The sequence below is a fragment of the Mustela erminea genome, chromosome 6 (assembly GCF_009829155.1).
Source record: "Mustela erminea isolate mMusErm1 chromosome 6, mMusErm1.Pri, whole genome shotgun sequence".
Lineage (NCBI taxonomy): Eukaryota > Metazoa > Chordata > Mammalia > Carnivora > Mustelidae > Mustela > Mustela erminea.
Genome location: NC_045619.1, coordinates 74,807,144 through 74,879,232, shown reverse-complemented (window position 1 = coordinate 74,879,232; position 72,089 = coordinate 74,807,144).

Genomic DNA, 72,089 nt, shown 5'->3' with positions numbered 1-72,089 from the left:
GCACATGGCTAACTCCCTCTATTCTGTTGAATTTTGGAGGATATGACCCTTACTCAATGAAGTATACTTTTTTTTTTCTTTTTCAAGTAAACTCCACATCCAACTTGGCACTCCAATTCATGATCAAGAGTTGCATGCTCTACTGACTAAGCCAGCCAGGAGCCTCTGGGATATATCATTTTAAAGATTTATTTATTTATTTGAGAGAGAGCAAGCATGTGCATGCACATGTTGTGGGGAGGAACAGAGGGAGAGGGAGAGAGAGAATCCTAGGCATGTTCCACAGGTAGCACAGAGCCCTATTTGGGCCTGATCTCATGACCCTGATATCGTGACCTGAGCCCAAACCATGAGTTGGTCACTTGACCAACACTACACCATGCAGATGCCATGAGGTATAACCTTTTAAATTGCAATCCTGCCAGTTTCACAACCCAAGACTGTTTTCTCAAGGACCTAGTAGCCATCTCTTAAATGTAAACATCAAGACAGAATGCTTATCTCCCAGTTTCTGTGATAGGGTAGAAGCTTGACTTTGGTGGCATCTGCTCCAAGCTGTAAAACTAGCCCTTGTCATAAAGATATGAATTTATTTTTCCTTTGTAAAATCAATTAGCTAACACAGAGAGTAGCCTCAATTATCAGGTGAATTTATGAGGAACTGTGTGTGACAAATAGTATTGTGTAGCCCTCCTACTTGAGGACTAGTTAACCTTTATCTTTAGAACATGTGTAAAGGGTTCTATCTGTTTGGTTATTTAAAAGGGTGAGATTTCGGGAGCATATGTAAGAAATCTGTAGAATACAAATAATTACTAATAAAAAATAAATCAATAAAAGGGTAAGATTTCTTTCTTCATAATCTCTTTCATAGATTCCTGTGATGGACATCCCATTCCAGTAGAATGCCTATTCAATAATCAATCTGTTTTTTTAAAAAAAAATTGTTGATTCTCTCTATTCTCTGAACATCTTTCCACCAATTCTTTTCCATTTTTCTTTTCTTGACAATACCTATCTTTTTCTTTTACACGGGTTAATAGCTTGCTTTTTATGTCCATTCTTAATTTTTTTCTTCCCCTGGTGGAGCATATGCATCTTTTTCTCATATACCTCACAGCCTGGAAAATTGCCTGACACACACAAAAATTATTCAACATATGCTTGTTGATGAACAAAGAACTAATAAATGAAGCATGTGATCTTCTTTATTTTCCCTTTTATTATATTTTATAATAATCAAGAAAATTTATAATTTTTCTAGTAACCATATATTTATAGTTTTCTATCATACCATTCATTGTTTAATTATTGTTTTACTATGAGCAACAATAAAATTTTCTCTCCTCTTCTCCACAGCCCAACTTACGTTTAATAATATTTATTTCTTCATATCTGTTTTTGAACTATTAAATATCTTTAAATATCTAGTACTTATTCTGCCAGCATCATATCTTTTGATTCTTCAATGACACATGAAGAGATAAGCATATTCCATCTCTTACTCTTCCCCTCCTACTTCTATTACTTATATTTTTAACTTATCAGTCTAAATTATTGGTATTTTACTGGACCATGATACCTAGGAAGAAAGATCAAGAAAATAATAGGCTGATTTAAAAACAAACAACCTGACAATAGAAAAAGGGAAGACACGAATTACCAGTATTAGAAATGATAAAGCAAACACCACTACCAATTTTACAAACAAAAATAAATAAATAGAAGCACAATATGCCAAAAGGAAGATGTAAACTCTAATTATTATCAGATGTTATGATTTTATACACAGAAAATCCAAATATCTACAATCTATTGGAATTAACAATTTAGGTTAATTTAGCAAGACGTTTGGATTCAAGATCAATATACAAAAATCAATCATATTCCTATATTCTAGGAACCAGAAATTAGAAAATTAACTGTAAAATCGACACCTTATAATAGCATCAAATTAAAATTTTTAGGAATAAATTGAGTGAAAGAGGTGAAGCAAAATATGAAAGAACTCAGAGGAAAGCTAAACGAATGAAATGAAATGAAAGCTAAATGAATGAGAAATACTACTAGGTTCACGGATAGGAATTTTTTTAAAGATTTTATTTATTTATTTGACAAAGAGAGAGAGAGAGATCACAAGTAGGCAGAGAGGCAGGCAGAGGGAAAGGGGAAGCAGGGTCCCTGCTGAACAGAAGGCCTGATGCCAGGCTTGATCCCAGGAACCTGAGATCATGACCTGAGCCGAAGGCAGAGGCTTAACCCACTGAGCCACCCAGGTGCCCTGGAATTTATTTTTTTTTTTAAGATTTTATCTATTTATTGACACAGACAGAGATCCACAAGTAGGCAGAGCAGCAGGCAGAGAGAGAGGTGGGGAAGCAGGTTCCCTGCTGAGCAGAGAGTGCAATGCGGGGCTCGATCCCAGGACCCTGAGAAAATGACCTGAACTGAAGGCAAGAGGCTCAACCCACTGAGACACCCAGGCACCCCATGGATTGGAATTTTTAATAATGTTAATATGTTAATCTGTGACATTAGAGGTCAAAATAATGATTACGCTGGGGAAATACTCACTGAGTGGGGCAAGAGGGATCCTTCCTCACTGTGGGTCATCCCAATTTTTCACTGGTTTCCTTTAACCCACTCATTTTGTAAGAAGTCTCTTCATTCATTCAGCTCTCACCAATTCTTTTGGAGGAGTCAATCATTTCTCACTGATAGAGAACCACCCTTCTTCATCCTACCCTTCCATTAAGACTCTCCCACTGCTATTAAAGTCTTCTCCCCACACCCCCCAGGTCCAGCTTTGCCTGGTCCTTTGTACGTGAGCCTTGCAGTGGCTTAGAATGGGGGTGTCCTCACTCCCAGGCTCAGTGGAAGAAAGACAAGGCAGATTCTCTGCCCTCCCTAAGCATTTCAAGGTCAGAGAGATTTTGCTTAAATGTGGCCTGGAACACATTCTTTTTCGATGGAAATATTCTAAAAGTGGGTTATTAAAAATCTTAGATTTTCATGTGAATTTGATTTCTTTAAAGTTTTGGAAAATGCTATATAAATTCTAGTCTAATGTTGCAGTAGAGACCTTTGTTTCAGTAAGTTATAAAAACATTTCTCTTCCTGCTTTATATTAACCATCGCTATGTGAAATATTAATGTAATCTTACTCATTCTCAATTTGTTACATTTTAGACATTTTGATAAACTAGTTTTTCAATGGGGTTGGAAATGAATAAATAATGTATTAAATATATTAGCAATATATATTGGACATAATATATAATTAAACTGTATGCCTATTATAGGCTACTGATATAATTCTTGATCTCTTTTTTATTATTAGGGAGATCATATGATCAATACTAATGTTAAATGATTCAAAGATTTGTTCCTGTGAGAAGCAACTCAGCTATAGATCAATGCCTGTGATTTCATCCATCCTTCTGTCTTGTGAATTGGGAATCATATCTGAAACTATTTGATTGGTTTTGTTCGTTGGTTGTTTCGTTTCTCTGCCCATAGTGACTCATGGGTCTCACATCCCTTGGTTCTGCAAGTCTAGAACGTGAATGATTGTTTTATCTTTTTGACATAACACCCAAGACTCCCCATTGATTATGTCATATATCAGATAGGCTGTATTTAAGGTAGATCATATCAAGCATGCTTTCTAAATATACTGACAGTCCATCTAGTGACTCTCACCGGAATCTGAAACAGACAAAAGACAGAAACACACTTTTGTTTATACAGATTTGTGAATCTTGGTTATTGTTTTTCTGTTTTACTTCATCTCTACCTACTTTTTCTTCCCAGTATTTTCTCTTCCTCCTCTACTTCTTTTTCCCCTGACCCTCTCCGCCCACATCCTCCTAAGCCCTTTCCCTTCCTCTTTCTTCATCTTCTCACTTCCTCTTCCCCTTCCCTTTCCTCTTCTCCTCCTTCTCCTTTTCCCCTTCTTCCTTCTATTTTTTTTTAAGATTTTTATTTATTTATTTGACACAGAGAGATCACAAGTAGGCAGAGAGGCAGACAGAGAGAGAGGAGGAAGCAGGCTCCCCACTGAGCAGAGAGCCCGATGCGGGGCTCGATCCCAGGACCCTGGGATCATGACCTGAGCCAAAGGCAGCGGCTTAACCCACTGAGCCACCCAGGTGCCATATTCCTTCTATTTGTTTATACTCTTTTGCTTTCATGTTTCTAGTCTGTATTTCTGTAAGCAAAGCATTCTTTTTTATTACTTTATTGGAATAGCCTAGAAACTTCTAACTAGACAAGATTCTTGGCAGTTCAACTGCCAGTCTTTCCCCAACTGACTAACCTATTTTATTTCTCAATCCTGCAGGAGTTTCATAAGTGTCAGCCAGCCCTTTCTAATGGAAAATTAATTGGTCTTTATATGTTTCATCTCAAATGGAATACTATGCAGCCATCAAAAGAAATGAAATCTTGCCATTTGCGACAACATGGATGGAACTAGAGCGTATCATGCTTAGCGAAATAAGTCAAGCAGAGAAAGACAACTATCATATGATCTCCCTGATATGAGGACGTGGTGATGCAACATGGGGGCTTAAGTGGGTAGGAGAAGAATCAATGAAACGAGTTATTTGTTTTTTAATGCAAAACCTCCATAAATGACATGTCAGTATAAGAGACTTAATTCTATAAGTGGAGGTTTCAAATTCTGTAGCAGATCAGCTAGAACATTTTTCTTTCAAGGAGTCCATTCCTTAGCACTGCTTCAGTCTGACAAGTTGCTCGTACTCAGTCTGCAAGGATATTAGGCTTCTCTTTTCTTAGATAAGTATGGCTATAGAAAGGTCAAATGTGGTTTGAGTGGAAGGCAATCTATGGTATTTAAAGCATGCTAAGTGAATTTATTCACTGCTGGAAGATGGCAGATCCAAGACTTGGGTGTAGACATCCTGATTCTGAACTTTCTGTCTGTAATTCCTTTCAACATGGACTAGCTAGCTCTTTCAATTGATACATTTTATTATGTTTTGCCAATTTTTCTTTTGAACGCTTTCTAATCGAATACCCACATATCAGCATCTGCCTACCTTAAATCTTCTATTCCCAGTTAACATTTCAAATTGGTGACAGAAAAATTAAGTAAGATTTCTAAAGATACAGGTGCATCCCTAACTATCTATCTGAAATTATTTCACTTATGACATTTTTCACAATATAGCTCTTAGAATATATTTCCTTTAATTTGTGATACTTTTCTTATAGATTTAGGAAACTGAAGCAGAAGAGTCTTTGTGGGGATTGTGGTTCTATTCATGTTAGAGAGAGGGAGGCTATATTTTTCTTTTTTTAAGTTTTTTTTTAAATTCCTCTTAGTTAACATACAGTGTAATATTAGTTTCAGGTGTACAATACAGTGATTCGACACTTCCATACAACACTTGGTGCTCATCACAACAATGCACTCCTTACTCCCCATCACCTATTACCCCCTCCCCTACCCACTTCCCCTCTGGTAACCAGCACTTTATTCTCTATAGTTAAGAGTCTGTTCCTTGGTTTGCCTCTCTCTTTTTTTTTCCTTTGCTCATTTGTTTTGTTTCTTAAACTCCACATATTTTAAGAAAAGAACACTGTAGGGGCCTGGTTAGCTAAAGGGAGCCATTTGGTTGTAAACTTGGATTGACCCCGCCCCTCCCAGAGGAACTTACTTGCAAACCCCAGATACAGGGGCGGGCCAGGCCGGATGGAGACATCCAATCAGTGGGGCACACATATATTTACTATGGTAAATTGAAATTCAATTGGTCACCCGTATTGCCAACCTAGCATGACTGTGCAGTTTTCCCTGTGTATTGCAATCTCATTGGCCACCTATGTGTGGGCCGAGCTCAACCCCACCTCTATAAAAGTTAGTCTGTGGGGCTGGGAAGGGTAGTTGTTGGGAGCGTCCTGGTCATCCGAAGCGTCGTGGTCGTTGGGAGTGTCGTGGTTGTCGGGAGCAGCACCATTGGGGTCAGCGTCATTGGAGTCGTCGTCATCCTCATCATCGTCACCTCTTTGTAAGAGACGACCCCGACCGGTCACTTTGATTTTTTGATGCTTGGCGCAAAATAAAGCTTTGCTTGACTTTCGCTTTAAGTCGGTCTCGTTCCTTTGATCACTGACCCTAAAAAACACATGATTTTCCAAGTCTTTAGTAGGGCATAAGTGCATATGCTTCTGAATAAGCCAAGGAATGAATATATATTTATAAATATACATATTTATATAAAATAAAAAAAATATATTTATATTTATATTTATATTTATATTTATATATATTAAGTGATGTAGTCAAAAATGCTGTATCCTGGAACTAATAGAACTGAGAACACATAATTCAGTCCAGAGGGTTGATTCTAAAGGATACATGAGCCCCAAACATTTCACCTGAAGGGTTGAGTTTACTCTTTTTCAAAAAGCACAAGTGAAATTACTAATTAATTCATTCCAAGATTAAAAACAGTATTGATGATTTATTTGTTCAAAATAATTGAACTTAATATAGCTAATACATTTTAAAGCCTTGGAAAACTAGCTTCTGTTTTAAAAAATTACTGTGCATAGTCATTTTTTTTTTTCCTGTTTCCTTGATGACTAAGATCAAGGGACATTAGATAAGAGAGATTTAGAAAAACAAGTGGATTTCACACTGAGAGTCATCATTTTTTCCTGCACCTGTTCTACAGGTTTCTGGGAAGGTAACTACAGCAATTTCTTGAAGCTTTGAGTACAAAGATTATCATAAGAACAACCATAAAGATATATGTTAAAGAAGATTGCAGTTAATAGGGCACACTATAGAAGAGCTTTATGTTAAAGATTTCCCTTTGTGAATAAAAATATATTGATTAATGGGCGATGGTGGCCAAGAAGGTAATAGAGCTGAAAGAGAGAAGTGCCCAAGGCAAAAGCAGTTCAGAACAAATCTATCAAAAGACATGCAATGCCTATAACCTGATAATCACACATACATAGCATATGACTTCAAGTAGATATTATTACTTTCATACTTATTTTTTAAGATTTATTTATTTATTTGAGAGAGAGAATATGAGTGGGGAGGGGGCACTGGGAGAGGAAAAGGGACAAACAGACCCAGGCTGAGCATGAAGCCCATAGATCCCAGAACCCCAAGATCATGACCAAAACCAAAATCAAGAGTCACAGGCTCAACAGACTGAGCCACCCAGGCACCCCACTAAAAAGACCCTTATTTTCAACATTAAAAAAATTTTTTGAAGCAAATTTTTATGAGCAACTGCTGCTGTAATCTAGGATTACTTTAAATCAGATTCTGTTCTTTTTAAGTTGAAAGGAAGATGTTTAATATAAAAGTAAATAAGTAAAACACATAAAATACAAAAAGAAATACAGCTCACGATTTAGTAAATGTCAGAGAAATGTATTATAACATTAGAAATTATTACCACAATTATGATCTAACATGCCACTTGTTTAAATACGGATACAGACTATGAAAAAAAAATGAAGATATAAGAAAGTGAAACAAAAAGAAGGTGGAAAATGGGCCTTTGACTTGAGTATCTGCAGATTGTTAAAGACGGGTTTATTTTAGCTGCTCAATCAAACATGTATATAACCTAAACATTTTGTTGCAAAGATCAAGACTTTTTACACTCTGGTGATTCTGGCTTATAGAAATACATGTAATAACAAAACAGAGCATAATCAAATTGCAACATTATTCCTTGAATTAAGAAACAAGTATAGATTTTGATTCACTATAATTTTAGGCTTTGTCATTACAAATTTCATCACAACCAATATTTTGAAAGAATAAATTGCCTTTTGAAAGATAATGATTTTTCTGCCCCTCAATAAGGGGACCAAAGAAGCTAAGTGATCTTTCTTATTCAACAATTAGTAGTCCATTGTTAATCTAGTGACAGATTCACTCAGCTCTTCAGCAATGAGCTAAATGTTTCAGTGCTTTTAGTGCTTTTAAAGGCGATCCTATCTTATAACTTCGCCCAATTTGCTCTGGAGTTTGACCAAGCATTTCCAGTCATATCCTTTCAGTCCCCATTTTCTCAACTCCTGGCAGGTGGAAAGAGTTCTACGGTGAGACACAGAGAAGACGGCTTGGCCAACTCCACAGTATCCAAAAGATTTGGATTACAGAATAAGAATACAGACTCCAAAAGAGTCCACACTAGTGAGATTTTGTGTATGTAGCCAGAGGAATATTGCTACCATGTAGACGGGGTTTCAAAGACAAGTGGGTTTTTTTTTTAGAGTTTTTTATACATTTTTATATACTTGCAACCCTTGAATCTGCCTCTCTCTTTTTAGACAAATTTTATAATTCAAAAGAAGCTAAAGCTGATCTTCAATTTATACAGAATATGTCTTGGTTTTGAACCCATCCTTTACTTATCCAACTCATAAAAATAATTATTCTAACCATTTCATTATTTTGGAATGCTCAGATTGCTTTTGAGAATATAAAAAGTGTTCTCAGTTTTGTTATCTGGGCCTGGATTTGTCAACCTTCCCACACAATCAGACAAATTAGTACATAAACACATGAGTGCTGGGTTTTGTCAAAACAATGTAGGAGGTTAGTTCTGGAGATAGAAATCCTCCTTAGGGAAATACTACTCTGACAGTATTGTGGAATCCAAATTTGGGTATGATAGAAGAGTGTTTGACGGACTTCAACTCTGAAAGTGTTACTGAGGCAACATGTGATTTAACCAGTTACCAGCCCTGAACACAAATGCAAACTTGATTTAATGATGGAAGTGTAGGGGCACCCGGGTAGCTCAGTGGGTTAAGCCTCTGCCTTCGGCTCAGGTCATGATCTTGGGGTCCTGGGATCAAGCCCCAGCATCTGGCTCTCCATTCAGCAGGGAGCCTGCTTCATCCTCTCTCTCTGCCTGCCTCTCTGCCTACTTGTGATCTCTCTCTGTCAAATAAATAAATAAAATCTTTAAAAAAAAGGATGGAAGTGTGTATCTCACATCATGCAGAAATTAGTTTCTAAATGGAAAAATAAATGAAACAATCAACTTTGATTTAAATGTACTGGTGACTAGGTAAGAAAATGATATGCAGTTCTGCTTTTCTAGAGTTTGAAGAACCTGTAGATTCAAGTAGATATAGTTAAAGAGTACACAGTGTATCCAGTGGAGTGATTAGTGGAGAGAGAGCCCCAGATGAGCTCTTTCTCCAACTACGTGGCCCTGTTCACCAGAATCCTCTCCAATCCCCAGTGACACTAGCTCTGTTTTTCAGACCTGGATTCCTACCCCACTCTTCTTTTCATTTATATTTCTCCAGGCTTCTGATTTTCAACAAAAAATTCCAGCCACTCCTGCCCATATCACTCTGTCCCCTGTGTGACCTCTCTCTCTGTATAAACCCCAATATTTACCAAAAAGAGAACTTGACACTTAAAAGGCATTTGATAAATATTTCCTTAATAAATATATAATGAGGCATAGCACTTTGCAAAGTAATCTTATATGTAACTGTATTTTTGACACTGATGGCAGGCAATCCCACATGTTGGGGTAGGACAAATGTTACTCTTTCCTTTTACACTAGCTATCTTAGGCTCAGAGAACTTGGGTTTTATCCTGGTCACACTAGACAAGAGCAAAGCCAAGGCTGGAATACAGATTTTGCAAACCTAGTGTAGTTCGTTCTTTCCTCCTCTCTTTTGTCCTTCAGGCTGGAATATTTATATCCTAAAGTTGCAGTGACATATTCTTTCTAGAAGGTAGGTATTCTCAGAGTCTTAATTTCACTGTTGAATTTTAAGGGGGCAATCAAATGATTTAAAACATTGCTTTATATAGAAGAATAATAGACCTATTAAGGGAAATCATTCCATGATTCAGGAAAAAATTTCCATGATTTCAAAAAAGGGTATGTGCAAGATTGACTCTAGACATTCTTTTAGTTCTCTTCCTTTCTTCTCATCACCCCTCAAAACACACACACACACACACACACACACACACACACAGTCGAAGCATTATTTGGCCCAGAAAAGAACCCAGGAATTACATACAATAATAAAAATACCAAAAAGAAACAACAAAGGAAATGGAAAAAAAAAAAAAAAAAAAAAGGAATCGTAACTGTCTGATAGGGAATGTTTTCTATTTGGGTATAGGGTATCCTGGGAAAGTCACAGAACATAACAAGAGAACCTGAGGTAACTCTAACTGCCACAAAAGAAAATTAAAGGTAAATAAGAAACAATAACAATAAACTAATGGAAACATGGTTGTGTGCCAAGTGAAATTAGCATAACAAAGCTTTCTTCCTGTTAGCAAGGAGGCAGAGGAGGAACTGTCTGATCTTTCCTGTCTGTTTCAATCCCATGTTTACAAAAGGGATATCTACTTTTTCACATAATCCACCCTTTTAATGAAATCCCAGTCAGTTTCTATTTAAAAAAGAGGACTATTTGAAAAATAGATCTACATAAATATAGGATAACCTTTTCAAACCATGTGAAATCATCCACCTGGTCTGTTTGTTAACATAAATATATACAAAGCATAGCCAACTTCAAGAAAAGCAAAAGCAAACAAACAAACAAAAACCAAAAGAGCAGGACTAAGTGAACAAACAGATGACTGACAAGGTTTATTAAAAATAATGTTTCCTAAATTAAAAACAGTCTAACAAACAGCATGACCATAATTTAAATGTAAGTTGAAATTTGAAAATCTTAAAGAGCAGAAAGTCTAAGAAAAAGAAATAGAAAATACAAAAAAAAAAAAGTTAAGAAAGGTAAAGGAGTAATTCAGGAAATCAACAGCCATCTAACAACTTTAAAAGAATAACAGAATTTCAAAAAATATATTAGAAAAATCAATACTGGGATGTTTCAGGAGATAAAGAAAAGAATGAATCTCTAGAATTAAATTCTCATTAATTGTGAAGCAGGAGAAATAAAAACAAGCCTGCTGAAATTTGAAAACTTTAAGGATACAAAGAAAATCTTAAAGCCCTTGGCAGACAAGAAGGGGGCGGGCATCTTACCCACAAAGGGCTAAAATCGAATTGTTATCATCAGTTTCACTTCTAAAACTGAACTACACTGGTTTCAGTTCCAATTAAGAGATATCATCAAGTAAAGAATTATATAGAGCAAGTTTGAACTTTGTAAACTTTCAATAATATAGCCATTATTATGGATGTCAGTGGAGAAATGTTTTTCAAAAAACTGAGGGGAAATACTGTATTGTATATTTGAAAGTTGCTAAGAAAGTAGATCTTAAAAGTTCTATGATAAGAAAAGTAATTTTGTAACTATGTGAGGTGATTAATGATAAGCTTATTGTGGTAATCATTTAACAGCATATATACACATCAAATCATTATATTGTACACCCTACAATATGTCAATTATATCTCATTAACACTGGGGAAAAAAAACAAAAAGGAAGGACAATTACTTTGAGGCTAAAATTTCATAAGCAGTCGGATTATTATTCAAATATGAGAGTAAGAAAATGATGATTTTAGTTATATAAATGCTCAGATAGTTCAGCATTCATAGACTCTACCTGAAATAATTCCATAGAGTTTACTGACATCAGGATAAAAAAAATGAATCCAAAAGAGAAAAAGACATAGGATATATAGGATACAATGAAGTAGCAAACTCGAGTTGATATTTCCAAGGACAGAAGACAAAAAAAATCAAACCTTGGAAGAAAGGAACAAAAAGTCTATTGAAGAAAGGATGGTACACAAGGCAGAATATGAGAAATTGTTTCTAAGAAAAATATAGAACTAACTGCAAGGAAAAAATAACTGAGGACTCATTGGAAAAAAAAAAATCCAGAATGAAAATATAAACCTGTGGTTTCAAAGACCCCATAAAACCACTGGAAAAAATGAATTTAAAACGCTTAAAATTTCAAGACATATTTTAGTGATATTGTTGCATTACAAATTCAAGAAAAACTGAGTAAGAAGAAGGTGGTCATTTATAAAGGATGAAGTATGTGAGGGGACAATATGTAGGGGATGAAAAGGTTATTGTCAACGATTTTGGAAACCAGAGAAGAGTGGAATGCTTTCTGTAGATTATAGATTCGTTAAATTTATTACATCCTTCAGAGCTTGGCTCCAATGCTGTACTTCTGGGCACGTGCATGGCTCAGTCAGTCAAGCATCTGTCTGCCTTTGGCTCAGGTCACAATCTTGGGGTCCTGGGATTGATCCCCACATAGACATCCCTGCTCGCAGGGAGTCTGCTTCTCCCTGTCCCTCTATTCCTATGATCCACTTGTGCTCTTGCTCTCTCAAATAAATAAATAAAATATATTTTAAAATACCATATATCCACTGAGATCTATTCTGACCACCTTATTTAAAATTGTAGTCCTTCCTCTACTCAGCATTTCTCATTCTATCTCCTCAATAGTACTTATCTTCTAATATATGATATTATTTACTTATTTATGTGTGTATTGCTTTTTGTCTGTTTCATTTCTCTATAATGTAAGATTTGGGGGGAAAGTACAATATGCCTAGTACCTGGCATTAATTAGTAGGTTTGCAGCAATTAGTCCTTCAAATAAATAAATAAATAAATAAACATGCAGCCATGTACACATGGCTGTTAGGTGTGTAAATCACACATTGTTATAATCTTATACACATGGCTATTACACATTGTTATAACCTTCAAAGGGCAATATATGTTAAAATTTTGATTTCTCATAATTCCCTATTAGGCTTGTCTTTTTCTGTTCTTCAAGATTTTATTTTTAAGTAATCTCTACAACCAACATGTGGCTCAAACTCACAACCTCAAGGTCAAGTCCCATGTTCCACCCACTGAGCCAGCCAGGAGCCCCCCTCCATTAAGATTTTCAATTTCTAGATACCCATCCCAGAAAATGTGCCACATACACAGAAAGGCTTGTACAGTATTTCTCACTACAGCATTCTTTATAGTCGCTAAAAATTAAATATGTTCCAAATGTTCATAAAAGAGAAATAGCCGAATAAACAATGACATACCTAATTTATGTAATACTCCAGAGCATTTTTACATGAGCCATTTACATAAAAACAAAATAAAGCCACATTTCTAGATATGCTAAGCACATCTAAGCACATACAGATATCTAAGCACGTAAAGAAATACAAGCGGCTGGAAAAAAAAATCAGGAAGAGCAAAGACCAAATTGTGAAGTGGTTACTTGAAAGGACAGTGGAAAGGTCGAGAAAGCTGAAGGGATGAGAGGTCTGAGAGCACTTCTACAATTTACTATATATATACATTTACTTCTGTATTATCTGAATTTTGTGCAATGGGGAATTTTCAGACTTTATTGTGTGATAGTCTTATGATGAAAAATAAAACCAAGCAAATTCTCTGTCATGAGCATGTTCTGTAATGAATGATAAAAAATTTTTATGATAATAATTGCATTATTCATTATTCATATTTGTAATGTTCTTGTACCTATTATAATACATTTATAGCATTAGTCCAGTTTTTTATTTGTGCTAAGGTAGTTTGCTAATGAATGTATATGTATTATTTCATTTAATCTTCAAAACCACTCTGGGATGACTGCCCTCCTTGTTTATAAATGGGGATCCAGGGGCTTGGAGAGGTTAACTAACTTGCCCAAAGTCCCACAGAAAGTATGTGGCAAAACAGGACAAGGGTTACATGTCAAAATTCTTTTTCTTTTCCAAAGTACTGTCTCTGGGCTGTTCTAGCTTTTAAAAGTTTATTGGGAACCAAACCCATGGCTTATACAAAATTATATTTTTTTGTACATATATAGGAAAACTAAAAAAATGTCTATCATATATGACTTGAAGAGTATGTAAGAATGCTTACCCTATTTTGTTGGATATATTCTACATAACATGATTATATGTAGATCTTTTAGAGTAGCGCAATTTTTCTCTATTTTAATAATGTCATAACAAAGATCAACATATACACAAAATGGAACTGCAGTTGGCTCTTCTCTCTGAAACATCATAGTTTTAACCTGTAGGTTTCAACAGTAAATTAAATGTACAAGCTTTAAAATTACACTGAATTTTTCTGATATTCTTAGATAAATAATGAGACTTAGAATTAATGCTTTAATTTTTCTAATCTATTAGATTTAGGTCCATTCTTTCTCATAATAATGCTTTAGTAATAAATTAAATTCCTAACTGTTTATCTTACCTACACTTAGTTGCAATGTATGGTATTTGTTTTGTTTAGTTTTTCTATTTTATACATGTGCGTTGCTTTAGAGGAGCAATAAGGAAATATTAAAAACATAAATTAAAGCAAATACAAGACTGTGGAGTGTTTCCCAATATTAGATTTGAACACATTTAAATGAAGAACATGTTTCAGTTTGGATAGAACCAAATGATGGAAAAGGAACAGCCAATTTATCATTCAGTGGCCTCTAGTTCAGGTTCAAATATTTGAGAAAACACAGAATATTGAGTCATCAGTGAAACATTTGATTACTAAAAGCTTTCTTTCTCATGAATTTGCACAACAGAACCAGTGATTATTTCATAAGCATTAATTCAACATGTTTTCCTTCCAGCGCAATGAGTTTACAATGAAGTACATATGTATATATTGCTTTCTTGGTATTGATGATTGGTTTCTACTGTATTTGGGCTTTTTGCCAGCTCCATGACAAATCTGGTGGCTGGCTGGGATTAGGGCTCCCATCTGTGGTGATGGGCAGAGCAAAGCAAACCAGTTCCCAGAGATTTTTTCATGAATGACTTGGTCTCATTAGCTAGAAACTAAAAACTAATCGAATTACTTCCCTACAGTATGACTGTTCTCACTAGGATAATTTCCTCCTTGAAAGGAGGGATTTTTTTTTTTTCCTTTTCCTTTTACATTTGTCTATCTCATCCAGGTGAATGGAAAATATACTTACTATAGTACTCTTTAAACAAACCCTTCTTTTGTTCTTCTCTGATAAAATAGGGCATGATCTCCCCAACATATTCTGAATGTATAAGACCCATAAAAGAATATTACATTGAGGGGCACCTGGGTGGCTCAGTGGGTTAAGCCGCTGCCTTCGGCTCAGGTCATGATCTCAGGGTCCTGGGATCAAGTCCCGCATCGGGCTCTCTGCTCAGCAGGGAGCCTGCTTCCCTCCCTCTCTCTCCCTCTGCCTGCCTCTCTGTCTACTGTGATCTCTGTCTGTCAAATAAATAAAATCTTAAAAAAAAAAAAGAATATTACATTGAATTTCAGTTTGACAAATGAACTAAAATGTATTGAGCTAGGTGTTGTAGGGTAAAAGGGGAAAATCAGACTTTTCTCCTCCTTCACCTCGCATTTCTTGGAATAAAAGATCCAAAAAAATTAAAAATTACACTTTACAAATGAAAAAGAGAGCTTAGGGTTTTAAAGTATGTGGAAGGGAGGAGAAAGAAAGAAAAGGAAGGGTGACTTAAGAGGCCTGACCTAATACTGCTAATATTAGATCAGTAGTAGATAATACTAACTTATTATTTTAGGTTGCATTCTTTTGTCTTCAGAGTATTTAGTGATGTGGCAAAAGCCTGTCAGCCAACTGTCATATCAATGCTTGCAACACATTGCTAATTCATTTCCAAGTCCCAGAGATAGAAGAATAATATGAAAAACAGTCTTATACAGAACAGCAATGACACATCAGCAAATTTGTTTTCTGAAAACAAACTAATTTTTTAATTTTTTTATTAACATATAATGTATTATTTGCCCCAGGGGTACAGGTCTGTGAATCGTCAGGCTTATACACTTCACAGCACTCACCATAGCACATACCCTCCCCAATGTCCATAACCCAACCACCCTCTCCCTACCCCCCTCCCTCTGGCAACCCTGTTTGTTTTGTGAGATTAAGAGTCTCCTATGGCAAAAAAATTAACTTTTAAAAAATGATAGAAATTCATTGCTGTTCGATTTTCTAGATTTTGTATGTAAATGGGGCCGAAGAAGAATGCAGTGTGTGTGTGTGTGCGCGTGCGCGCACACAGACGGGAGGGCTTCTTAAAGAGTGCGTCTGTATCGATGATAATGTTATTCAAGGATCACTAGAATGAGAGCTAAACAGGTCATTGTGTCTCCCTCCTGCACATGTGTCATTGCAGTGTCACCCGAGGTTGTGATTTAAGGCAAGGTGTAGGCTCTTAAGTGTCCTTTAAGATTAGTCTCTGGAATATCTATAATTAGAGAGAATTATTAATAACCAAAAATATTTGCTTTCAGAAATCCTCTCATTAAATTATCTTCTAATTTCCTTGCTCGCTTTTTCCTTCATTTATTTCTACCCAGGAACATTTTTGAAGTATTTGCTCTGTGCCAGGACTGTGCTTGGAAATGAGGATAGGAAAACATAGAAAGTCCCTGTATTCAAGTCAGAATACAAAGTGGGTGAGACATGGAACTAAGTGTTTGTAGCAAAGTGTATCCTTGGTAAAACAGGTGTGTATATGTGGTTCATTAGGATGTTAAAGGAGAGGGTGATCTAAAAACATTTACTTGGAAAACTAACATGTTTTACATCATTTTTAGTGAATTACAGATTGATTTCCAAATACAACATTGCAAAATACCTTATGAATCTTGACAGGAGCAACAAATTATTTTTTGGAAATGAAGGGTTGGGTTTGGGTAAGTCAAAATCAAAATAAAAAATTATCTCCCCTTCCAAAAAAAAAATTAGTAATGAAATAAGAGGTTTTAGAAAGGTGTTATTGAGTGAAGAAGATGAAAGGTTGCTTGCAGCTGGGAACTAAAAAAGACTGTATTCGGGAGGTGTCATTTTGCTCTGGATCTTATAACTGATTTAGATTTGTAAAACTGAGAATGATGACTTCCAGGCAGGAAGATGACCAGCAAAACATACAGAACTCTAAATTACGTGTATGCATGAACAATAAAATAGTTCATTTCATCAGATTAAAGAAGGCATAAAGTAGCATAGTTATTTTCCAAGTTACTTGGAAAGTTTAAAGTGAAATTCAGTGGTTTCTGAATATTTACTTTCAATTGTGCACCTAGCATATGCTCTGATTATTGTTCTTGTTAACTTTAATGCAATTATTTGTCTACATATCATTTTCTTTCTAAGCTGAAGAGTTCCTCAAGATTGGGGACTGACTCAGCATTATTAAAATAATATAACCCAGTTTAGTCCCATGAAAATTACTGACCTTTTACTATGAACCAGAGAGTGTTAAATACACTAAAAAGGTAGGAGCAGGTGGGGGGAGGAAACAGAAAGAAGTCTGTATTGGAAGAATATATGCAATGGAAAAAATGATTGAAATACATTTCAGAGGTTGGAGAATTACAATTTTAAATAAGAAAGACTTCACTGTGAGGATGACATTTGGACTCAGACTTGAGGAAGAGAGATCCATGCAGCTATCAAATAGGCCATATAAAAGTAAGAGAGAGAATAGGGCTAGTAAGTTCCAAGATATTTTTGAATAGTTTGAGATAAGTAAAAAAGGATCTCCAGAATTTGAGGCTAAAAAGACACACATGGGTTCCATACAAAAGATTCTGGAGAGAGAGAAAGAGGAAGGGAGGAATACTAATTATAATAATACCTTTCAGACAATAGCATCACATCCTAAGTTAGTTGTGCCTGCTGAAAAGTACTAGAAACAATAACTGATCTGGTAGCAAAGACCACTGCTGGTGCCCAAATTATGATCTCTATAGTTTATTTCCATGAAAAGGGAGCAGGGCTCTTTGAAGAAATGTCTGATTCTTGGTCTGGAACAGTACGTGTACAAGTTAAGCATGGAAAATATGTCTCTTCTGAAATTGAGGATGTTAAAATCTATTAGGCTTATGTAAAGATGACTCAGGAACCAGCTTTGAGAGGTTCCTACTGACAACTATGTGACAGTTTGAGAATCCATAAGAATATTAACTTCAATAAACTGAAATACAACAAATATGTTATATTCATAATGATGAGCAAATTGAGTTCACCCTTGATTTAAAAAAAAAACAAACCTCATTGGATACTTACAAATTGTTAGAAGCCAGAGATTGTTAGGAAACACATTAGTTACATAGCAGTTGTTAGCAAACATCTGTAAATAAATGAAAAAACACTACTTAACTTTCTTGTATTTTGTACCTCATGATGCCAAATGGGTGAGGAAAGAAAGTTTCTTTATAGAAGTATTCCAGGTGAAAAATAAACAAGAAGTAATATAATTCAAATATTACCATTTTGCAGACCCCTAATAAAATGCAAATCTAGGCTATGATTACAACAGGCTTCTAATGTCACAACATTAGAGAGGTAAGTGAACATTTTATACATTTTATTGCAAGTACACCACCACCTATGAAGTACTCTTGCCAAAATATAAAACCTTTATTATTTTACACCTCTACACCCAACTACCAATATAAGGGGCATTCTAGGCAGAAGAGCATGTTAAATCCCACTAAAGGAATGCAAATGGAAAATTCCAAAATGTGGGAAACTCTACGGGACAGTATATTTAGCTTCTTTAACAAAAATTGAAAGAAAATTTAAAAAGGAGAGAAGAGAATCTGTAAATGAAAAGAAACTGAAAAGGCACATTAACTCAAGGCAATACAAAGACATTGTATGCATCTTAATTTGAACCATTATTCATATATATTTATAGATATGTTTGTGTACATATACAAATATACATATTATGTATACGTCATATGTATATAAATAAAGCAATATACATATAACATACATATAAGATACATATATATACATGGATACACATACACACAAATGTCACATATGCATATACATAAAGCCATATACATATTACATATAACATATATTTATATATAAGATATACATAAGATACATATATATGCATACACCTACATACAATACATGTATACACATAATATACATATAAGATACATATACATGCATATTAGATACATATATGCATATAGCAATTGAGAACATTTGAATATTTTTTGGATATTTAATGTTCTGAAGCAATTACTGTTACCACTTTAAGTATGATTATGATATTGTGGCTATGTTTCAAAAAACACTCCTTGACCATGAGAGAAATATACTCAAATCTTTATAGGTGAAATGACATGAAGTGAGGACTTTGCTATAAAATAACCCAGGGGTTCAGGATGGAGGAAGACGGTAGGGATAGACATGAAATGCATGTGGTCATTACTGACGAATGCTGTCCTGGGTGATGATGGGCATTTGGAGATTTGTCAAACTATTCTATTTTCATGTATATAATCTTTGAAATTTACTAATATATAAAGTCTTTCCTCAAAGAAAGAAAAAATTTCCCCTGGCTATTGGATCAAGAATATATTCGGGGATCAGAAACGGGAAGGGAATTAATTATTATGGTGACTAACACTGGTGGAGTAATGGAAACTGGTTAGTCTGGATGTATTTTGAAAGAAAAATCAGCAGAGTGTGGTGATGTGAAGTATGAAAGAAAGGGAAAAGTCAAGAGTTTCAGGTCTGAAAGTGGAAAAATATAGTTGCCATTTACCAAATTGGGAAAAGCCCAGGAGGAGGTCTCAAGGTGAGAACATGCGGAGGAAAGCTTTGGACACAGCAGGTTTGAGATGCCTATTAAACACCCAGGGAGGCAGTGGACTATATCAGGTTGTTATTTCAAGGCAGTCAAATGCAGCACTTTCAGGTCAGCCTTACTAATGAAGTTCTTAGGCTGAATCTGTTTATATGTTGTATGACCCAAATCTGTTATATAATCCAAATCTTTACACAGATTGCCATTCCCCAGTAAGGGCAAGGTCTAGGAAATGATCCCTGGTATTATCTACAGTTTTCCTTTTATGCAGTTCTTGAGTAAATTTACTAACACTCAGAAGTTTGGGAATATTTGCCTCCAGGTATTTTGACTACAATAATCGGTTTTTGAATAGAAAAAGGCATCAGAGAATAGCAAAATGTAGGATCCGTTAGGAAATTCACATTTTCTCAAAGTGTCCAAGGTTGCAACTATCTCCATTCCATATCTGGATATGCTCGTATTTCTTAAAATTGTTTTTGCAAATGCTGCATTAAGACCTTTAAAATAATACTTAACAATGGTTTTAAATAATATATTTACTGATTAGAGTTATGCCTCACTTTGGGAACATTTAATCAAAACCCCAATTTATTAAATGTCTTATGAAGTAAGTTAGCTCACTTATGAAGTGTTTATCTACTTTTTAAATTCTTTATTCTTTTATTGTAAAAACTAAAAATACTATTAGCATAATGGTAGCAGTAGAAGATGTTTGAAAAATACATTATTCTGGTGAAATAGCTTCACCTGGAAAATTGATTTCTTTGCCTAATCACAAAGACATTTTTTCTTAGTTTCAACCATAACATTGTAACTCACATGTTCTTATAATAACGTAAATATGCATACTTCTAAGATGTTATATAATCTTCTTAACTAATATTTTTAATACAACATAACCTTGAATCAAGTAGATATTAGAAGAACTAATAGTTTCCTTAGATATTTCTGCTATCATTTTTCTCTAGCATTAAAAACAATGCTACACAAACACATACACACACCCACACACACTGATGCAGGTTTTAAAGATTTTCTTTAACATATATTTTCCATGGGGCAAGTGCATAGCAGTTATAAAAGTATTCATGGAATTATCAAATTATTTTCTAAAAAGTCATGAGAATCTATATTCCTCATAGCAATGCATGTATGCCAATTTGACTATAACCTTATCAACCTCAAGTATATTATTAAAATATGTTTTAGTAATTTCAGGTATTAACCCATTGTTTTTGTTGCATTTATATGCTTTATTGTGATATATAACCTTTTATTATTGTTATTATTATGTTCCTCTTGTACACTTGATTTATCTCACCCAGATTATTTATTGGAACTTCAGCGTTATTTTTCAACAACCTGCATGCCTCATTTGTTTACTGTGATATTTTTCCAAATTATGAAATTTTAATTTTAGCCAGGAATTAGTCATTGAACAAAAGAGTCATAATTAGCTTTCTTGATCATGTAAAACTTGGCCCTACTAAAATAACTGTGTTCATACACAACTTTCCATATCTTCAGTAATTGTAAAGTATCAAATATCCCCTTTATTCCATCATCTGTTAAGTAAATATAACTCAGCAATCACAATTATGATGGTGAGCTCTAAAACTGACAGAAGACTTAGCAGATATAAATCTCCTTCATGTAGTGAAACTCCCTTAATTCTCACACCAGCCCTCTGAGTTGGGTTTTCTTCCAACCAGATGGGTGAAGCTTCTCGGGAACCCTAGAGATAGGTCATTAGATTCTGTGCCTCTGCAAGCACTTACAGGATAATTACTCCATGCCAAAATCATTTTCTTTCTTTCTTTTTCTTTTTAAAGATTTTATTTATTTATTTGACAGATCACAAGCAGGCAGAGAGGCAGGCAGAGAGAGAGGAGGAAGCAGGCTCCCCACTGAGCAGAGAGCCCGATGCGGGGCTTGATGCAGGGCTCGATCCCTGGACCCTGAGATCATGACCCAAGCTCAAGGCAGAGGCTTTAACCCACTGAGTCACCCAGGTGCCCCCAAAATCATTTTCTTTGGAGGAAACTGTTAAAAGGGTTTTTACTCTAGGGAGTCAGTCTTTCTTCCATGAGGAGAGAAAGCAGAATTTGAATGGCAGGAACCTCACTCTTTTCCTGTGAGGATTCACTCACTGGCTGTGAGGAAGCATCACCCTCATTCCCATTTCTGTGTTTCACTTGGCAATAGTTGATTCTCCAGCATCTTCATTTGGTACTGCTGGATATGCGGCTGGCAGAGAAGTTAGAGATTATCTAAATCAGAATCTTGGGAAGACTTTGAGGTCAGCCATTTACCATGTAAAATATTCCCATTGAGGTTCTTTAGTTTCTGTTTATAAATAAAACTTGGATGCGGAGACTGCTCTCACTTAACAGTTCTTTTCTCTGGCTTATCTGGAATGGAAAGTACTGACCTCAAAAATGACTGCCACCGAGCCCTGAAAGGAAAAGAAAGAGAAAAGAAGATTTGGATCTCTTGATGTCACTGAGAATGAATGTGAACTGCACATGTTTAGCTAGAACTTTGGCAAACTTGTCAGCTTGGTGAACTCCTTTAAATAAAATATCTCTCTGAGGCTCCAGCTACTTTGCATAGATAAAATCGCCTGAAGACCTCTTTTCATTTGTAAGAATTGCCAAATGTTGTAATCCAAAGTCAGATATTTACAAAATATATTCTTTATTTGAGACTGAAGTTCATGCTATTTTGTTTCTTTCCTTTGGCTGAGAGCATGCTGGATACTTTTGCAGTAAGTGGAATTAATTATTATTGATCCATTACTGTTGGCATTTTCTGTGCTGTACATGATGTCACTGAGGAGACACAGTTCTTGCCCTGAATACCTTTCGTTCTGAGTTAGACACAATGACGATATACTTTGTACCGGTCCTGGTGGTATTTTTATCTTACACTGTGGTATGAGATTGTCATTTGATGTGGTTCACACCCATAGTTTCCTTTGCTCAGCAATTGCTAGGTAGTGTTCTGGGAACACATTGTGTGGAGAGGCCAGAAGGGTAAAAAGACAGTGTCTGAGGTTCCCATGTGATGCAACTTAGGTCACAGGTGATACCACTAAGAATACGTGAAAAAAACAACTAGACAAAATGAAAAGGAAGCGTTGAAGTGGATTTGGAGCAAAAAAAGAAGGGAAGTTTTCTTACAGGACGATGAGGCAGGAAAAATCCAATTCAGAGAATATTATTTAGTTTTGAGCAAACCAGATGGCAAAATATGTGAAAGTTTTTGGAAGTTTTGTCTTTGGCAGAATTTCAGATGCAATCGGTTAAACACTGTGTCCTGAAGCTTGTACTTTTCCTAAGAAGCACGGGGCAGCCGTATGCTTCGAATTTCTTTAAGCTCATTCACCCACCTCACTCTCGACTTAATTACTTCTGCCCATTACAGAAAGTATCTCCATTCAAGAGTGCTGAGCATTTTACATGGTTCTCATCATTTTTTAATATTTTAATTTCCATGATGGATATTGAAAAATGATTTTTAAAATTTAATTATTTTGATCAAAACAATGTGTGCTTAGTTAGAAACTCAAACAGAAGAAAGGCCTGCCTTGAAAATCAAAACTCCTATGCCTCACTCCTCCCGTCACTAATGGCCACCCCCCACAGAAGGCAAAGAATAATTTTCAAAAGTAATACAATCACCACCCTCATTCAGATATAAAATGAGGGTGGTGATGATATCAAAGATTTCATTTAACTCATCAAGTAATGAGGAGACCAGTATAAAGAAGACTCTCCCAAAACTGACAAATACACAAGACCATCACAAATTATTTGCATTACAATGTTTCCTACAAATTAATTCCACCTCTATGCAGTTGTATGACAGGTAAACGACAATGAAAAGCACAAACAATATAGGATCTTATAACCACAAATGATATGTTTTCAGCAGTGCAGGATTCTCTATTGAAGTCCGCTGGTGAATTTTGGTCAATTTTTTTTTTTTTTTAAGATTTATTTATTAATCTTAGAGCAAGTGAGAGAGCATGAGCAGGGGGAGGAGCAAAGGGAGAGGGACAAGCAGACTGTGCACTGAGCTTGGAGCCCAGCTCGGGACTCAATCTCACAACCTTGAGATCACAACCTGAGCCAAAGGCAAGAGTCGGACACCTAACCCACTGCAACAGCCAGCAACCCTTTGGTCTTTTTCCAAGGCTTCCACAGTATTCTTGTAGAGACTAATGCTTCCTACTTTTTTAGCTGTTCTAGTAGCCACTTCCATATTTGAAAGTGGCATGGTTAAACCATTCTTCTGTAATGGGTCAATTTTAGATAGTCGTTTTTTACTTCTTTCTTTTTTTTTTTTTTTTTAATTTTTTATTTTTTATAAACATATGTTTTTATCCCCAGGGGTACAGGTCTGTGAATCACCAGGTTTACACTATAGAAAACAAGGATTTCACTCTTGTATATCACTCTTCACACATACTTTTATTTGCCTGCCGCAATAATTACATTAAAGAGTTCACTCATTTTATTAATTTTATATTCGCTAGGACAGCAGGCACTGTTCTTTGCAGAGTTGAGTAGTAGAATTTGATTGGATTCCGTTTCTTGGTCTTTTGCTTTTGTTAAGCTGTAGTTCATTGTGGCTGCTGCTTCTTCATTTTCTTTTGTTCCCTTTTCCTCCTCCTCCTTTCTTTAATTTGCTTAGCTTTCTTTGCTTATCTGGTTAAATCTTCCCAAACCATCCAATAGCTTATTACTTACTTTTAATTCCCAGTTTTCTACCTGGTCAAACTTGCTAGGTAATCTAAACAACCTATATATATTTCTCTCCTCCTTCTCGTTTTACTTCTTCTCTGGTTATTTATTTATTTATTTTGTTTGTTTTTGGTTCTCAATCCATTCCTCCTGGAGGCCTCCATCCTACTGCCAAATTTGGCTAATGTCAGGCTGCTATACCACTGAGTTTCTAGGACTCCTCTTTGCACAATACTGGGAAATTCTCTTTCCCTCTTTCCTCTGCTAGATTCTTCATTTCTTGGGTCCCCTGACTTTCGCTATATTTATTTACACTTTTGACTTGATGGAGCCCATTATCCATTAAAGTTCCAGGTGAGATCTTTTGCCACCGAAGACTATAGTCTCTCCTTATATTAATGGATAGTTTAGCCAAATATCGATGTCTAGGTTTTAAAATCATTTTCTTTAATAATTTTAAGGCATTGCTCGAGTATCTTCTAGACGTAATATAGCTCTCAGGAGAACTGATTCTATTCTTATTCTCTGTTCTTTGTATGACCTGATTTTCTATCTGAAAGTTTTGAAAAGTCTTTCATTTGTTTCAATATATCACAAAGCTTTGCCTTGGAATGGGTCTTTTTCTCATTTAATACCTAAGCACATAGTGTTCTTTTATTCTGCAAATATATGCCCTTCCATTCTAGGAAACAACCTTGAACTGCTTTTGTTGTTCTTCGGAATTACTGTCCTTCAGATGTAGGGGGTCATGGATGGTGCTCTAAGTTTCTGATCTTCTCTCTGCTATTTTACATGTATTCAGCTTACTTATCTAACTTTTATTTACGTCAAACAATTGTACAGAGGAACTTTAATTCTGGTTTTTCTCTTCCTGGTCTTTCTTTGGTTTTTCTACATCCTCCTCCTCTTTCCTTCTTATAAATGCAATAGCATGCCTACAAAACAACATTAGTTATACTATTGACTCTTCCTTCTGTTATTTACTCTTTCTTTTGATGATTTGGTTGTGGCTGGTATATTCTGTTTCTTGACAGAAGATTTTCTTAAATGTCTGGTGGCCCTGAGCTGAATTTCATACTTAGGACTAAGAGATGACAATCCTAATGGGAAACTCTGTGTGCATTGAATGAAGGAATATTGTTTGGTTTTCTTGAGGTCAGAGATGGTGTGTTATTTCCAGAAACTCTACCATCTGGCACAGTGCCTGGTAAATGTTTGTCTGACATCAAGAGAAGAGTTTTCATTAGAGGGAAGAAAAATAAGAAAGAAAAAGAAAAAGACATATGGGCTCAGGCAGCTACCGGGGTTTCTTTCTGGTTAGAAGAGAAAAGTGCTTTGAAGCAAGTGGAAAGTGGCTAAAAATAAAAACCTTAAATCAGCTCTGCCAGCCAGGAATCCTGAAAATTTATATATATATATATATATATATATATATATATATATATATATATATATATATATATATGTAATTTCTTCGAACTTTCCAAGATTCCCTTCATGTTATTTCTTACTTTGTAAGTCCTGCTATTGAGCCCATTACAGTTGTGTGCCAGTCCTATGTCATCCCTCTGTTCCTCAAAAATTTACCTCATGAAAGAGAGATTAATCTTTTGTACCTTTGCATTACGGTTTGTCCACTTCTCTTAGGTTAGTTAGAATTTAAAATTTAGTGTTTCTTGTGGAACTAAAGGCTTAGCTGAAGAATTAAAAAACATTTAGTGGGAGGGGCACCTGGGTGGCTCAGTGGGTTAAAGCCTCTGCCTTCAGCTCGGGTCATGATCCCAGGGTCCTGGGATCGAGCCCCGGATGGGGCTCTCTGCTCAGTAGGGAGCCTGCTTCCCTTCCTCTCTCTCTGCCTGCCTCTCTGCCTACTTGTGATCTCTGTCTGTCAAATAAATAAATAAAATCTTAAAAAAAAAAAACATTTAGTGGAATGCATGGATGGCTCAGTCAGTTAAGCATCTGCCTTCAGATCAGGTCATGATCCCATGGTCCTGGGATAGCAGGACCCTGGTTCAGTTGGGATCCAGCTTTCTTCCTCTGCCTGCTGTTTCCCCTGCTTGTACTCTGTGTGTGTGTGTGTGTGTGACAGATAAATAAATAAAATCTTTTTAAAAATCTTAAAAAAAAAAAAGCAAGACTTTTAGGGGACTGGTGATATAAACATTTGGAAGAATATGGGGTCCCCTCAGGTCCCTGACATCAACCTAGGTAATGTTGCACTTACTTTGCCTACATGTGAGACTGCTGATACATGGACACATAAACTCTCTGAAGTGATTTCTGAGACAGAAAGAGACAGTCCTGTCCATGCTGATAGTGGACCTCTGAACTATCATTAAAAAAAATGCTTTTCTGGGCACCTGGGTGGCTCAGTGGGTTAAGCCTCTGCCTTTGGCTCAGGTCATGATCTCAGGTCCTGGGATCAAGCCCTGCATCCGGCTTTCTACTAGGCGGGGACCCTGCTTCCCCCTCCTCTCTCTTTCTCTGCCTGCCTCTCTGCCTACTTGTGATCTCTCTGTCAAATAAATAAATAAAATATTTTTTTTAAAAAAAAGCTTTTCAAAATGTATTTTATTTTTTTAAATATTTTATTTTGTTTCATTTTATTTTACTTGAAAGAGAGAAAAAGCACAAGCAGTGGGGAGGAGCAGTGGGAGAGGAAGAAGGAGACTCCCCACTGAGCAGGGAGTCCGATGCGGGGCTCTTCCAGGATCCTGGGATTATGACCCAAGCCGAAGGCAGCTGCTTAACTGACTAAGCCACCCAGGTGCCACAAAATGTATTTTAAATTGTTCCCCTCTCAACATCATATATCCATAAACTTAGTTGCCAGAAGATTTCAGAAACTAAATCTCAAAAAATTAACCCATAAACGACTGGAAATGAGCTAGTCCTTTAGCCTGAGTATTATAGAAATACAAATACTGAGCAGAATGGGTTCTGTAAAAGGAAGATAGTAAGGTGCTTTACCTATTCGTGACAGGGGCCGAAGAAAATAAATATAAGTAGACATATTCTTACAGAGGAATAATTAAGAAAGTCAAAAGAAAACTGAGCAGGACATATTTATTTTGAAGATAACGAGCAAAATTTCTCAAGGAAATGATAAAACTTCATGTGCTGGAAAAATGTAAAATTATTCAGAAGAATGTACTGGAAATTGTACAGTAAGAAGGAATATTATCTTGAAAATAAAATGAAACAAAATTTACTCATTTGTTTTCCTCTTCTATTCATGATTTGATATCACAACCTGACAGCCACTCTATCATTGTGTTTCTAGACCTTTCCCTTGGCCCACTTCCACCATATGAGGGATGAGAAGGGGAGCAGGACATGGAGGAAGGATGTGGTAAGTGGAACTAAGGAAACCTAACCTGTTTGGTAATTATCTTCAGCCACAGGTAATTCAAAATAGAAGAGGTATGTGTTTTTGCATTCAGAATCCCATCTGGCTTGCCCTCCGTTTTATTATGACTACAAATCTGGGATGGCTAGTGTGCAATTCCAAACAAATATTTAGAAGTGGTTGGAGTTGTAAAACCATTCAAAGTATCTTGTTGTTCGATAGAAAGAAGTCCCGAGAAGTATTACAAAAGTCCCCCTAGAGAAATCTCGGTAGTTTAGTTGTTAAATTAGTATCTATCAGACCAGTTAGCATCATGTCACAGATCTCCTAAAACTTGCCTTAAAGTCTCAGTTTGCTCCTTCTTTACAAGTCTTTATTCTAGCTTCGCAAATGCTCAAACCTCATTCAGAAAACAAGTCTCATTCTGAAAAAGAATTTTTTTTTATAATTTTTTATTTTTTATAAACATATATTTTTATCCCCAGGGGTACAGGTCTGTGAATCACCAGGTTTACACACTTCACCTTTTGCTCTTTCCTGGAAAGAGGAAGCTCCTTGGGTCTGCACAGCAGTGGCACTCTCTTTTGTGTGTGTCCTTGAATTTTTCTGTTCATGCATCCTTTGAGCTTGGGGGAGAGCATGCAGCAAAGCTAGCGGAGGGAGGTAAGCGTTGTTGGCTGTGTCCTGGCTTAGCATCTGCTGCATTTTGTCAGAGATCCATACAAGTCCCCATCCAAATACTTTGCAGAAGTTCTGTGAACCTCAAGTTACACCAGGAGCAAGGGTTTTCTACATGTTTGCTATGACCCCTCATGCAATGGCACAAGCTGGGACACTCATCCATGAGATTGAAGTGCTCGAATGATGGACCCCAGCTTTATAATACTATTCTAGGAGCTTTATGATTATGAAATATAGGAGATTTATGTTAAATCACAGACTTCGTTATCACTGGGAAAGAGATAGGAATGAACCAAGATTCCAAAGTTGGAGATCCATTATTCATTGAAAAAAATGGCACAAAACAGCTTTTGAAAGATGGTGAGACATTGGCTAGACAGGAAGCATCAGCTGAGACTTTCCTGGGCAAGGGAAGAGGTGTGGGAAAAGCAGGGAGGAATGAGTTGGCATGGCACATTGAAAGAGAGGAAAGAAGTGTGATAGAGGGGTGCCTGGGTGGCTCAGTGGGTTAAGCCCCTGCTTTCAGCTCAGGTCATGATCTCAGGGTCCTGGGATCGAGCCCCACATCGGGCTCTCTGCTCCGCAGGGAACTTGCTTCTCCCTCTTTCTCTGCCTACTTCTCGGCCTACTTGTGATCTCTCTCTCTGTCAAATAAATAAATAAAACATTTAAAACAACAAAAAAAGAAGTGTGATGAGATTGAAGAGCCCAGTAGCAGAGGCGGCTAACAAGAAAAGAGGCTGAGTATAACTAACTGAGGGCCTGACCATGCAATTTTGCATGGTCTTGGAGAACTACAGAGTGTTAAAACACTGAAACATTTCCAAGTGGCAACCATATATATATTCAAATCATATGTTGCATGTATATAATTTATATAGTTTCTAATATAGAATTTAGCTCATTTAGAAATAAATTGGAATTCAAATTTTTTAAAGTTTTTATTGATTTTTATGCAAACTAGTAGAACCGTAAGATTTGTTAAATATCTTTAATATCTCCTTTGCTTAGCCTGGAGGAGAAGTGTGGGAAAACCAGAACCTCCACCATTCCATTTTTTTTTTCTTTTACACACAGTAATATATGCACACTGGTAACCCCTCAAATCTTCTTTAGAATGTCTTGTAAGGAAAAGCAATACTACTCCGCATAATCTTTCCTAACCCCCGGTCTCATTTCCCATCCCCTAACCTGCTTCCTTACAATAAGAATATCAAACTGTTCTCAAGGGAGAGAATAAATAGTCAGTGAGAGGGATTTAGGCTTAGTTGTTAAAATAGATAAAATTGTTTCATGTGTGAACCTCAGAGAGCTAAAACCCTTCACTACATCATATCAAAAATAATCACAACATGGGGATAATGCACACAGAACCATCTATTATAGGTGAAGGCATATGTGTTAATATTTAGGACTAATGGAAACCAATATGTTCCCTTGTTTCAGAGGGAACTAACATTTACTGAAGATCTGTTGTGGATCAGGACTATAGGAGGCATTTTATATTTGATATTTTATTTAATACTTGTCATAATCACATAAACTGGACCTTGTCCGCACATATGAAGGTCATAAAACCTGTTCGTTATGCAGTGAGCCATTACTGGATTGTCAGTCTGGCATCTAATTTCTTAGAATTGCTCTGTCTTCCATCTTTATCCATATGGTCAAAGGACGTTTGCATAATTGGTTAATCTCATTCCTCTTCCTAGAACCTTAATCTCCTTCAAGACTTCATGGATCCCTACCCCCCACCCCCGACCTCGTTCCCCCAGAGCTGGGCGATTTCCCACAGCTGCCATATGAATGGCAGGAGCCTCTTACATATCGGGGATTTCCTCACATTCTTCCCTTTTGGATTAGGAAGGGAAGTTGCACCTGGGACATCTCTATTGATAATCTCTGTTCACAAGATGGGACATCTCTATTTGATCATGGCAAAACACATCACCTAAGGAGCTTTCTATCCTCTAGCTACCTTTTCTGGGTCCAACCTCTATAGCTGGGCCATTTCTTTTGATCTGTCCCTCATCCTCCACTTACTTTGGGCTTCTCCCAAGGCCCTGTCAGCCCACAGAGACTGACCTTAAGAATGCTTCACATTCAGACTCACCCAAGTCCCATCAAACAGAAGCTGCCACTTCTGAAAAGCAAAATGCATTGTTTCACTTGTATTTTCTCACAATTAATGATCATTCTTTTTTTTTTTTTTAAGATTTTATTTATTTGACACAGAGAGAGAGATCACAAGTAGGCAGAGAAGCAGGCAGAGAGAGAGAGCGGGGGGGGGGGGGGGAAGCAGGCTCCCCGCGGAGCAAAGAGCCCGATGATGCTCGATCCCCAGACCCTGGGATCATGACCTGAGCTGCAGGTAGAGGCTTCAACCCACTGAGCCACCCAGGCGCCCCTTAATGATCATTCTAATTGGTAGTTGTTGACTTTTCTCTTTTGAATGGGCTGGTCTTTTCCCACATGTGATTCCAATGAACACATTAGAATTTGTTAGTTGATACATTTCCACTAGGGTTTGTTAATCAGGAGGAAGGCTGTTGTCTTCATGTGGTCTTTGTTTTAGGGTGTGTGTGTGTGTTTGTGTGCATGTCCCCTGTTCCCTTCTTGATTTTTAAGTTTCTGGAAGATAGGAGTTTTGTGCTTTAAATGATGCATAGCTTCTATGATGATCCAAATGCACGGAATTAGTATTCTTATCATTGTTGTACTTATTTGCTGTGGCATGTTGGTTAGTGTTTCCTGAACTTTCTTTGACATAAGTTTCCTGATGTGTAAAATAAGGTGTTTTGCTCCCTAAAATCCCTCCAGCAGTAAAGCCCAATTCTTTACCATAAAATTGTTTTGCAAAAGACATTTATGAACATCATCAAAGTCCAAAGTTAAACTACCAACTCACAACAGCAGTGGTTATATATTAGGCCTTTCTGTTATTTAAATGTTTCTTTTAAAAACATCTCATTTTCTGAGCTCAGCATTCATTCCCTGCCTTGCACACTGCGGTTCAAGAACCATAGTTTCAGTTTTGCTGAGCTACTAAGTGGGTAACTTACAGGGTTTGGGCTAACTGATAAGCATCAAGTAAAGTTGCTGGTGTGAAGAAAAGAAAAAAAAGAAAAGCTGTTTCTCCTTGACTTCCTCTCATAATCCTCCTGAGAAAAATTTCAATCTCCAGACAGACTGGTATAAAGAACGAACTTTTGTCAAGACAAAAACACCTGCCTGAGACCAGCTGAACAGATTGTGCAGTTCTGCTCTGTGACTGCTGTAAGAAAGAGGCTCCGAAAACTGCTCATTCATTCAAGAACTGGTTAATGCAATTTGACAGATTTCCAATACAAATCAGGCTATGTTACATTTGGAAAAAAAAGAGAAAATCCCCGGCACAGAGAGTCATAGCTTAAGAAGAAGGAACGGCAGACTAAAAATTTTGCTGGAGCTGCTGCTGAAACTGAGAGTTAATCGAGTCTCCAACCACAGCAGGTCTATCATGAATTGGAGAGAGAGTAATTACAAAAGTATCTGATGAGGAGAGCCAGGAACTGCCATGACATGGAGAGGCAACTCATTTGATAGACTGAAAATTCCACCAAACTGTTAGGCCCACGCATTTCTCTTCTTCAGAGTTCCAAGCCCCAAACCAAAAAGCAAATGTTTGAGTTAGGAAATATAAGATTATAAAACCACTGGAGAAGTCATGACCCAGAACCAGGTATCAAGGAAGAATCTTAAATGAAAACGTCGATTTTTTTTTCTAGACAAAAATACAGTGTATCTCAGACTTGAAGATAGAAGAGCCAGAATTGAATTGGTCTGTCCTCTGTTGATTAGCAAATGCCTTAACTCAGGAACTGCAAACCCAAAGGTCAAATTGATGTAAGTGAAAGAAATGAGCCAAGTTTAGGAATGGTAGGATCTGGAGTGGACCTTATGGCACAAACCACATCTCAAAGGGGCAGCCGCTATTTAGTTCCAGATGCCATACTAAGGCTATCTATCTCTGGCTCCACTAGAATTCCGAATTTGGAGAGAAACCAGGAACCCACTATTTTTATGTGAAACTTCAAATTTTAATTGTTGGTCTAAATTTAAAATAAAGCAAAAACACTTTTTGAGTCAGAGCAAGGACATCTGTGGCCCTCTAGTTAGTGACTGCTCCAACTTTCACGTTCTTCATGGACCTCGTTCACGATAGGGATAGCACCTGCTTCACAGGGCTCTTTGCAAAAGAAATTCTGGATTTGAAATGGTTGGGTCAGAAATTTTCATGTTTAAATACTTTTGTTTTTTACTGTCATATTGTTTCAGGAGTGGTGGAAGAATATATACAATCCCACAAGCTGCATATAAAGTAACCACTCTCCAGGGGCATCTGGGTGGCTCAGTCGGTTAAGCGTCCGACTCTTGATTTCAGCTTGGATCATAATCTTGGGGTCATGATCTCAGGGTCGTGAGATCAAGCCTCAGGTGGAGCCCTGCCTCCGGGCTCCATGCTTAGCAGGGAATCTGCTTCTCTCTCTGTCTGCCCCTCCCCCTGCTTACACTTTCTCTCTCTCTAAAATCAATACATAAATCTTCAAAAATAAATAAGTAAATATAAATAATATTAAAATTACATTTCTCATGAGTTGCCTGTGTCTTCTGGGTCTTTTTTTCTATTGATTTATAAAAGCTCTTTGCATATTAGTTTAATCCTTTGTCACATGTGCTGCCAATATGATTTCCTCCCAATTTAGAATTTGTCTTACAATTTTGTTAAAGATGTATTTTTTTTTTGCCATAAGGAAGTTTAAATCTTATTGGTTTATTTCATAAATAAAATTTATTTTGAGTGTTTTTGTGCTTTCTAGCTTTAGTGATATATTAGAAAGACCGTTCTCATCGAGGGGTGCCTGGATGGCTTGTAGGTTAAGCAGCTGATTCTCGATTTCAGCTTAGGTCATGATCTCTGGGTCACGGGGGGATCATGGGATTGAGCCCTGTGTGGGGCTTCTGTGCTCAACGGGGTCAGCTTGTATCTGTCCCTCTGCTTCTGCCTCCACTCGTGTAAATGCTCTCTCTCTAAAATAAATAAATGTTTTAAAAAAGACTTTTCTCATCAAAATTCTATTTCTAAAATATACTTTTCCTACAATGTTGGTTTTAGTTTTTACATTTAAATTCATTGCTTTTTTATATTTAAATTCTGTTCTGTTGCTTATCTAATTTATATCTCTTGCAGGACAACACTATTTTCATTGCTAAGATCATAATAAAGAGAGAAAGAATTAAACATTTCTCACTTTTTCAAAATTTCCTGACTTCTCACAAAGGTATACTTTTGAGTGAACTACAGAAACATTTTCTTCAGTCAGAAAAACTTCCTTTGGTATTTTCACTTAACAAATTAATTCAAAAAGTCATACCTTTCCAACATTGAATCTTCCTTGCCAAGAATAAGTTGTATTTCTCCATTGTAGAAATATTTATGCCCCTTAATAGATTTTCGTAGTTTTCTTCATAAGTCTTATATATGTTTTCATATGCATTTTAGAAGAAGATTTTATTTATTTACTTGACACAGAGAGAAAGAGGCACGGAATGCAAGCAGGGGGAGTGGGAGAGGGAGAAGCAGGCTTCCCGCTGGGCAAAGAGCCTGATGTGGGGCTCGATCCCAGGACTCTGGGATCATGATCTGAGTGGAAGAAAGACGCTTGACCGACTGAGCCACCCCGGTACCCCCGTTTTTGTGCACGTTTGCTGAGTGTTGTTTTGCTATTTTAATGGAATTTTTTTACAATTTCCATTAAATTTTTTTTACTGATTATTTTTACTTAATATGAAAGTAACTTATTTTTGAATATTAATTGTGATATTCATTACCTTATTAAATTATCCTAGACTTTCCAGGTATTCAATAATATCATACCATATGGATATAATGATAATTATATTCCTTTCTACTATTCTTAAAACTTTAATTTTATGTTTTTTTTTTAGGAGAGAACTATCAAGAACCTTGTTCTAAATCTTCATTTTAAATCATTCTTGCACAAATTAAATAGTTTCACATACATATTCTTTTTTTGAACCTAATTTAATCAACAGATGGTATATTTGGTGCAACCATCAAATGTCTTTCACATACATGGAAAGCAATTTTAATCATACATTGACTAGTTATATTAAAATTCTGTAAAATTAATTATATTTATCATTCATGATCCAGTAATTAAAGTTATTAATTAGTAAAAGCAAAAAGGAAAAGAAAGGAAGAAAGATAGATGGAAAGACATATTCTTATACACACATACAACATATATACATATATACCACTTACATATATACATGGTACTCAGTTTCTTAATAAATATCATTCAAATTGTTCTTCTTCATCATGTAAAGGTAAAATGACGAAATTACCGTTGTTTAATAAAAAGGAAGTGGACAGCTGCCTCCCTATTTTCTCCTCCTTAGAGTGTGTACTTGTGAAAATGAAAGGCCCCCAAAGAGGCTTAAATCTGTGATTTCACCATTCAAGGGCCTTTCAGATCTTTGGGAACTGTAAACACATGCTTCCAAAATTAATTAATGATTTTACCATTGGTTTCACAGGAAACGACACAAGGTGCATCTACTTACCTCTCAAGGAGCTAAAAGCAGTTTTTGTGGTTCTTTTTCTGCTTTACCTTGTAAATTTGTGTGAAACTCTGGAGTTTGTACTCACTTTCATGCTAACTTACATGCATATAAATCTGACAATCCCGGAGGAGGAGTCAAGATGGCGGAGAAGTAGCAGGCTGAGACTGCTTCAGCTAGCCGGAGATCAGCTAGATAGCTTATCTAAAGATTGCAAACACCTGCAAATCCATCGGCAGATCGAAGAGAAGAAGAACAGCAATTCTGGAAACAGAAAAACAACCACTTTCTGAAAGGTAGGACCGGCAGAGAAGTGAATCCAAAGCGACGGGAAGATAGACCCCGGGGGGAGGGGCCGGCTCCCGGCAAGCGGCAGAGCAACGGCGCACAAAATCAGGACTTTTAAAAGTCTGTTCCGCTGAGGGACATCGCTCCAGAGGCTAAACCGGGGCGAAGCCCACGCGGGTTCAGCGTGGCCTCAGGTCCCGCAGGGTCACAGAAGGATCAGGGGTGTCTGAGTGTCGCAGACCTTGCGGGTATTGGAACTGGAAAGCCGGCTACAGAGACAGAGCCGACAGTAAGCTCACAGCTCGGTGTTACCTTGAACTGGTCGCAGGCTCGGAGAGCTTGGAGCGCGGCCGGAGGTCAGGCAGACGGGAGTAACTGGGCGCTGTTCTCTGAGGGCGCACTGAGGAGTGCGGCCCTGGGCTCTCGGCTCCTCCGGGCCGGAGACCAGGAGGCCGCCATTTGTATTCCCGTCCTCCGGAACTCTACGGAAAGCGCTCAGGGAACAAAAGCTCCTGAAAGCAAACCCGAGCGGATTACTCACCCCGGCCCGGGTAAGGGCGGTGTAATTCCGCCTGGGGCAAAGACACTTGAGAATCACTACAACAGGCCCCTCCCCCAGAAGATCAACAAGAAATCCAGCCGAGACCAAGTTCACCTACCAAGGAGTGCAGTTTCAATACCAAGGAGAGCAGCAGAATTCCAGAGGAGGAGAAAGCCAAGCACGGAACTCATGGCTTTTTCCCTGTGATTTTTTTTTAGTCTTGCAGTTAATTTAATTTTTTTCTTTTTCATTTTTTGTTTTTTTTTTTCTCGCCTTCGGGTAAAATTTTTTTTTTTAACTGTTACCTTTTTCTTTTTTAACGATTTTTTACTAGTTTATCTAATATATATATTTTTTCTTTTTTACATTTTTCTTAGGTGTTTTCCTTTTTTTTTTAAATTCTTTTCTTTTCTTTTTTCCTTTTTTTTTTTTTTCTTTCGTCCTTTTTGAACCTCTTTTTATCCCCTTTCTCCCCCCTCACGATTTTGGATCTCTTCTAATTTGGTTAAAGCATTTTTTCCTGGGGTTGTTGCCACCCTTTTAGTACTTTACTTGCCCCTTCATATACTCTTATCTGGACAAAATGACAAGACGGAAAAATTCAACACAAAAAAAAGAACAAGAGGCAGTACCGAAGGCTAGGGACCTAATCAATACAGACATTGGTAATGTGTCAGATCTAGAGTTCAGAATGACAATTCTCAAGGTTCTAGCCGGGCTCGAAAAAGGCATGGGAGATATTAGAGAAACCCTCTCGAGAGATATAAGAGCCCTTTCTGGAGAAATAAAAGAACTAAAATCTAACCAAGTTGAAATAAAAAAAGCTATTAATGAAGTGCAATCAAAAATGGAGGCTCTCACTGCTAGGATAAATGAGGCAGAAGAAAGAATTAGTGATATAGAAGACCAAATGACAGAGAATAAAGAAGCTGAGCAAAAGAGGGACAAACAGCTACTGGACCACGAGGGGAGAATTCGAGAGATAAGTGACACCATAAGACGAAACAACATTAGAATAATTGGGATTCCAGAAGAAGAAGAAAGAGAGAGGGGAGCAGAAGGTATACTGGAGAGAATTATTGGGGAGAATTTCCCCAATATGGCAAAGGGAACGAGCATCAAAATTCAGGAGGTTCAAAGAACGCCCCTCAAAATCAATAGGAATAGGCCCACACCCCGTCACCTAATAGTAAAATTTACAAGTCTCAGTGACAAAGAGAAAATCCTGAAAGCAGCCCGGGAAAAGAAGTCTGTAACATACAATGGTAAAAATATTAGATTGGCAGCTGACTTATCCACAGAGACCTGGCAGGCCAGAAAGAGCTGGCATGATATTTTCAGAGCACTAAACGAGAAAAACATGCAGCCAAGAATACTATATCCAGCTAGGCTATCACTGAAAATAGAAGGAGAGATTAAAAGCTTCCAGGACAAACAAAAACTGAAAGAATTTGCAAATACCAAACCAGCTCTACAGGAAATATTGAAAGGGGTCCTCTAAGCAAAGAAAGAGCCTACAAGTGGTAGATCAGAAAGGAACAGAGACCATATACAGTAACAGTCAACTTACAGGCAATACAATGGCACTAAATTCATATCTCTCAATAGTTACCCTGAATGTTAATGGGCTAAATGCCCCTGTCAAAAGACACAGGGTATCAGAATGGATTAAAAAACAAAACCCATCTATATGTTGCCTCCAAGAAACTCATTTTAAGTCCGAAGACACCTCCAGATTTAAAGTGAGGGGGTGGAAAAGAATTTACCATGCTAATGGACATCAGAAGAAAGCAGGAGTGGCAATCCTTATATCAGATCAATTAGATTTTAAGCCAAAGACTATAATAAGAGATGAGGAAGGACACTATATCATACTCAAAGGGTCTGTCCAACAAGAAGATTTAACAATTTTAAATATCTATGCCCCCAACGTGGGAGCAGCCAACTATATAAACCAATTAATAACAAAATCAAAGAAACACATCAACAATAATACAATAATAGTAGGGGACTTTAACTCTCCCCTCACTGAAATGGACAGATCATCCAAGCAAAAGATCAGCAAGGAAATAAAGGCCTTAAACGACACACTGGACCAGATGGACATCACAGATATATTCAGAATATTTCATCCCAAAGCAACAGAATACACATTCTTCTCTAGTGCACATGGAACATTCTCCAGAATAGATCACATCCTCGGTCCTAAATCAGGACTCAACCGGTATCAAAAGATTGGGATCATTCCCTGCATATTTTCAGACCACAATGCTCTAAAGCTAGAACTCAACCACAAAAGGAAGTTTGGAAAGAACCCAAATACATGGAGACTAAACAGCATCCTTCTAAAGAATGAATGGGTCAACCGGGAAATTAAAGAAGAATTGAAAAAAATCATGGAAACAAATGATAATGAAAATACAACGGTTCAAAATCTGTGGGACACAACAAAGGCAGTCCTGAGAGGAAAATATATAGCAGTACAAGCCTTTCTCAAGAAACAAGAAAGGTCTCAGGTACACAACCTAACCCTACACCTAAAGGAGCTGGAAAAAGAACAAGAAAGAAACCCTAAGCCCAGCAGGAGAAGAGAAATCATAAAGATCAGAGCAGAAATCAATGAAATAGAAACCAAAAAAACAATAGAACAAATCAACGAAACTAGGAGCTGGTTCTTTGAAAGAATTAATAAAATTGATAAACCCCTGGCCCGACTTATCAAAAAGAAAAGAGAAAGGACCCAAATAAATAAAATCATGAATGAAAGAGGAGAGATCACAACTAACACCAAAGAAATACAAACTATTATAAGAACATACTATGAGCAACTCTACGCCAATAAATTTGACAATCTGGAAGAAATGGATGCATTCCTAGAGACATATAAACTACCACAACTGAACCAGGAAGAAATAGAAAGCCTGAACAGACCCATAACCAGTAAGGAGATTGAAACAGTCATTAAAAATCTCCAAACAAACAAAAGCCCAGGGCCAGACGGCTTCCCGGGGGAATTCTACCAAACATTTAAAGAAGAACTAATTCCTATTCTCCTGAAACTGTTCCAAAAAATAGAAATGGAAGGAAAACTTCCAAACTCATTTTATGAGGCCAGCATCACCTTGATCCTAAAACCAGACAAGGATCCCACCAAAAAAGAGAGCTATAGACCAATATCCTTGATGAACACAGATGCGAAAATACTCAACAAAATACTAGCCAATAGGATTCAACAGTACATTAAAAAGATTATTCACCACGACCAAGTGGGATTTATTCCAGGGCTGCAAGGTTGGTTCAACATCCGCAAATCAGTCAATGTGATACAACACATCAATAAAAGAAAGAACAAGAACCATATGATACTCTCAATAGATGCTGAAAAAGCATTTGACAAAGTACAGCATCCCTTCCTGATCAAAACTCTTCAAAGTGTAGGGATAGAGGGCACATACCTCAATATCATCAAAGCCATCTATGAAAAACCCACCGCAAATATCATTCTCAATGGAGAAAAACTGAAAGCTTTTCCGCTAAGGTAAGGAACACGGCAGGGATGTCCATTATCACCACTGCTATTCAACATAGTACTAGAGGTCCTAGCCTCAGCAATCAGACAACAAAAGGAAATTAAAGGCATCCAAATCGGCAAAGAAGAAGTCAAATTATCACTCTTCGCAGATGATATGATACTATATGTGGAAAACCCAAAAGACTCCACTCCAAAACTGCTAGAACTTATACAGGAATTCAGTAAAGTGTCAGGATATAAAATCAATGCACAGAAATCAGTTGCATTTCTCTACACCAACAGCAAGACAGAAGAAAGAGAAATTAAGGAGTCAATCCCATTTACAATTGCACCCAAAACCATAAGATACCTAGGAATAAACCTAACCAAAGAGACACAGAATCTATACTCAGAAAACTATAAAGTACTCATGAAAGAAATTGAGGAAGACACAAAGAAATGGAAAAATGTTCCATGCTCCTGGATTGGAAGAATAAATATTGTGAAAATGTCTATGCTACCTAAAGCAATCTACACATTTAATGCAATTCCTATCAAAGTACCATCCATCTTTTTCAAAGAAATGGAACAAATAATGCTAAAATTTATATGGAACCAGAAAAGACCTCGAATAGCCAAAGGGATATTGAAAAAGAAAGCCAACGTTGGTGGCATCACAATTCCGGACTTCAAGCTCTATTACAAAGCTGTCGTCATCAAGACAGCATGGTACTGGCACAAAAACAGACACATAGATCAATGGAACAGAATAGAGAGCCCAGAAATAGACCCTCAACTCTATGGTCAACTAATCTTCGACAAAGCAGGAAAGAATGTCCAATGGCAAAAAGACAGCCTCTTCAATAAATGGTGCTGGGAAAATTGGACAGCCACATGCAGAAAAATGAAATTGGACCATTTCCTTACACCACACACAAAAATAGACTCAAAATGGATGAAGGACCTCAACGTGCGAAAGGAATCCATCAAAATCCTTGAGGAGAACACAGGCAGCAACCTCTTTGACCTCAACCGCAGCAACATCTTCCTAGGAACAACGCAAAAGGCAAGGGAAGCAAGGGCAAAAATGAACTATTGGGATTTCATCAAGATCAAAAGCTTTTGCACAGCAAAGGAAACAGTTAACAAAATCAAAAGACAACTGACAGAATGGGAGAAGATATTTGCAAATGACATATCAGATAAAGGACTAGTGTCCAGAATCTATAAAGAACTTAGCAAACTCAACACCCAAAGAACAAATAATCCAATCAAGAAATGGGCAGAGGACATGAACAGACATTTCTGCAAAGAAGACATCCAGATGGCCAACAGACACATGAAAAAGTGCTCCATATCACTCGGCATCAGGGAAATACAAATCAAAACCACAATGAGATATCACCTCACACCAGTCAGAATGGCTAAAATCAACAAGTCAGGAAATGACAGATGCTGGCGAGGATGCGGAGAAAGGGGAACCCTCCTACACTGTTGGTGGGAATGCAAGCTGGTGCAGCCACTCTGGAAAACAGCATGGAGGTTCCTCAAAATGTTGAAACTAGAACTGCCCTATGACCCAGCAATTGCACTATTGGGTATTTACCCTAAGGATACAAACGTAGTGATCCAAAGGGGCACATGCACCCGAATGTTTATAGCAGCAATGTCCACAATAGCCAAACTATGGAAAGAACCTAGATGTCCATCAACAGATGAATGGATCAAGAAGATGTGGTATATATACACAATGGAATACTATGCAGCCATCAAAAGAAATGAAATCTTGCCATTTGCGACAACATGGATGGAACTAGAGCGTATCATGCTTAGCGAAATAAGTCAAGCAGAGAAAGACAACTATCATATGATCTCCCTGATATGAGGAAGTGGTGATGCAACATGGGGGCTTAAGTGGGTAGGAGAAGAATAAATGAAACAAGATGGGATTGGGAGGGAGACAAACCATAAGTGACTTTTAATCTCACAAAACAAACTGAGGGTTGCTGGGGGGAGGGGGTTTGGGAGAAGGGGGTGGGATTATGGACATTGGGGAGGGTATGTGCTTTGGTGAGTGCTGTGAAGTGTGTAAACCTGGTGATTCACAGACCTGTACCCCTGGGGATAGAGTATTATGCCTCCATCAGAAAGGATGAATACCCAACTTTTGTAGCAACATGGACGGGACTGGAAGAGATTATGCTGAGTGAAATAAGTCAAGCAGAGAGAGTCAATTATCATATGGTTTCACTTATTTGTGGAGCATAACAAATAGCATGGAGGACATGGGGACTTAGAGTGGAGAAGGGAGTTGGGGGAAATTGGAAGGGGAGGTGAACCATGAGAGACTATGGACCTTGAAAAACAATCTGAGGGTTTTGAAGGGACGGGGGGTGGGAGGTTGGGGTATTATAGAGGACATGGATTGCATGGAGCACGGGGTGTGGTGCAAAAATAATGAATACTGTTATGCTGGAAATAAAAAAAAAAAAAAAAAAAGAAAAAAAAAAAATCTGACAATCCCAAAATTACATTGTGCTCTTTGTGCTATATAGGAATGGACTGTTGTTTTTTGTTCATTTGTTTAGCAATTTTGTTTTATATTCCCAACAATTGATAGGATATGAATGCAGTGTCTTTAAAACAAACATCATATATATGAGTAAATTATAGAATCAGAACATCAGATCCAATGAACATTATTTCAAATTGTTCTGCTATAATAATCTAATAATAATGTAAATAGAATAAATTTTGCTTTCCAATATTCATCTTTCTTTTATAATAATAATGACTCCTTATAATTGTATTATTGTGTAAATATGCACATATCTTCCCTTTAAATTTATCTTAAAAATGCATAAATATGGTTTACCAGATTTTCTGTTCCAGAAAATATGATTAAAAGTTAATGATGTGTTGTTTTCCCACAACACTAATTCAGTACTTTCACAAGCCAAGGTAACATCATTATTGCTAAAATTCATATTTTACCTTCTCTACAGAGTTCCTTTTGGCCTAGGAAACTGATTGAAACTTCCAAAACAGTGCCAAATTTAGATGAACCCTGCGGAATCACATAATAAAATTTTAATTGTATTCATTAAAATAAATGCTTGGGAGTAATCCAAGGAAAATCAAAAATATCTGGGTGAGCTTAAAACAAATGAGGAGAAAAACAGAATTATAGGAAAAATGATTAAGGATTAAAAGAGGCTAACTCTGCTTTTTTTTTTTTTATCACTTTGGGACTTTTGAGGTGTCATCTTGAGATCACCGTCCTTTGGAATATGGCTCCCATGGTGAAACTAATGGATTTAATAGAGACAGTTGCAAACTTGGAATAGTTTCTGAATGTCATCTCATTAAGTGATATCAAACTGAAACATGTTCTTTCTCTAGATAGCACTTTTGTTTTCTTTTTGTTTCCAATCCTTTCTTTAATAATTGATGAAAGTAAAGAATACATCTTAGAATAAAGCACTCTTAAGATACCAAGTCAGGGATTTATAATTGGGAAAAATAATTTCTTAAAATGGAGCTGACCAGAATTCACTCATGGATGAAACTGATTAGCTGACCACACATATCTCTCAAGAAATAACACTTGAAAATATGATTTACGTATATATGATTAACAAGGCAGGTGTGTTCCTCTCAATATTACCAGGCAGTCAGGAAACTGTCAATTTAAATATAATAAGTAAAATTAGTATAAAGTAAATTGAAATCCTGGAAATAAAAACAAGCCTTGGAGGCATATTAAAGTGATAGAGAGGATTTGGTAATTAGAGAAGAGACACAGATTGTCGCAGACTGTCGAATATTAGAAATGCTAAAATTGGGAATCCTGAGGAAAAAATGGTAATTTTGTATCCCCCCCCCCTTGCTGTCTAGAAACTATTCACTGAGTGGCTGGCTGACACTAGTATTCGTGTTTCCTTGTTAAGCAGCCCTCCAGGAAATGGTGGCTCAGTAGGTTGCCACAACTTTGTAAAAACATTTTTTAAGTCATCCGAGTATCTTTTTACTTACTAATACTTTTCCTCCATTGTTAGGGGAATGTTCTGGGAAAGAGTTTTAGACTTGCTGACATGTACTTTTGGTCCCTTTGGCAGCATTTCCTTCAGAGAAAATAACCAAGTGGTATTATTTTGGCTTATGAATAAAATTCATTTGGGTTTGTTGAACATGAATCAGTCTTTCAAGAGTCCAGTCACCCACATAGTATGGAGTAATGCAAGTGCAAAATAGCAATGCAAGATCTACATAGAACAGAGACCCCAGGGGCCTCTGCAACTCACCCCTCCCCTCCCCGCCCCCTCACACACATAAAAATAACACCTAACACATATTACGCTAATTGCTAGGTACTACTCTAAGCCCTTTTCTTAAAATAGTTCATTTAAAACATAAAGCAAGCTTATAAGTTCCTTACTAACTTTATTATCATCCCCACCTTACACATGAAGAAACTGAGGCCAGTAAGTAGTAGAACAGAATTCACAGCCACGTGGCCTGTTTGCATACTCCGCACTACGCCGTTGATTTTTTTTTTTGTTCTACAGAACAAAAAGAGAGAACAAAAAGAACAAAAAGAGAGTCTGTGGGACTCTCCCTCTTTTCATGGGTTTGCAACTATATTCTGGGAGTCACAGCAGTTGTGGGACGCAAGATCATTATTTGGTAACAGTCTTCTTTCTGCTTCGCAACATCATCAAACCCTCCTTTTTGGCTATCTTTTTCATGACAGAAGCTGAGGACATAGAGCTTATATCTATCTTTCTAGGCAGTTCCCACATTTCTTTTGAAAGCTTCCAAGGCTTTGCAGTTCCCGTTGCTCCTGGGAGCTTTCTGCAGTAGAGAAATGGAAGAGAGGTGTTGTAAGAATTATTTTCTGTAAGGTGATCCCGCTCACTCTACCTTCAAAATGTATCCCTAACCCAAACATTCATCACCACCCCCACTGCCCTCCCTGGGCCAGGCCCCCTCCGTCTCTGCCCCAACGGCTCTGATGGCTTTCTGGCTGGTCTTGCTGTGTCTGCCTTCCTGAGCCAGGGACACTGCTGCAAAACAACAGGCAGTGTGGTCCTATTAAAAACATCAGCCCGAAGGCATCATCCCTTCTCTCCAAACCTTCCAGTTGCTCCCAACTGTGGGTCTTTTCCAAGGATTTACGTGGTCTTAAGTGGTCATATCTTCAATTCTTGTCCTGACTTCATCTCTTATCACTGCTCTCTCTATGCTGCCCTCGTCCCATGGAGGTCTTGACTACTCCTGCATATGATAAGCACCTTCCTGCTTTAGGGATTTTGCACTGGCTTTTTTGTCTATCTGGTACATTCTTCTATTAGATATGTGCATGGCGGACACCTTCTTTCAAACGGCCCATATGTTCTCTGTCAGGTTTACTCTCATTCTTCTATATAATTTCTTAGTCTCCCATTTCTGATCCCCAGCACTCCTGATTGTCCTCACCCTTCTCTACACTTTTCCCATAGCAATGATCATACTCTCTTTTTTATTATGCTTATTGATTATTGTCTGTCTCCTCCTCAAACCAGGATAGAAACTCCATGAGAGCTAGAATCTTTGTCCTTTGACTTTTATATCCCAAACCCTGAGAATAGCACCTTGCACATAGTGGGTGATCATCAATTTGTTGATAGAATGAATGATACTAATACAAGTGTGATATTTTATTAGTGCTTACTTGTTCCAGAAGAGTTCTAAGCATTAGAACTCTTTTAATTCTGTTCTTTAAATCTTTACAGCAAACCTATGAAGTATTAGCATTACTCTTAGTTCATATATAATAAAACTGAGGCACAGATAGGCACAAAATTTCTGCCAATTAATAATTAAAATTAACTGGGGATGCCTGGGTGGCTCAGTTGGTTCAGCATTCCTTCAGCTCAGATCATGATCCCAGAGTCCTGGGATCTGGGGTCTGCACTGGGCTCCCAGCTCAGTGGGGAGCCAGCTTCTCCCTCTGCCTGCCACTCCACTTGCTTGTGCTCTCTCTTTCTCTCTCTCTCTCTGACAAATAAATTAAAAAAGTATTTTTTAAATAGAATTTATGGGGATGCCTGGGTGGATCAGTTGGTGAAACAGTTGCCTTCGGCTCAGGTCATCATCCCAGTGTCCTGGGATCGAGTCCCACATAGGGCTCCTAGCTCAGCAGGAAGCCTGCTTCTCCCTCTGCCTCTGCCTCCCACTCTGTCTGCCTGTGCTCGCTCTCTCTCTTTCTCTCTCTCTCTCCTTCTCTGAAAAATAAATAAATAAAATCTTTTAAAAAAATAAAAAAGAAAATAAAAATAGAATTTATGCTAAAATGTTGATCATAGAAACAAAGAAAGAAAAAAAGATAATTATCATCCAAGATTTTTATATTTCTAGGTCCTGGGGCAGAAAAATGTTGATTTAAGTAGTCTATTTTGATTGATAAAATATGAAAATAACTTTAAAATGTTGGAAGTAAAGAATTACTGTGTATTAAGAACAGACTTATTCTAATCTAGATCTCTAGCTTATTTCATAGACTTGACCAAGAACTACTCTAGCCAGCTCCTTTCTGCTAACTTACATGAAGTTAAAGGCTCACAGTATTAAATAAAAAGGGACTTTTTCATGCTATTTTGCAAATATAAAATGCTTCAATTGGCGGATGTAAATTCAACCATCAATTTGTCTGTAGAAGTGAGAAGTTACAGACTGTAGAGATAATAATATTCTTATTATTTAAAAAGCAGTTTTTAGTTTCCCAAGTACCTTCATATATGTTCCCTAATGCTTGTCCTTAAAGTAAGTCTGTGAACAAGGTATTACAAGCATGGCTAAAAGATCCAAAACCACAGGCTCAAAAAACTTTGAGACATTATTTTTCTAAGGTCATACAATTAGCAGAATCAGTATCCAAAATCAGTGTTCTTTCCACAAATCAAGCTCACAAAGACTCTTAAAAACAGTTCGAAACACATAATTGTATTTCCTGCCCAAAGTTACAGGTGGAATATCTTAAAACTGGTATGACTTTAAAATCCCAAAGCATATATATCAAAATCTATTTATTGAAAGGAGGAAGCCAGGAAGTGAAGCCTGATGCAGAGGGAGAAGACCTAGGTAGCTCACGTAGTTTCTCAGTGGTGGAGGGGATGAGAGTGATGGTGATGGTATGTGTGGGAGGGCTAAGTGAAGGTTTAATTGTTGTGTCAGGGTGTTTGGCTCTGCCTAAGGAACTCACTGACTAAGAATATTCCCAATCTGTCATTCTGACTATTTGCCAGGTGCAATTATGGAAGGGAAGTTCTATTTCTTATTTGCATTCATAAATAGCACAGACTCAGGAGAAACTGAGATTTCTGCTGCAGTCATATAAGAAAATACTGCTTGTGTAGCATCAAAGTTGTTCTTTCAGAACACCTGGGAAAGGAACTTGTCCTCTGTTTGAAAAAAAAAAAAAGTTCCTTTTCTTCTGAACACTGAATGCATGAAAAATTTCTGTCCTATCTAAGGCAACTTTAGCACATTGTCATCATCAAAGCATTGTACCTCTGACCCCACACTTGCAAAGGAGTGGTGTGAGATACTTCTGAAAAGACAAATGATATCTGGATCAAGACATATGCAGCATTATTATCCATATTCTGCATACCGCATGTTTCTGTCTATCAGAGCAACCCTTTTGGAACAAAAGAGCCGTATCATTTTGTATGTGTTTACTTTCTAACATCTAATATAAGAAAGAGGGCTACTGAGGGACTTTTCTAAGATCTTTCATTATAAAGCAATGTTGAAGAAAACTTTAATTATTATGCCGTATCATATGGATTGGTTTGTTACATTCAAATGAAAACCATTACAAGTTAGAGTTTTTAAGGCGAGCTGGAAAGAGAGTACGAATAAATGCTATAGGCTTCCTCCTTCCTTTCCCTGTGGAGTTTGTGGGGGGCATACTCTCGCTGGGGGCTCAGCTTGCACGCATGCTCAGTTGTGCCCATGGAGATGAGAACGAGTGAACCCCTCCCGCTACGATCTGAAACAGTCCTTCCACCACCTGAGAGCCAGAGGCAGGTTGTGAGCGCAGCAGCTCAAGGAGTCCCTCTCACCCATGCTCGTCGCTCACTTCTATTAGGATGACATGACATATATCAGAATGTACAAGATGCTTTTCAGCAGCTCTGATTTCCCTTAAGGCTGTTTGTCTCTATGGCTCGGAGTATAGGTCATCATGATGACTCATTTTAATGTGTAGTCTGTGATCAGGCCTTGAAATATTTCCCACATGATTTTAAAAATATCACAGGCAACCTACTTTGCGGATTTCATCAGGAAAGCAGTGGGCCGTTTCAAGGAGCTTTCAGAATTCTTAGTTTACACAGTCGTAAAAATTTTCCAGTATCAGAAGCTCACATGTCCCCTACTTCAGAGCTTCCCATAAGAAGCATTGGTGTGGAAAACTGGAAATGTGATTTCGGATTATGTGACCTCCAGCACCTTTCTTTTTCCAAATCTTTACAGAAAGTTCAGGTAAGGCCCCACTACTGCAATGAAGAGAATCACATGGCCTAAAACAGAGGTTCTTAACCCGGGATTCAAGGACATCTAGGAGAGTCCTTAAGCATGGAGAGGACAACAGCCCCTGAAATTGTGCATGTATTTAACCATGTGCAATTCCGTGAAATCTGTAGCTTTAATTGAAACCTCAACGGGGACTGTGCTTCCATATATGCTAAAATCACTGCCTACACTCTATGTTTTGAGCAATATACATTTCTTTTTAAAATTTTTTTAATTTTTATTTTCTTTAAATGTTTGTTTATTTGAGAATGAGTGAGGACCAGAGGGGGAAGTTCAGAGGGAGAAGCAGACCCCCTGCTAAGCAGGGAGCCCAATGCAGGACTTGATCCTGAAACTCCAGGTTCATGACCTGAGCTGAAGTCAATCGCTCAACCAACTGAGCCACCCAGGTGCCCGAAATACACATTTCTAACTTCTTATTCTAGACAATTAGGGGTGAGAGGAACAGCCAAGTATTAGTGAAGAATAAGAGCAGATGTTCTCATCCTGCGCTAGACATTTCCTCTTATTTTTTTATAGCCCAAATCAGTGAGGAATACAACTGAAATCTGCCCAGAGAAGAAGAGAAAAAAAGAAACTTCAGTTCACTTATAAGAAAATGGGATGTTAGTCAAGAAATGTAAATGCTTATTATTTCTAAACAATACAACCTAAGTGAGTGAACAAGAAAAATGACTCAGTTTCTGTTTCCTCTAATTTATTATTTATTCAGGGAAACCAGAATGAGTGTTGTGATCATCATAAAAAAAAAAAATCTGTGACTGCATATGCAGACAGATGCCAACGAGACTTATTTGTATACACTGTGATCACTTCGCAGTGTACACAAATATGGAATCATTGTGTTGTACACCTGAATCTAACAGCATGTGAGATACTGATCATACCTCAATTAAAAAAAAAAAAAGATTAGTGTTGTGAAACATTAACTGCAAATATAACAGAGTATCTGTGTCAGTCAGCTTGGGCTGCCCTAACAAAGCACTACAGGCTGGGAGGTTTAAACAAAGGAACGTATTTCTCACAACTTTGGAGATTGAAGGACTTGGACTAATGTTCTGGATGGTTTGGTTTCTATGGAGGCCTTTCTTCCTGGCATGCTGACAGCCACCTTCTCCCGGCACCCTCCATGGCCTTGTGTAGTGTATAGAGCTTGGAGAAGCAAGCTCTTGCGGGGGCGGGGTTCTCATGAAGCCACAATCCTATCAGACCAGCCCCCCACCATGACCTCATTTATCTTACGTTCTGATGGGTTCCCTCTCCAAATATAGCCACACTGGAAGGTTAAGGTTTGAACATATGAATTTGGGATGAATACAAACTTTCAGTCCATTATATATATATATATAGAGAGAGAGAGAGAGAAAGAGAGAGAGTGCGCAACACAGGTTGTTAAAAAGCTAAAGAAAATTTTGTGTGGAAGGGATGGATGGTCTCCATTTGGGCTATTAAGGGTGAGCTTATTTCAAAATATTCTTTTTATTTTAAGTTTATGGTTTTCTTTCTAGAATTTTTTGATATGTTTGAAAACCTTTCTTTAATAAGAATTCCTCATCAGTTTCCATAGAGCACATTAAAAAAAAAGTGCCCACTTATTAGATAGAAACCACATTAAAAAACTCAAATGTCTAAAATTACGGTTCAGCAGGGGAGATGAAGTATATTAGGAATAAGCTCACCATATCTCTAAAGTTAGTTCTGTGTGTATGTGTGTGTAAATATACGTGTGTGTATATAAGCATCCAAATGCCATTTCAGTTATATTAGCTTTTAAAAAGTAGAAATCTTGGGGCATCTGGGTGGCTCAGTCAAGTAAGCACCTGCCTTCACCTCAGGTCATGATTTCAGGGTCCTGGAATCAAGCCCCACGTCAGACTTCCTGTTTAGAAAGGGATCGTGCTTCTCCCTCCTCCCCACTTGTGCTCTCTCTCTCTCTCCCCCCCATTTTCTATCTCACTCAAATAAATAAAATCTTGAAAAAAAAAAAGTAGAAGTCTTGTATGCAAAATTTAATTTGTGCCGAGATCAATTGGAATAATGATTTGTTCGTTTATCCAATGTTCCAACTAGTAGTCACTGAGTAATTATTATTTATTTATTTTAAACGTACAATTATACACATTTTAAACAAAGAATAAGGCATGTAAGTGGATAAAACACAGTATAACTCATGAGTATAATGGCTGAAGCATGAATGCCATGAGGAGAGGACATAGAATATAAACCAAACATCTGGTGAGATGGAAAGTCTGGCGGAGGAGATGGCACTGAATCTGGTGTGAAGGGTGGGAAAGGGGAGAAACAGAGCATTTCAAAGAGAGGAACACTTTGAAGAGCCAAGCCACAGTCAAGAAAGTTTGTCTTGGGTAAAACCATGCATGCCTTCTAGCTGTATAGAGATTCATATTCTATGTCTATGCCCCTAATTTATAACCATATGCAAACATAGATTAAAGGGCTAAGGTTATGACTCTTCCAAACTCTTATAGTTTGTCAGTTAAACAAACTATCGACAAATCAAATGGCATAGGTTCAAATTATAGTCTTTTTTTTTTTTTAAGATTTTGTTTATTTATTTGACAGACAGAGATCATAAGTAGGCAGAGAGAAAGAGGAGGAAGCAGGCTCCCCGCTAAGCAGAGAGCCCGATGCGGGGCTTGATCCCAGGACTCTGGGATCATGACCTGAGCCGAAGGCAGAGGCTTTAACCCACTAAACGACCCAGGTGCCCCTCAAATCATAGTCTTGATACTTAACCCCTCAGGGCCAATTTTTTAAAAAATCCTAATTAAAATGATGATTAAAAACTGGAACATACTTTGCCTCATTAAGAAAATGAAATTTGAACAAGGACTTTAAAAAGGTAGGTCATTTTACAAATAGATGTTTGAGGAAAGACTGTTCCAGAAAGAGGGAATACTGCAGCCAAGGCTGTGTCTTGTGTATGCGTGGTGAACTGCTAACACGACTGGGGCCAGGAATCAGGAGAATAACATTTGGAAATGAATGAGAGAGGTAATGGAAAATAGATCATATAGGGCCTGATAGACCATTGTAAGGACTTTGGTGTTTACTCTGAGGGAAATGGGGAGCCAGCGTGGAATATTGAGAACAGGAGAAACAAAATCCGATGTAGGATTTAAAAGGATCACTGGGTTGAAAATAGATGAAGAGACAATATGGGGGAATGAATGAGTAGAAAAAGGAGAATTCATTGCTAGGTTATTATAGTAATCCAGGCAAGGTATTTGGTGACTTGGACCAAGGTGATGGTGATGAAGGGGAAGAGTGGACAGGTTCTAGGTTCATGTTGAAGGCAGAGCCAATATATTTCTTTATGGATCCGGATTTAGAGAGAGAGAGCAATCAAAAGTTACTATTTAAGTTTTTTGACCTAAGCAGCTGGAGGACTAAACTTACCATACACTCATGTGTACGTGTGTCACTCTCGCCAGCAAGAACGACCAGGAGACCTCAGCGAAGCAAGCTTTATTTCTGGGTAGCTGTTGGGATCCCCCTCTCCCCCGCCCGTGCATGTCTATATATACCAAGGTTGCACAACCAATCACTCGCAGCCACATAGATACAAAATCTTAAGTTCCGCCTACTGGCTCGCATCCAGCCGCCATCTTAATGGCGTGTTTACTTTCGGGCACCGAAAAAGTCATGCGGAGCCCGGGGCCCCCCACGGGCCCAGCCGGAGCAGCTCCGCACCATCGCCACCTGGCGGCAGCCACGGCTTGAGGCAGCGGCGGCCGAGGCAACGAGCCGGCACGGCGGAGCCCAAAAGCATCACCGCGCATGCGCTACAAGCCGCTCGGGCACGACATCTCCCCCTTTTCTTTTATATTAGGCATGCAAGGCAGGAGATCGTGCCTGTCTTAGGTTGTCAGCTGCCATGAACATGCTTACCCGACATCGGATAATTCCCCCTGGTTGGAGAACTCCTGGCTTAGGTTGCTATGTGCATGCAGCCAATCTTACCCGTCATTGACTACCGATCTAGCGCTGCCAGCCAGATTTGGGGGAAATGTACCAGCTTCCAGTGCCATGCAAGCTTGTACTAGCGCCAACTGTTGCCTACATTGTTGTTTATGTAATGATGCAAAACAGCGGAACATAAGGATTTACAACAGATACCCAATCCCGTAATGGAGCTATGTCAATCTTATCTGCTTAACTCTTTCCACAGATTAGCAGCAATAGAAAGGTCATTATAGGCCACGGAGGTTATGCAAAGTCCAGAAAGTGATTGGATGCATCCGGTTGTCAATAGTTTCTGGAGAATGTCCACTTGTTACAGATGTGGTGAGAGCTACAGCCGCTGCAGTTGCTGCAGCTGCAGAGGCTGCTACAGCCGCAATAATGGCTGCAATGATCCCAAAGTCTCTTTTATGTCTCAAGAGCAATACAGGCAAATCGTTAGGATTTACAGAAACGGGCATGGGAATGAAAGTAGGTATACAGGAGGGAGGATGGCGGACTCATTCGTCAGTGGCATGGGGAACGGCCAGGCTTTCTCTATTGCCCATTGGTGCATCTGTTGAAGGGATGCTGGTGGAGCCAGGATCGCTATCAGGCCAAGCATCAGGACGGGGCGGGCCTTGTTGATCGATTCTTCTAATCAGTCGCTCCGGGACCCAGGTAGGCACTTGGGCATCCTGTGGAAAAAGACAAACAGAACCTCGGTGCCATCTTAGGACCGGGTCAGGGCCTTTCCATTGGCCCGTGAGTATATCCTTCCACTTTGCCTGGGCTAGAGTGCGTTCAGTAACCGCCGCATGCCTGTCCGCTGCAGATGTACCATTATGGTCCAAGGACAAAAAATTTAAAATGTAAAGGGTGAGAGATGTAAGATCACGGGGTGACTTGTAGTCATCCTCTATTCCCCCTTTTCTTATTTTTTGTAAGCATCGTTTGAAGGTGCCATTGGCGCGTTCAATTATTCCTTGACCTTGTGGATTGTAAGGTATACCTGTAGTATGGACTATACCAAATTGACTTAGGAATTGATGGATAGATTTTGATGTATATGCAGGTCCATTATCTGTCTTTATTTGTTTTGGGATACCCCAATCTGCGAAGCATCGTAGGCAGTGTGTGATGACTTGTTTTGAATTCTCCCCTGTGAGGGGAGTAGCCATTATGATACCCGAATAAGTGTCCACTGATATATGTACGTACTTTTGTTGCCCGAATTCAGGTACATGTGTGACATCCATTTGCCATAGGTGATTAGCTTGAAGGCCTTTGGGATTTACCCTTAAGGAAGGCTGAGGGAGTAATGTGGCACAATTCCCACAGGTCCTTACTATATCTCTTGCCTGTTCTTTGGTGATATGGAATCTATATCTTAAGGTATTAGAATTCACATGCCATTTGCTATGGAACAGCTTCGCCTGTTCTAAGGTAGGGCAAATGAGTTGGAAACGACTATTGTGGTCTGCTAGAGCATTGCCCTCGGATAATGGTAGGCTCATATGGGCTCTGATGTGATCTATAAAAAATGGTGCAGTGCGCAGTTGCACAACCTCTTGTAGTTGCCTTAAGATCCATGGAATAGGTGAATCACTTAAGGAGAGGATGGCTGTTTCAATATTTTTTGTTGCATTTACCACATATTGACTATCAGAAATAATGTTTAGGGGAGTGTCTGAAAATCTTTGGAGCACTAGGAGCACTACTAGTAGCTCTACTTGTTGAGCCGAACTGGCAGGAACTATGACTGGGTTCACGATTCCATTTATGATATAAGCTCCTGTGCCCTCTTTACTTCCATCTGTAAAGACAGTAGAGGCTTCTTTTAGTGGTGTTGATGTACTAATTTTTGGTAGTATGAATTCAATACCCTTTGTGAATTCTATAAGTGGGTGTGAAGGATAATGATTATCAAATTCTATTGAGTAAGAGGTGGTCAGTATCGCCCAATCATCTAGGGTAGCACATAGTAGGCGAATCTGTTCCTTAGTATACGGCACGATGCAATTGTCAGGTATGATTCCAAGAGTAGAAATACAAACAGTGATCAATTTGTTAGCTAGCATGGCTACTGCAACTGGATATGTTGTGATTATCCGAGGAGGAGTGTTTGGGAGGTACAGCCATTGTAAGGGCCCACCTTGCCATAGCATTCCAGTAGGTGAAGAAGGGGATGGAATCACTATGGCTTGGACTATCTGGTTAGGATCACATCTATCTGCTGAAGTCAAGGCAAGCCTGTCCTCCACAATTTTCAAAGCCTGTTTTGCCTCCAGAGTAAGGCTCCTAGGAGAGTCTAGACGGGCATCACCCTTCAGAATATCAAACAATGGTTGTAATTCTCCTGTAGTTATTTTCAGGTAGGGTCGGATCCAATTTATGTCCCCCAATAACTTTTGGAAATCATTGAGTGTTTGTAATTTGTCAGTTCTAATGGAGGCTTTTGAAGGTTTTACCATGGTATTGTATAGTTTCATGCCTAAATAGTCTTTGATGTTGGAAGCCTGTATCTTTTCGGGGGCTATAATTAACCCCCATGAATTTAGCTCCTTTTGTAACATTACTAAGCTTCCGAAACTGTAGTAGAGTCAGATCCACACAACAATATGTCGTCCATGTAATGGTAACACATTAAATCAGGGTAAGTCTCTCTAATAGGCTGTATGGCTTTAGAAACATATAATTGACACATAGTGGGGCTATTAGCCATGCCCTGAGGGAGGACAATCCACTCATATCTTTGGTTAGGCTCTGCATGATTAATAGAAGGTAGGGTAAAGGCAAATTTAATTGTATCCTCAGGATGCAGAGGGATAGAGAAAAAGCAATCTTTTATGTCAACCACTATTGATGGCCAGTTTCTCGGTAAGGCGGTTATCATGGGTAATCCCAGCTGTATTGGTCCCATGTTCTGCATTTGCCTATTAATTTCTCTAAGATCATGTAAAAGTCTCCATTTACCAGATTTCTTTTTAATAACAAAGATAGGTGTATTCCAAGGTGAGGTAGAAGATTTCATATGGCCCGCTTCTAACTGTTCCTGTACCAGGGCTTTAGCAGCTGATAGTTTTTGGCTAGTAAGGGGCCACTGAGGCACCCAGCAGGGCGTATCTGTCTTCCACGTTATTTTCATTGCCTCAGTGGCCCTTACCGAAAACCCAGGCCTTGCCCCTTATATTCTGAGGTGAAAGGGATGGTGTCTATTTTACCTTGCTCCTGTTTCCCTAACCCTTTTCCTGGTATGTATCCCATTTTTTGCATCATAGCTATTGATCGGGGGCTGTATATAGTTTCAGTTGTCAGGCGGACGCTCATCTGTTCCAAAACGTCTCGTCCCCAGAGGGAAATAGGAATATTGCAGACATAGGGCTGAAAAGTTCCCCTATGGCCTTCGTCATCCTCCCACTCAAGGGTAGCTGCGCTTTGATCAGGACTTTGAGCGATTCCTAAACCCCTGAGTGTTTGTTTTGCTTGTGTTAGGGGCCATCTCGGAGGCCACTCTTGTTGGCTGATGATGCTCTTATCGGCGTCCGTATCCAGTAACCCTAAAAATTTCCTTCCTTGCACTTTGAGGGTAATTATGGGCCTATCAGTCATATCCAGGGTCAGGCATGTTAGGTCAACTCCCGTAGACCCCAAACCTCTCGTACCTTTTTCTTTTCCTTTACTGGGAAAGGCTTCATGATGGCTAGGGAGTATGGGAAGTTGAGCTATCTGATCTCCTGGGCTAATTGCAGTAACTCCCCTTGGTGAAGACACCAGTATCTTGATCTATCCCTCATAATCTGAATCTATTACCCCAGGGTGAACTATCAGACCTTTGAGATAAGTGGAGCTTTGGCCAAGTAATAAACCTACAGTACCATGAGGGGGGCCCCCTCTTAGATCGGAGGCCAATGCTTGAATGCCCATCTCCGGAGTTAGGACCATTCGGGCGGCTGCTCTGATATCGAGCCTTGCTGATCCAGAGGTTGCGCGCCTTTCTCCGAGGGAGGATACCATGTCCTGGGCATTTGCGTTAGTGCCCCATAAATTTGTGTTGGGCCCTGGGGCGCGGGGCCCTGCTTCCCGTTTTTTGAGTAATTGGATTGAATCCAGTTATTCGGTGGCAGGGGATTTCCTTGAATATCTCTCTGGGACCTACATTCATTAGCCCAATGATTCCCTTTACGGCAATGAGGGCACAACCCAGGTGCGGGCTTGACTGGTCTAGGAGGTCCTTTACCCTTTGGACAATCCCTCTTAAGATGACCGTCCCTTCCACAAAGGAAACAAGCCTAGGAAGAACTCCTGGTTCCTCCATTGAAACTTCTTATCCCTTGGGCTATTGCTGCTGCCACAACTTGGCCCTGAACAACTGTATCAGTGATGTCTCGACACACTTTGATATATGTAATCAGGTCCTTAGACTTCCAAGGGCAGATAGCCTCTTTACACCATTTATTTGCTTGTTTATAGGCTAATTGTTTAACAAGGGGCATTGCTTGGTCCACATCCCCAAATATGCGCCTTGCTACTTGGAGCAGACGATCTACAAAGTCAGCATAGGGTTCATTAGGCCCCTGCAACACCTTGGAAAGTTGTCCCTGCAAATTGCCAGAACCCTGTATGGTCTTCCAAGCCCTAGTGGCTGCAGCTGCTATCTGTACATACACCCCTGGGGGGTACCCAATCTGATTGTTTTGTCCCACAATTTGACCTCCTCCCATGAGCATGTCAATATTCCAGTGGGGATTCCCTGACGCGGCGTTACGCCGGGCAGTTTCTGAGCTACACTCTTGCCAAGCAGTTTTTCCATATCAAGTATTGTCCACCAGACAGAGTTGCTTTTGCCATGTTAGTCCAATCGTCTGGGGTAAGGTTCATGCTACCGACTGCTTCCAAAAGTGAAAGTGTATAAGCAGCCTGTGGCCCATAAGTAGTGACTGCTTCCTTAAACTGTTTAATAAGTTTGAAGTCTAGTGGTTGATGAAACCTCTGTTGATTTTGATCTTCTAACACTGGGTATGCAAGAGGGGAGGGTTTAGTAAAGTCCGTAATGTCCCTCCATCCTGCATTTCTACATTCTGGACAACTGCATGCCCTCAGGAGCATGAAGTGTTATATGGTGGTGGCCATTCTGCAGGTGGCGCTATAGGCCTACATTCAGGGGTAGGAATTCTTGACCTTCTGACAGAGGGCGCTAGGGAGTCATATTTTTTCCTGGCTTCTTTGTATGTCTTTCACTTTAAAGGTTCATTAGGGACTTCCTCTTTTAATTTTAAGTGTGTCATGGCTTCGCCAAGCTCATCTTCAGAGGAGCTCTCCTCTGAATTTTCTCCCCCTCTGCTAGATCCTGCCTTAGAGGCTTCTCTGACCTGCTCCTCGATAACATTTTTAACCATTTTATGGTTAGAGTCTAGCGGAGTACCGTCAGCCTTAAGCACCTCCGTCAGTAATCCTCCCATCTTAGTAAACTTTGATCCCATTATTTCTTGTCTTATGCCTAGGAACCCTTTTACTTCTCATCCTATACTTAGGAACTTTCTCACTTCTCGTCCTATACTTAGGAACTTTCTTATCTGAAATTTTGTGCACACTTACCGGATCGTTGTGTTCACTGAGCACTCCCCGGTGTAGGTTTCAGGTTTCCCGGGTTTTGGCACCACTTGTCGCTCTCGCCAGCAAGAACGACCAGGAGACCTCAGCGAAGCAAGCTTTATTTCTGCGTAGCTGTTGGGATCCCCCTCTCCCCCGCCCGTGCATGTCTATATATACCAAGGTTGCACAACCAATCACTCGCAGCCACATAGATACAAAATCTTAAGTTCCGCCTACTGGCTCGCATCCAGCCGCCATCTTAATGGCGTGTTTACTTTCGGGCACCGAAAAAGTCATGCGGCGCCCGGGGCCCCCCACGGACCCAGCCGGAGCAGCTCCACACTGTCGCCACCTGGCGGCGGCGACGGCTTGAGGCAGCAGCGGCCGAGGCAACGAGCGGGCACGGTGGAGCCCAAAAGCATCACCGCGCATGCGCTACAAGCTGCTCGGGCACCGACATATGTGCACATACATACGAATCTACTCGTATATATGTTGTATATATATATACACATTATACATTGTCTCTCTCTATATATACATACATATATATGTTTGATCCACTGAGCTCATAAAATTATCGTGATGACATTAAATGATTGGCATATGTAAAGTCTTTAGAATAGTGTTGGCACACAACAAGTATCCAATAAATATTAGCCATTTCTCTTAATGTTTGCCTAACTCTATGTTTCTTTAGGGCAAAGTTAGTTATTTTCTTGTGGGAAGAAAATAATGACTCATGACTAGCTTCTGGGTTAGACCAGTTACCAGGTGACCTAGAAATGTATCCTCCTGAACTGGAAAAGAAACTGTAAAATTTTTCTTTAAGCTGTATTTCAGAGCAAATCTCTTAGAAAGAGCAAAAATCCACCTTTGGCGAGAAGATACAGGTGACTTCCAGATAATTGTTCATAGGCTGCTTCATCTATAAAATCCGAGTTTCACTGTCAACACCACAAAGGGTTAGGAAAGAATGTGTGGTTACTCAGGTCAGAAGGGAGGCCCTGACATGAACCATAAGATTAAATTGGAGCTACAGGAAGTTTTGCAGCTTTTCACTTGAACAGAAAATTGAGAACTCAAAAAACTGAAAAACTCGAAATTTGAGGATCCAGATAAGCTGAGAAAAATATCATGTCCCAATCACAGATAACTAACGGTCACTTGGGATCTCACTTGTATCTTTGGAATAAGCATATTTGTATTTAATACAAAATTGTATTATTTATGTCAAATGAATTCACGTTTTTTTTTCCCCTAGATAGAGGCAGCTGCTTTAAAATCTTACATGGGAACACTGAATAATTCGAAAAAAATGACACAATGCTTGGAAACTTCACACACATGGCATCAGCTAGATAAACACTATCTTGACGCTAGCAGAAAGGATCGGGGCACGTTAGAAGGTTTTTATGAGGAATAGCCAGATCAAAACTAGTGTCTGCTTTCTTTAAATTACTATAAAATCAGAAGTAGGAAAATGACCCCAATTTGAGCAATGTGGAAAAGGAGCTGCAAGTAAACAGCCAGCTAAAAATTTATCATATAATAGATATGAAACATTAAGCTGCAGAAGAGACTCTCAAAACTCTTTAGTTTTTTAGTGATAGAACTATTAGCAGACCTCCCTCCTAGGTAGCTTCTCCAGGCAGAACTCTGAATCACATGTTTATCTCCTGACATTTTAGTTTCATGACAGGGGGTAAATTAAACTTGAACTACTTGCATAGTAGATTTTTATTCAGGTAATTAAAGATAACAGCTGGAGTTTTGACTTCTATTGACATGTGTAGGAAGAGAAAGAAAAATGATCCCTGACCAACATGCTGGAACCCCAGTGGGGGTAAAGTGGTTTCCACAGGTGTAATGATTAATCTGAGCTCAAAAGAGCTCTTGATTCTCTTACCTCTCTGTGGATTTGATAATTTTCTGTTTCAAAGTATTCAGCTATGGCTGAGTTTACAAATAACATGGTCCTGTAGCAAGTTTGATCATCATGATTTACTTTTTTAAATTCTCTGTGTCCAAAGAATTTAGAATATTGGCTTTCATAACCAACCTGGATGACCCGAATCAATACTCCCCATAAATCTCGTAAGTAGGACTTTGAATGTCTCTTTTTCTGCAGTTACAGAAATGAAAAGAAACAAGATGTTAACACAGGAATTTACTGTTCTCTTTCCCCCTTCTTCCTCCCACTCCTTTTGACATCTAACATTTCAGTTTTATTTGTATAGCTAATCATATGGTAAAAACAGTCACACCACCAACCTAATTCAGATAGATAGTAGAACGGTGACACTGGTGTGAGGGCTGCCTTTTTTCTCATCGTCTTGCTGTCATCAAAAGCAGCCCCTCGACCACTTCATTTTAATTACAGTTCTTTGGGACTGTTTTTGTATCAGGGAAGATCCTGCACTTGTTTTAGGAAGAACATGATTACCGTTGTCAGTCCTCACACATTCAAGTGCATGACAGCAGACAAGAATTGATTATGTTAGTTTACTATGTAACTGACCCCCCACCAGTGCCAAAGATGAAATGTAAATGTTGAAGTATATACAAATGTTTGATTGGCAAATGCTGGGGGTTCTTTGAGGCAAAAAGTGTTGCATAAATGTAAGTTGTTATCATAGGTTTTCTGAAAAAATGGAGAAAAATGTTTGGGAAACATGATAAAAAGGAGTGAGTTTTGCTGTGCTTTTGGTTGAACTCTCCCTTGAGTCTGATACTTCCCACATCTTCAGGCTTCCCACACAAAAACCAGCTCATTGTCAACTAACATGTGTATAAATGATGGGAATTATTTATGCTACTTTTTTGTGACCATGGTAATTCCTTTTCTCTAAGGTCAGCTGTAATGATGGGAGTGTTGCACACTTTCAAGGGGAGCTGTGAAGGTGAAAGCTTCTGGATTCCGCAGTAGAGAGAAATTTTTAAATTTTTGTTTTATCATGCTTAGTTCAAAGAGCACCCAGAAACTTAAGTGCCTCCAAGTAAGAGAAAGATCATGGGATATTTTAAATCATATTTTCTAAGAATATCATATTCAAACAAAATGACAAGAGAAGGAAAATTACAAAGTATCATCATTCAGTAAATTTAAATTAAGTGCTGGCTAAATGTTATTTAGTTTTTAGATGCAGCAAACACAGAGGAGGTAGACAAGGTCCTGGCCTTTAATAATATAACTCTTTTGAAAAGTATGAATTTACGTTTTTGTTTTTTTTTAAGATTTTATTTATTTATTTGACAGAGAGAGATCACAAGTAAGGAGAGAGGCAGGCAGAGAGAGAGAGGGAAGCAGACTCCCTGCCGAGCAGAAAGCTCGATGTGGGACTCAATCCCAGGACCCTGAGATCATGACCTGAGCTGAAGGCAGTGGCTTGACCCACTGAACCACCCAGGCACCCTGAATTTACATTTCATAAAAGGAGAAAGAATTAAAATCTGAGTGGTTTGCATTGTTTTTACCGAGGCAGAGACTATCACTACAACTTTCCAATTACTGCTTTCTCAACAGGGGAGAAAAAAGCATGAAGAATGCATTTAAATAAAAGAGAGAGAGAGAGAGAGAGAGAGAGACTCAGGAGTTAGAAGAGCCAAAATAAGAAAACCTAGAGTCAAAAATTCCTTTTCAACATGGGATTTGGTATTTTATGGTAAATAGGTCAAGAACTCTCAGCAAACAATTTCAGAGTCAATAAAACACTTCTCCTAGTCCACAGACTTTAAATGTGTTGACTTCTTTTCATTGCTTTGTCAAAACAAAACAAAACAAAACAAGAAAAAGTGATGCTAGTTTCTGATTGAATAAAAGTATGTGGTAAAGGTTCACAAATTACGGTTTCTCTTGGTACCAGCAGAAATGACACTAATAAACGAGATAGAACCGATAGAAAACATTGCAGGCCAGAAAACATTTTGGTGGTGGTACAGTTAAAGAAAATTGATCTTAACAAGGTCCAAGTTATTCTTCATCACTGTACCCTTGTGAGAGGTATGACCTAAAAGTATCATGTGCCCCATCTTTCTAAGTTCTTTATTGAATCTATTTTTTATAGTGTTGCATCTGCTAAGGAATTTAGCTATAAATTTAACAGTCCACATATTCACACAAGTTAAGATTTGAACAGTGCACATTTACCTGCTCAGTTATTTTCAAGAAACCGGTTCAAAAAGATAGCCAAGCTCAGTTTCCTTCTTACTTCCAGCTGGCTTTAAAGTGCAAGTCACCGGGTTCTTATGTTCTCCATGTTTACAGAATACACACATAGTCGGTTGGCTTAAATAAAGAAATAAATCCTTACATGTACACATAAATACATTTTGGGGATCCTCATGGATCCAGATAACTCAACTAGATTTCTCCATTGGCCAGTTTGACAGATCCCATAGTTAGATGTGAGATCAGAGTGCCTGCATTATCTACCTCGTGTGCCTAAAATGCTATCATCACATGACAAGTGTTTTCTTATTGCCTGTGATGAAATGAAGGGTTCCTCATTTTGTTAAATAGTTTGGAGACTGATAAGCATTTCCAGCAAGGTATTATTGAGGATAAAGGCAGCTGAAAAGAAGGCCATGAAGGAAAATTACTATTCTTATTACTGTAACTACAACTATTACTAATACTAGGAGTAATTAAGTGCTTCCTACCTTCTAAGTGTTGTACATATATTATCCTATTTAATTCTTGAAATAACCTTACATGATGGGTATTTATCATCCACTTTATAAATCTGGCAACTAAGGCACAGTGACAACTAATTACCTTGTTCTAGATTATAATAGAGCCACTAAATGGTGGAGGTAAGTTTTCAGACATGGGAGGTCCTGCTCCACTCCTAATCTTATTTTGATTAAATCTTTTATGATCTATTTGATTTTGGCACCAAATATTAATAAGTATCCAGGACAACTGGTTTAGAAAGAGCAGAAACAGGGGACACCAAGTTTTTCTTCATGGGTTTTTCCCTGGACTAACCCGCATCTCATAGGGAAGGATATATGTTGGGTAGGCTCACCTCTACGCTCCTACGATATTCTCACAGGAAAGGCAAAGCAGTGTTTTGTAGTGCCAGAATCATGTCAGGGAAGCTAAATATACTCTTTCTCTTCATTTCCTTGTTAATGCTACAAAGAGTTCTGTTCCAAGCACATAAAACTGGGCTAACTGATCATTAAGTGATTGTTGGGGCCTCCTTCGATATAGGGGTAAGGAGGCAAGATTCCACATGGTGAAGATGTGATAATAAAGTACTCTAAGAGAAGGAACTGCTACATCCCAAATATTATATTCCAATTTCCAAAGGCAGTGAAACCACCAAAATGGCTTCTATACTTGTCAGATTCTGAAAATGAAGTCTCCATTGGCTGGCTTGCCCAAACTCACCCATTAGCTGGTGTTAAACCTGTGTTTAGACCCATAATGGGACAATCCCCAATCAGCACTCTTTCATAAAACAACTTAAGAGATATATCTATTTATATCCTACTGGGCCCTTGGGATTAATACTGAACACGTATTTGAAGGAAATATTCAAAGAGGAAATGATAGGGTAAGGAACCCTGCATGAAGGAAGTGGTTTTTTTTTTTTAATTAATTTTTTATTTTTTATAAACATATATTTTTATCCCCAGGGGTACAGGTCTGTGAATCACCAGGTTTACACACTTCACAGCACTCACCAAAGCACATACCCTCCCCAATGTCCATAATCCCACCCCTTCTCCCAAACCCCCTCCCCCCAGCAACACTCAGTTTGTTTTGTGACAACATGGATGGAACTAGAGGAAGTGGTTTTTGAAGTGAGTATTGAAATGTAGAATAATGATGAGTTCATGGAAGGAACAGGAAGAACAGCATAGGTGGTAAGGACCTAGATGTATCCCTTCAGAAGCAGGATGAAAATATGGCTGCAGTTGTCAATCAGAAGCTGCAGCCAGCTGGAGGGGACCTGTCATGGCAAGGGACATGAGAGAGGAGTTAAGACAGACATGACAGGGTTGGTGGGAAATATTTTGTGGAATGCTTCTTCTGTGCCAGGCTCCACTGAGTTGTTTTTATTTTTATATGTATTATTGCATTTAATATTCCCAGTCATCCAATGAGGTAGTTATAATTATGATATCTATTTCATAAAGAAGGAAACTAAAATAAGTAGGTGGCAGTCCCCAAATTCAAACCAAGATTAAGTTCTTTTAACTGTTACAGTATGAAGACTCTTACAGCACGGTCTTGATAGGAAAAAGAATGCTGCAAGTCCAACAGACTATTTGAAGGTTTCATTATAAATATATGTACTACTTGAAACTGTTTTACTCCTCACTCATGCAAGGGTTGGAAATAGTTCATTTCCACTAAAGGAGCTGTATATAAGAAACCTCTGAGGTTGAACACTTTACCTTTTCAGGTCACTTTAAAAAGATTTTCCTTACTTAGCTGCAAGGGAATCCCATCATGAATTTATAACAACTAGCTCCAAGGAAACAAGATCATAAATGTGTAAAGAATAGATAGTTGGGCTTTCCACATTTCTTTATTTGAGCAGCATCAATTAAATGGCACCTAGGAACCTGGCTGGAATTGGTCATATTAAATCCTGGGAGGTCAGTCCTGGATACACTTCTTGCAACGTGACTTTATGGGAAAATTGCAACGCTCTTATGAAAGGAACATAGCCCAAGAATTAAGAGTGCATGCTTCAAAAATCAGGCAGACTGAGTTTGATTTAACATTAACAGCTATATAATATTAAGCAGTTTTGTTCTCTGACATCAATTCGTTTATCAGTATACACATCACTGTCACAAATTAAATGAAATAATATATAAGATTATATAGCACTTGGCAAAGAGTAAGCCATGAGTAAATTGTAGCTGTTATTGGACAAATCAAGTTAAAGCACAAAAGAAATGAGCATAGGGGAACCTGCCTTAGCATAGGCCAGTGTTTCAGTGTGTCTACCACGAAAGCATGTAAGAAAGTTCAACCTCACCAGCCTATGATGCAGAACTCTCCATGAGCTTGTCAGCGTGTGCAGCATAAAGAGCACGAGTTCTGGAATTCCACTTGGCTCGAATCCTGTCTGTCTGATCTTTGGCTAGGAGAGCTACCACCCACGGGCCTCAGTTTTCTCACACATAAAATGGAAGAGCAACAGTCTCTTCATTGTTTGACAGTCAGGAGGATTCAGTGAAGTAATCAGTGCAAAGCCCTTGTCTCAACACCTGGAATTCTGGAAGCACTAACTAGCTATTATCTATACTTACACAAGCTCATGCTGTGTCCTCTGCTGTTCATCTCCTGCCACATCCTGAGTATAACACCAGCCTGGCCAAATCAAACCACTACAGTTCCCCACACCTTCCTGGTCTTGTGTGCTTCTTTTCCTCCATATACATTGTTATGACAGCCCAGGATTCCCTCTGGACTCCATCTCCCTAGCTCACTCGTACTGCCCTTCAAACCTCAGCTCAAGTGTCCCTCTACTAGGCAGTCTCCCTGACTCATTGACCTCTAGCTCTAGCTCTAGCTGTTCCTACTTTGCCTCTCAGAGTTTGCTGTCTTTGTACAACTGGCCTGTGCAAATGGCTTTTCAGCCTTTCAGACTAGAACAGGCACTCTGAGAAAGGTCTTTGTGTTTTTCCGGGGCCAGGAATGGTTCTGGCTCTCCATAGCCTCCTAAAAAGTGACGTGGAATAAGAGAATAAATATGGCGGCCTTGCTAAAAAGTTTCAATAGAAGACTATGACCAGCATTTAGAAACAAAATAGCAAAGAAATTAGGAGAATGACCTGTAGGAGCTTGATAGCCTGGATTCAAAGGACTCACCGTTCCTAGTGCGTGGCTTTGGGGGAGTGACATAACTTCTGTGGCAGTTTCCTCACCTGTAGAATGAAGATGGTAATGGTACTGATTTCTTAAGATGGTATAGGAGTTAGGGAAAGAGTCCCTGTAAAGTACGTGGAATGATGCCTGGTATGTAAAAACTACTCTGTAAATGTTAGCTATTCAGTGGGGACTTCAAACCCCCAAATATGAAGCAAAATGTTGACTCTGCTGTCTCACAGGGATTGAGAACAGTTCGGTGTTCAGTGCAAAAATGACGTCTGGCAGTTGCATGGGAATTAAATACAGTTCTCAGTTTCCTGGTCAGCAGACTCTGGAATGATCTGGAGACACCAAAATTACATTCACATAAATGATGGCAAGAAACTTCATCTATGATATGAAACTGGTTAGATACATTTTCATTTAATTCTTTTCCCAAAAAAATAAATTAAGCATAAAATTCATAATAGGCACTTTAGGCAATTAAAGAAACAAGTTTCAGGGCACCTGGGTGGCTCAGTGGGTTAAAGCCTCTGCCTTCAGCTCAGGTCATGATCCCAGGGTCCTGGGATCGAGCCCTGCATTGGGCTCTCTGCTTAGCAGGGAGCCTGCTTCCTTCTCTCTCTCTCTTTCTGCCTGCCTCTCTTCCTACTTGTGATCTCTGTCTGTCAAATAAATAAATAAACTCTTCAAAAAAAAGAAAGAAAGAAAGAAAGAAAAAGTTACTAGGGTACCATCTCAGACGCTGAACCTCACTCAGCCTCTTTAGACAGTGATCTCCCCATTAAAAGATGAAGAAAATATCAGCCCTCCTCAGCTTACAGAGCTGTCAGAGAAAACAAGTATATAATAGATGCAAGAGTGTTTGTAATGTTACCCGTGTGCAATTCTTTTTAGTGTGTCCAGCCGTGCAACCCAATTAAGAAAAACTTACGTCAGATTTTATAGAACACAGCATGTTTTGACTCCATATTTCACTGCTCTGTCCCTTATTCACACTGATAAGTGGGGTCGTCAGTGATTTCTGTAGTTATTTGCCTCCAGTAGTGCCAAGAGTTTCTAGTGTCTTATATACGTAGTAAAATGTTCTTTATGCTCCATGAGCCCAAGAGTCGCAGGTAAGGGCACTAGTACATGAGACCTCACTGGGGGAAGTGGAGAACTGCTCTCACACATGATTCGAGTGGCTGCTCCAGGCCCCTTACTGTTCTCTTCTGTTGTCCTCAGGTGCTCTGCTGTCCGCCCACTGCCCACCTCTTCTGACCAACCAGTGCCTTGTGTTCTTTATTACTCTCATTCTGTTCATTTTCTCAGGGTATATCTGGGTTCTTCTCCAGTCTAGTATTCCCTTCTGGTGAGTTAGTTTTGATGGAATTTCCCCAGCAGAGTCCTGCAGCTTCAGCCCATGGGGACCCCAGCCATTCCCCAATGTCAGGGCCCTTCCCCATTCCTGAATCACCAAGGTTCTCTCAGCAGGTTGGCTGGGGAATGGTACGGAGCAGAGCTGACTTTCTGATTAAGAACAACCTCATGGCATCTAGAAATCATAATTTCTCTGCATCCTGGTTGTGCTGCCCATTCTGGCCCACTCCATCAGATTCTTTCTTGTTCATTCAGAGGTATTATTCTTCTTCTCATGGGTCCAAGTACCCACATCCTGTACAATCCCAAGCCTCACAGGTACGAATGGGATTTAAGTTTTTTCTTTCTTGGGCCCACACAGATGATAAGAGTTCTTCTTTGCATTCAAGCACATACTCTGCTACTGAAGACAAAATGTGTGACCCCTTCTGAGAGAGAAGGATGTTCTGCCCAGGGCATACAGAAGGGATCAGGGGATGATGGGACCTATCAGTGTCTCTATTCAGCCCAAATTCCTTGTTTTATATATAAATGATTAATAAGTGGTCAGGAGTGACTCTTAGGCTTTTAATGGCACTCTGACACTTCTCTCTCCCCCTCCATTCATACTGTGAAAATATTTGCTTCTGTAATGCTGCTCCTACTTTTATCAAATACCAGAGTAACGTACTGTCATTTCCTAAAAACTTCTGGCCCGAAAACTGGAGTCCAGGTAAGCAAACCTCCTTATTGGTTCAAATAATCTCCTTATTCAATTCAAAACAGAAATCAGATTGTTGACTTAAAATTTAAAAAACAAAGACATATAGCATAACAACTTGAAGTCCACGAGGGCATTAAGGATAAATGTTAGTACCAGATTGCAGGATGCAAAGTGAATGTTGGTCTCAGGGAGTTAAAAACCTAATGCAATTTAATTTTATAGTAATGATACTATCAAGATAGGAAATGAAATTACTTTGATTTGAAAAGTCATGATGGGAATAAGCACTTATTACAAGTCATAAAAGACTGGAATGTCTAATTCCAATTCTGAGAGTAAGATCCATTTAGATATGGCACTCCTTAATAATCTCAGCACTTAAATGTGAAGAAGAGTTAGTGCTTACTCTGTATCTCAAACCATTTTAGATTCATTAAGGCATAGTGGTTTAATAATGGTAAGATATATTCAAAGAATTAGTCACTCTCCACTCCACTCATCTGTAGCTGGTGGCTCTGAAGAAGTAGCTTTTAATAAAATGTAGGAGAAGAGAAAGAAAAATTTTCCTCTTAGTCACCTTTGTACTTGGAGCTTACAGACTTCTTACTCTTAAAATATTTTGCCAAGGAACTATAGTCATCAACATTGATTCACCTCCAAATTCTCAGTAACTAGTTCTACTTGGGCTATTTATGATCTATTCTTCCACACAGCAAAAAGGAACCAAAAACAAACAAACAAACAAAAAACAAAAACAAAAAACAGGTTATGTATCCAGTTTTTAAATGGAAAAGGTAGATGTGGGAGGTAGGAGATAACACTCAGAAAAAGAAAAAAAAGTTTAGTTTCTCCTTATCATTACTTCATCTAAAGTTTATCTCATTTTTCTTTTGTTCTGAATCACAAGTCTATAATTTATTGTCTTCAAAACACTTAAGTCTATCCAAAATTATCATGATTTGTTTACATGTTATCTTCTTTTTCAGCTCACTTGAAAATGTGATCCTTGAGAGTCATGGTCTTTTAATTTTTTTACATCATTGTTTTTCCAGTTAATAGTACTCAGAGTAGCTCAAAATGTATTGAGTGAATGAACAAACAACACATGAATATTTAATGCATTCAAGAGAAAAATTATGGCACAAATGAGGCTAATAGTTGCAAATAACATTCCTCAAATTAAAAAAAAAAAAATGAAGTTTTAGAATCCTGGCCTTGGTTTCTCACAAACTAATACATTGGTTTATCATGCATTGACTAACTGGAAACTACTCATATTTCAAATACAGTTAATTAAATTTTATCATATCAACTTGATTGAATGCTATGATACTTTTAAAATATTAAGATAAAGACTTATGCAGCTAAATGAAAATGTGTACATACCATCTTGTTAAGTAAAATGACTACAGTGAAAAACCTTTGCCTATCTTATAAAATCATAGAAATGGAAAGGAAAAAAATTAAATTTAAATGGTTATCTTTGTTTTAGATGATGCTACTCAGGATGATTTCCTGTTTTGTTTTTAACTTGTTATTTTTGCAATAATGCTTATTTATAAGTCAATTAGAGAAAGACAATTATCATATGATCTCACTCATATGTGAAATTTAAGAAACAAAACAGAGGACCATAGGGGAAGAGAGGAAAAAATAAACAAGATGAAACCAGAGAGGGAGACAAAGCATAAGAGACTCTTAATCATAGGAAACAAACTAAGGGTTGCTGGAGGGAAGGGGTATAGGGGATGCAATAACTGGGTGATGGGCATTAAGGAGGGCACATGATGTAATGAGTGCTAGGTATTACATAAGACTGATGAATCACTGGGGCACCTGGGTGGCTCAGTCAATAAGTGTCTATCTTCAGCTCGGGTCATATCCCATGGTCGTGGGATCGAGCCCCACATTGAGCCCCACCTTGAACCCCACATTGAGCCGCACATCGGGCTCCCTGCTCGGCAGAAAGCCTGCTTCCTCTCCCACTCTACCCCCGCCCCCGCTTGTGTTCCCTCTCTTGCTGTGTCTCTCTCTGTCAAATAAATAAATAAAATCTTTTTTTAAAAAGCTTATTTGTATTTTAAAATATTGACATTCAAAATTTGGGGGACCTGTCCCAGGCTGATTCAGCATTTGAGCTGGCCTTATATCTAGGATTTTCTAAAATCTCCAAAATTGACTACTTTTCTATATATTTCTCTAAGCAAGATAACTGTTGCCTCTCATTTTGGTTGACTAACAACTGACATTTACTTGCTGTTCTCAGTGTATTTTTCACACCGTGATTAACTCCATTACTGCCTCTTTCCACTGATAACTCCCTCCCCATTCTCTCTTTCTCTCATTCTAAGAATAGCTATCACAAACATTATGCTCCTAAACTCAGCATGGAAATTATGTATGTGTGGGCTTATATCTGTGAATGTTGAATAACAAGGGAAGATGTGAAGAGACATCTGCCCACAGAAATAGAGCAACCTATATGATTCTTTCTCAAAGAACTGTTATCAACTTCAAAAGACACATATTCTTTTAAAAAAAGATTCACAAAAATGAACATTTTTTTTAGCAATAATAAAAATGTTACATATGCTACATATTTGGCATTTTCATATCAAAACCAATTTTTCACATATTATCTCCTTTTACATATTAGCTCTAAGAGATAAGTAAAGCAAGCATTAATTAGTTTTTAAAAAATGATTTTAGGGGCACCTGGGTGGCTCAGTGGGTTAAAGCCTCTGCCTTCAGCTCAGGTAATGATCCCAGGTCCTGGGATGGAGCCCCACATCAGGCTTTCTGCTCCACAGGGAGCCTGCATACCACCCCCCGCCACCCTGCTCTGCCTACTTGTGATCTCTGTCTGTCAAATAGATCAATTAAAAAAATATATTAAAAAAAAGATTTTACTAAATATATGCACAGGTTTTATATTCCTCCTGTTCCTTCTACCCTGTGCCATTGAATTTCTTTTTCTTATAGGTATTGTATAAATGCATTCCTCTAGTGCTGACCTCTTATTTATTCTTTAAAACAAGATTAGTTAGAGCATGCTGCATTTCCATGACATTTTGCAGTAAGTAGGTTTTGAAATAAGTGGACCTAAATGATTTTATGAAGTACTCGATTTGCACTCTCAAGGAATCTTATAATTAATATCACTATGGATAATTTATCTTCAAGATGGTTTAGGCTGAAATATTAATGTTGTTGATTAAAAAATCAAGGATGAATCCTTTTGACTGCAATTATTTCTCTGAGATAGCTGAAAGGACTCTTGGACCTTTGATGTACTTCTGTGAGGGAGACCTTCAAATAAAGATGGGATGAATTTGAGCTCACAAGGCTGCCCACTAGTTTAATTAGTGTTTATAATTTTCTGAGAAGGAAATAATTGACATTCATACTTGCCAAAACTGAAACCCAAAAGAATAAATTTGAAAGAAACTCCCACTTTGAGTAAATTATGGCATTCTGAGGTTCTGTCTCTTAAGCTATCAGCTTCTTGAGGACAAGAACCATACTGACCTACTAAATATCACCTAACATATGACTGTGTATATTTTAGATTCCCAATGACTACCACTTATGATCAGGATGATGCTTCCTTCATGTAATTATATTGCCTAATCAGTTTTGTTATTCTCTCCTTTCATTTCCTCAGTCTCCTTTTCTTTGCTCTATACTCCTGGCAGGTAATATTAAATATCCTCTATCATTATACCATGTAGTGGGTTAAACAATGTTCCCCCCCCAAAATATATGTCCATGTCCCAATACCCAAAACTTATGAATGTCACTTTACTTGGAAAAGGGGTCATTGCAGATATAAAATTAAGGATCTTCAGATGAGATCATCCTGAATTACTCAACTCAGGTCCTTGTCCTATGACAAGAGTGTTACAACAGACAGGAGAAGACCCAGACACAGAGAAGGCCATGTGAACATGAAGGCAGAGACTGAAGTTAAATAGTCATAAGTGAAGTAATCCCGAAGCTAAAAAGTAGAAGAATCAAAGAAGGACACTTCCAGAGCGTTTGAAGGGAGCATGGCTCTACTGGTACCTTGGTTTCAGACTTCCAACCTCCAGAACTGGGAAAGAATAAATTTCTGTTGTAAACCACCTAATTTGTGGTAATTTATTGCAATATCCCTAGGAAACTAATACAAGCCACAATGATAAGTGGTGGAGAAAAGCCAGAGGTAAAATAATTCTTGTGCCTCAGTGGCATATTTTGGAGTAGCATGTTCTGAACCCCTTCACCAGTGAAGAAATAAACACACTCAAATTTGTTTTGAAGTGGCAGAGTTCAGGGTTAGTCTTGTGTAGAAAAGCTGGAGGTGAAGAAGTTAATTCTTTACTATGTAAAATGTATATGGTTTAAGAAAATGGCCACTTGATGTTATGCCTAGAAAAATACATAGAGAGAGCTATCTATATATTTTAGAATATAAAACCAAAAATGGTACTTAAGAAAATAAAGAGATTTCTCATTTATTGGAAGCTTTCTCATCTCTAGAAAGTTTTATTATTTTTTTAACTATAATCATGGCCTTTATTTATTTACAAAGTAATAAACCCTTAACCAGCCACTCTAATGGAGGGAGTTAGTATACAGATAGTCCACGCCAGTGGTTAATCAAAGAAACCACTGGCAATTTCTCTTGGCAACAGTAATAGGCATAATGGTTGTAGCT